This window comes from Perognathus longimembris, chromosome 1 (assembly GCF_023159225.1).
Source record: "Perognathus longimembris pacificus isolate PPM17 chromosome 1, ASM2315922v1, whole genome shotgun sequence".
Lineage (NCBI taxonomy): Eukaryota > Metazoa > Chordata > Mammalia > Rodentia > Heteromyidae > Perognathus > Perognathus longimembris.
In genome coordinates this window covers 114182542-114254630 of record NC_063161.1, presented here as the reverse complement: position 1 = coordinate 114254630, position 72089 = coordinate 114182542, and the positions used below count along the sequence as shown (strand labels likewise).

General features: G+C 37.4%; 1 protein-coding gene across 1 annotated transcript; it reads right to left on the bottom strand.

The window, feature by feature from the left end:
- Nucleotides 1-39100: 39100 nt before the first annotated feature.
- Nucleotides 39101-54931, bottom strand: Tyrp1 (tyrosinase related protein 1). The gene is made up of 7 exons (XM_048352097.1): nt 54550-54931; nt 52849-53171; nt 49894-50098; nt 46795-46962; nt 44335-44514; nt 40263-40409; nt 39101-39306 (listed from the first exon to the last, which is right to left on the bottom strand). Exons 1-7 carry the CDS (start codon nt 54929-54931, stop codon nt 39101-39103), a joined length of 1611 nt encoding a protein of 536 aa, XP_048208054.1.
- Between the last annotated feature and the right edge of the window lie 17158 nt (nt 54932-72089).

Genomic DNA, 72089 nt, shown 5'->3' with positions numbered 1-72089 from the left:
CTTAGTAGTAGCTCATCATAGGCTGAAGACTACATATATTCTTTAAGTAGTTGTAGCCATTTAATTCTTGATCAATGTCATCACTTTCAACATTCTCACGCATTGTTCGCTTAACCACCCCTTCCTTTCCCTCTTCTTTATTTTGTAGGGTATACACTGGATTCTTAACTGCATCCATTCTCCCCCTCATCTCATTTTCATTCATCTAACCTTTTTTCCCTTGACCCTACTCCACCCCTTTCAAGTACAGAGTACACATTTCCTGGTGTTGCTGCTGAACTTTGATTTTTCCTTTCCAAGGAACTGTACTATTTGAGTTCTCCTTTGAAACTACATATTTCAGTTAATATATTTGTATACACTTAAATACCACACAATGTATTTACTTATAAGTTTATAAGCTAAATCTAGCTTCCACATATGAAAAAAACAACCATATGGATCCTTTGTCCCTCTGGGCTGACTTACACTTCACTTAGCATCATTTTTTTCAGGTCTTTCCATGTTTTTACAAATGGTGCAATATAATTCTTTCTAATGAATGAGTAAAATTACTTTGTGCATAAAAACCACATTTTCTTGATCCATTTGTCTGTTGAGAGGCATCTGGGCTGATCCCCTACTTTGACTATGGTGAACAGTGCTGCCATAAACATGGCTGTGCTAGAGGCTTTACTGTGCTCTGGTTTGTAATCTTTTGGGTAAATGGTAGAATTGCTGGGTCATAAGTAGTTGTAAGTTTAATTTTTTGAGGAACTTCCACACTATGTCCAGAGTAGTTGAAAGTTTGCATTCCCACAACATTATCTTAGAGTTCCCTTTTGGCAGCATCCTCATCAGCATCTGTGATCATTTGTTTTCTTGATAATGTCTATTCTAATTAGGGTGAGTTAGAAGGTAGAATCTCAAATTGGGTGTGTGTGCATGTGTGCATATGTGTGTCCATGCACACGAGCAAGAGAGAGAGAGAGAAAGAGAGAGAGAGATCCAGATTTAGGACTCATGTTTTAAGGCATGAAGTGACTTGTTTGGGCAAGGTAATGCTTGAAGAGCTCTTTTTTTTTTTCTTAAATTTATTTTATTTTATTTTTTGCCAGTCCTGGGGCTTGAACTCAGGGATTGAGCACTGTCCCTGGCTTCTTTTTTGCTCAATGGCCAGCACTCTGCCACTTGAGCCACAGCGCCACTTCTTGCCTTTCCTATATATGTGGTGCTGAGCAATCAAACCCAGGGCTTCATGCATATGAGGCAAGAGCTCTTGCCATTAGGCCATATTCTCAGCCCAAGTGCTTATATTTTATTTCATTTTCTTTCTTTTATTTTAGTTTTGGTTGATCATGGTTCTTGAACTCAGTACCTGGGTGCTGTCCCTGAGCTCTTTTACTCAAAGCTAGCACTCTACAACTTTGAGCCATAGCTCCACTTCTGGTGAGGTGCCAGACTTTGAAGTCAGGCCCCACCACGTGAACCCCATTTTAGAATCGAACCCCGAGCCAATCGGATTTGTACCTGTGTTCTAATCTTGCTTGCACAGCTGATTGTTGTAACCTTGTTCTTTGCCTTTATAAGCCCTGTGTAATCACAGCTCGGGGCTCCCTCCTAACCTCCGCTGTGTCGGTGGGTAGGACGAGGCCCGAGTTGGCAGCTCGTTAAATAAAGCCTTGCCTTGCTTTTGCATTTCGGAGTGTCTGAATCTCGGTGGTCTTCTTGGGGGTGGTCTTGCGACTTGGCACAACATTTGGGGGCTCGTCCGGGATAGCCCCAGAGACCCCGAGATCCCAGACTCCGAAGGTAAGAAAACAGCGCTGTTCATTTGTCTTGTCCTGTAATTTGTCTGTTTTGCTTTTGCTTATACTTGTAGGGCGCGAGTCAGTTTGGTTTTTGGCCGGAACTGACCAGGAGGGCCTCCTAAACAAGACTCAACCCGCCCACCTTGTACTTGGGTCTGCTCCTTCTGCTTATCTGGCAGGAGGTTGTGGGCCAACTTGGGTCCACTCCTTCTGCACCCTTGCAGGAGGTTGTGGGCCAACTCGGGTCCACTCCTTCTGCACCCTTGCAGGAGGTTGTGGGCCAACTCGGGTCCACTCCTTCTTGCAGGAGGTTGTGGGCCAACTCGGGTCCATTCCTTCTGCACCCTTGTAGGAGGTTGTGGGCCAGCTTGGGAGATCTCCAACTCGTAGCTTTTCTTAGGCCTGTGTGTTTTCCTCCTTTTGTATTAATTGCTTTGTTTTTGTAGCCTTTTGGAAGAAATTTGGAAGTAAAATTGTCCTAAATAATTATTGCAAAGTGAGAAAAGGAGGATTATGGCTACCAAAATGTTTAATTGCCATTCCAGCTTCTTTGTAGGTTTTTTTGTAACAGTTTCCAGCAGGCCCACAGAGAAGCACAGGTGATTCCTACAAGTTTGTCAAGATCTAATACTGACCCTTAATAAGTTCCAGGTAAGAGAGCATGCTTAAAAACTACTTCTGTGTGGACCACCTTGTTGCTTATAATTGGAGTAAAGTGGCCCCTTATAAGACTCATTGATCTGAATCTGCGGTTCGAAGCCAGCCCAGGCAAAGAAAGGTCCCTGTGAGAGACTTGTCTCTAATCAGCCAGCAGAGTGCTGGGAACAGAGTGGTGTGGAGCTCAAAAGTGGTACGGTGCTAGTCTTGAGCTGGAGAGCTGAGGGACAGCACTCAGGCCCTGAGTCCAAGTCGAAAGTCACTCCTCCTGGGACAAAAGTGATGGAGCATCCAGAGGCAGTAAGCCACTGCTTGGATGGCAGAGATGGTGTCAGATCCTAGAGTCACTACTGTTGGCCTTTCTAAAGTTAAAGCCGGGAAGTCCTAGAAGAATAGTTCATAAGCATGCCTTTCCAATGCCCATGTCTGTCTACTGGGCAGGAACTTGCCAGTCATCTGTGATAGTGGTTGGTAAGGGTAAGTTTGTTAAAAGAGGATAGATTAAAATCTCACCCCCCGCATTTACTCAAAGCCCTGACTGGCAGTAAGAATTTTAAGTTGATACATCTGTTTAGGAAAGAAAGCTTGTAGACCTGAGATTGTGTTGTGTCCTTATTGAGATCTGTTAAAGGCCTGTCAGCTTGCCAATGCCCCCAATCAACAGATTAACCACGGTGGAGGGGACCCTGGACGGCATCGCCACTTGGGTTCATTGCTTCCATGCCAGGCCAGCTGACCCCTTTGCCCTGGATGACAACTACCGTGATGGAACATGGGAGGTCTCCAAGCACCCAGCTGGGCCGCTTCGCCTTCGCCTCAAGAAAAGAAAGTTAGACTGAATATTGTTATAATTTTCTTTTTGCCTTCTTTCCTTACTACCCTGGATAAGTGTTGATGTCATTTTGGCAGCTCACTCCAAAGTGAGGTGACCCCCTTATTTTAGGTAGTTTTGGGCTTGCTCAGGAGTACGGCTATAGCCACCCGACCCTTAGAGCACAGTTGAGAAGTTTATGTATTATTTTGTTGCTTACATTTGGATACTAAACACTATAGAGCTAATGGTAAGTCTGTATAGCTGAAAGTTAATTTTCAGTTTGCAGTAATCCTGCAGTCCCTTGGAAAAGTAGACTAAGGTTATAGGTTCCTGGCTAGGTAAGGTCAACGCCCCTGAGTCAGCCTGAAGAAATTACAGAAGATGGATGATCTTCACCCATCAGCCCCCCTTTAAAATCAAGGGACCAGAGTTGTTTTTGGGAAGATGAGGCAGGATAAACTAGAGACATGCAGAACAGAGGTACAGAGAATATTCTTGTAAGAAATGGTGACAGGCCCTTTGGTTACTACATTGGGTCCATGCCTTACCTCTATATCATCCCCTAGACATGCAAGCCATTGAAATGGACAGAATGGAGCCATGATTGGCTCCCAAGGTACCAAAAAGAAAAAGGGGGAAATGAGGTGCCAGACTTTGAAGTCAGGCCCCACCACGTGAACCCCATTTTAGAATCGAACCCTGAGCCAATCGGATTTGTACCTGTGTTCTAATCTTGCTTGCACAGCTGATTGTTGTAACCTTGTTCTTTGCCTTTATAAGCCCTGTGTAATCACAGCTCGGGGCTTCCTCCTAACTTCCGCTGTTTCGGTGGGTAGGACGAGGCCCGAGTTGGCAGCTCGTTAAATAAAGCCTTGCCTTGCTTTTGCATTTCGGAGTGTCTGAATCTCAGTGGTCTTCTTGGGGGTGGTCTTGCGACTTGGCACAACATTGGTATTTGAGTGATTAGATTCTTGTGGACTTTTCTGCCTGGGCTTGCAACCACAGTCCTCAGATCTCAGCCTCCCTCTGAGTAGCTAGGATTACAGGTGTGAGCCACCAGTGCCCAGTTCCTGAGCTCTTTTGCAAAAGGCTAGCACTCTCCCACTTTGGGCTATAGCACTATTTCCAGGTGTTTTTTTTTTTTGTTTTTTTTTGTTTTTTTTTTTGGTGGTTAATTGGAGATAAGAGTCTCACAGACTTTCTTATCTGGATGGACTTTGAACTCCCACCCTCAGGTCACAGCTGTTTGAGTAGCTAGGATTGCCACCAGCACCAGGCTGAAGAGTTTAAAATTAAAGTGTCAAAGTCACTCACACACAAAATCTGTTAGAAAAATCTCATGGCATCAGCACAACTGAAGCTGAAGTGAAGAATAAGGGTGATAAACTTCAATGTTTTTCTTGCTAAGATTAAGGGGAATAAATGAGTAAGAAGTTGAGAATATGGGAAAAGATTGAAAAGCCAGTTTTAGATATTCCACTATGGAAATACTGGAAACAAGTACAATTCCAGAATTGCAGGATTTGAGATTGAGAGGTTCCAGAAGAGAAAAATGAATACCTACCAAGTTGTGGGAAGCCACAGTGAACAGCTGGATTCAGTATTCCTTGTCTGTACTCATCCTTCCCCATTGCTTCTGACTCTTAGTATTCTTTGAGTCTCTGGTGACAGGAAGTAGATGAGTCTAGGGGCCACTCATCAACAAACAAAACTGTAATGACACACATACACATACATTTTTTATATATTATAGAGAAAAAAACATGTCTAAAATATTGGTGCTGGGAATATGGCCTAGTGGCAAGAGTGCTTGCCTTGTATAAATGTAGCCCTGGGTTCGATTCCCCATCACCACATATATAAAAAACGGCCAGAAGTGGCGCTGTGGCTCAAGTGGCAGAGTGCTAGCCTTGAGCAAAAAGAGGCCAGGGACAGTGCTCAGGCCGAGTCCAAGCCCAGGACTGGCAAAAAAAAAAAAAACCAAACGTCTAAAATATCAACAAAGTCATCACCTCTGACGTTCATTCATTGATCTTACTAGTTATTTGAGAAACAAAGTTCAGAACAAAATGCCAATATAAGTATAATTTATCCTCTTCATCTGTAAATGTCAAAGTGCTTAGCTCTTCTACTAGACACAAAAGGGAGACCATTGCAGTTAATTACCTAACAAAAATTATTTTATAAAATGTTTCTAGAGCCAGGGACTGGTGGATCTTCCCTGTAAGCCTATAATACTATCTATTCAAGAGGCTGAGATTTGAAGATTGCCATTGTAAGACAGGCAGGGCAGGAAAGTATGAGATTCATATCTCCAATTAGCTGTTCTCCCCATCCCAAAAGCCAAAGTGGAGCTGTGGCTCAAATGGTGCAGCACTAACCTTAAGCCTCAAAATTCAATGACAGTGCCTTGGCCCTTAGTTCAAGTCCCAGAGCTAGCACAAAGTAAATAAATAAACACATAAACAAATAACTGGGTCTCTAAAACATATAAAGAAAACATATAGTCTTGCTATGAGCTCAATCTCAACTTTATTGTATTCATATATATTTTTAATGTAAAGCAAGATGGAAATAAGTAGAATTAGGAATCATATTTGTTAAACAAATTTTGAGTTGTATTTCATCACATTAAGAGAAAAAATGTATTTTTGTTGGATGTATATAGCTTAAATAGACTATTTACTATCTATAGTATTTGGAACTTCAGCTAGAAGGTACTAGTATAACTGTCAAGGGCTGAGGACTTGGGTTTTTTGTTCACAGTTGTATGGAATCAACTGGGACATCTAATTTTAATGATTATAAAATTGTGCTGCCTCTTACAAATTTTTTATTTGGACATAACATTAATTCTAACAGTATGAAGTTTCTGAGAAGAAGTTTCTGGAGTCGGAATTTGGTTCTCCATGCCTCTTTTCCCTTTACCTGGCAACATTCCCTTTAACTGGGAACATTCCAAATCAAGCTCCTTCTTCAGCTGATTGCCACAGTCTCAGCAATGTACTATTGAATGATTAGTCTGATCGTACAAATGGAAGGACCACTGGGATTCTCAGAGTTTCCATTACTGAAAAATAACCCAGATTTTTCACCACACAGCTGAATTAGGACTTCAGCTACTTGATGGTATGCTTTCTTTCAGAACCCAAAATAGTACAATAGGAAAAGTTCAATTTGGCTAATAGCAAGCTACATGTAATGCACTTCTTTAGGAATATGTTCTTCAAATCATGATTCCAGTCTCTATATCTCAGGAAATTTCACAGTATGCACATGCATGAGGTAAAGTTATATAAGACTGCTATTCCTTCAAGGGAGTTGATTGTCACTTAATGTCATTGAAAGGTGACTAAATTTCCAAACCAAGTTTCCAGGCTGTGGACTTTTATAAGTATAAACATAAATGTAAGTATATGTATAAATATACTTCTAGACTTCATGGAAGAGATTTGAAATTTAAATGATCTCATCCAGTAAACCTAGTGTCCAGATGATTCTTCTAATGTACTGAAGTGCAAAGAACTATAAATAGATTTCTGTCTATCAGAGACTCAGATTAAGTAAGCCAGAGATTGGGGGAAAGCAAAACAGGACAAATAAGAAGAGGAAATGGCTGGGCTCATGCCTGTCATCTGAGCTACTCAGGAGGCTAAGATCTGAGGATTGAAGTTCAAAGCCAACCTAGGCAGAAAATTCTGTTAACCACCAAAATATCAGAAGTAGAAATGATTCAAGTGGTAGAGTACTAGCCTTGAACAAAAAATGCCAAGGCACAATGCCAAGGCCTTGAATTAAAGCAGGAGGAGGAGGAGGGGGGGAGGGGGAGGGAGAGGGGGAGGGGAGGGGGAGGGGGAGGGGGAGGGGGGAGGGGGAGGGGGAGGGGGAGGGGAGGGAAAGGGAAGGGGGTGGAGGAGGGGGAGAAGGAGGGGGAGGAGGAGGGGGAGGAGGAGGAGGAGGAGGAGGAGGGGGAGGAGGAGGAGGAGGAGGAAAGATAGGTCTATAATCAAAGTGTTATGGGAATGAGACAAGAATATGTAATACTGATGGGAGACAAAGAAAGGCTTGCTTTGATGTGAATAGAATTCATTTGAAATCATGATATCATGGCTCCAGGAAGAGATAATAACTAATACTTGCAAATGCTGGAAGTGAGAAGGCTTGGATTTTTCTGGAAATAAGCACCTGAGGATTGTCCAGGGCAGACAGCCTGTCAGAGTGGCAGGAAATGAGCCACTATCTGTAGATAAGGAGCCCTGGAGAAAGTTCCATATGAATCAAAGCTAACTCATCATTTTTCTGCATCTCTGACTCATTGGTGTGTAGAGATGTTGTATAATAAGCAGCCTTTGTCTATGAGAAAGAAATGACAACACAGGCCATGTTAAACTGGTCTGTTATGACTGGCTTTTGTGGTAGGATAAAGTGGCTTTTACCAGTTCTGTGACACAGAGTGAAAAATAGCTTTACATTTCTGTTAAAAATAAAGAAGCAAGTGACTATGCAAAAATTAGGAGATAACTTAATGTAGTTCAATTCAAATGAAGCAATGGGTAGATGAAAAATAATTGCTTACTTGGGAAAGGAAACATTTTTTCAACAAGTGGTACTGAATTTTCTGATATCCATATTTTGAAAAGAAGAGAAACAAAAAGGAATTTGGCATTGACTTGCACTATATGTGAAAATTGTATTCATATACCTGTGATCCTACTGATAAAACTGGATTGAAACTTTAGGGAAAAATATGGAGAAATTTGTTGATATATTTGTAAGCAAGTGTGCATTGTATCATGGAAAACAATAACTATAGGCTAGGAAACAAGAAAAGGCGGTATTAAATGAATTAACTGATACAAAGTTTTACAATTGAAAAAAATCACAAGAGTGGATTTTTATTGGGAGATGGAAGTAGAGCTTTAATGCAGAGTAGTATGATTCATATTTCTTGGAGGATTCTAGTATTTTGAATTTTGGCATGTGTTTGAGTCACACAAATGTACAGAGTTTTCAAAGTCCTACAGATGTATACTGCAGAATTTCACATTGTATACAATTTTATTCAGAAAAACAGTTAACTGTTAACTCTGTTTAATGTAAAGCATGTTCATGTATGTAGCAAGAAACATATTGCCATCAACAATGTACTTAGAAGAGCATTAAAAAGTAGCAAAAAGGGACTGTGGCCTAGTGGTAGAGTGCTTGCCTAGCATGCAGGAAGCCCTGGGTTTGATTCTTCAGCACCACATACATAGAAAAAGCAGGAAACAGTGCTGTGGCTCAAGTGGTACAGTGGTAGCCTTGAACAAGAAGAAGCCAGGGACAGTGCTCAGGCCCTGAGATCAAGCCCCAGGACTGACACACAAAAAAAAGTAGCAAAAAATAAATGTTTTAGGAGTAGATAAATGGACAGATTCAGACTTGTTTTCAAGTACCTTTGTCATAATATTATTTCTCTCTGGTGTGTATACAAAATATTCACTGCTATTTTTCCTTCAATTTTGCTATATGACATTTTTCACCAGATGAACATAGCAAAGGGTACTTCTTGCATGTCCTTAGTATATGCTAGATTGAAATAATAGTTTAGTTTTATGTTTCTTTGCAGACAACCATGAAGCAATAGCCACCCACTAACTGTCTCTACCCTTAAAGAAGAAATGAAGTCACTGGGTGGGGAGATGTTGTCATAGTTAATTAGAGGCTGCTTGCCACACCCCATTCCAGCTCACTGCCTTAGGGTCCTGGACTAACAGTAACCAAAACAAAGGTCTTTACTGAGATATGAGCTCTGAGTAGAAGGACAAGAATCAGGACCTTGTGGACAGCTAATGCTTGCAAATCGTGGGAACAGGTTTTCACTAGATGACTGAGCTAATAAGAATTTCCATACTAATAGGAATCTAAAGACATCAAACATCTTGCTGGCCTTTTAGAATGCTTTGCACATGATCAAGAGATATTGCAGTATGTTGCCTTTTTCTTTAGCCATTATTCATTTTCTTATTTCTCAACTAATAATTTGAACAGGTGACTTATTTAGAAAATGATAACGTGTGATTACTATATCTTTCTTATTTCATTTATTTCCTTATCCATTTTGTTTTGTGCTGCTGAAAAACAATCATTTCTACAGCAATACAAGCCAAACTAGGAGTCTTTCCTGGCAGTTTCTACCCTCTATCTATTTATGCCTCTGCTATCTTCTCCAGTAGTCAAACCAATCTTACTTGGTGAATTGTTGCATGAGAATCTTTACTGGTCTTTTCTGTTTTCTGTTTCAAAAAATTCTTTATTCTGCCTGGTGCCAGTGGCTCAAGGCTATATACTCTAGTGACTCAGGAGGCTGAGGTCTCGGGGTTATGGTTTTACACCAGCCCAGGCGGGAAAGTCTAGGAAAGCCCATGAGACTTTTATCTCTAATAAACTACTCACAAAAAGCAGGAAGTGGTACTGTGGCTCAACTAGTATAGTGCTAGCCTTAAGTATTAAGCTCAGGGACAGCCTCCAGACCTTGAGTTCAACCTCAGGACTGGTATGTGTGGGTGAGTCTTTATTGTACTCATTTTATTTTTACTAGAATAATTTGTGCAGAAGAGTTTAACTGGGCTATCTACATACATGTATATGAAGTACTTCAATCAAATTTACCTTTTTGCTATTACTCTTTCTTAAACTACACCCTGCTCACTCCTCCCCCCCTTTTTTGTAAAGGAGTTTTGAGGAAGAAGAGAGGTTTCACTGATCCCTTTGCAGAGATAATATTTTCTTAAAATGTAGTTGTGCTGTATAGTTAGCTTAAAATCTTCCATTGTTTTCTCTGTTAGCTTTGCCAACCTGCTCTGTATGGTAGATTTGAAGATGCCTTGTAGCCCTGTCCCCACTCTGCAAAGCATCCTGCTTCTACTCTGCTTGGGCAACTTACTCTTCTTTGAAAGATTTCTATAAGCAACACTATAGCTGTAATGTTCCTCTAGCTTTCTGTGCCCTATTCTTTCTTGTTCTTAAACTTTAGCACCGGACATTACTGCTTCAGAAAGACTTTTTCCAACCACTATATTTACATTGTTCCTTATTTTTTTGAACTATTCTTAAATGATTAAGCTCTAACTTCTATTTAATGAATACTTCACTTTTTCTCTTCAAACTCTGTTTTGATTAGGAATTTCCTGAATATTTATTTATGTTACTTTTGGAGTTATTGCAAAACAGTCCAGAAATTTTATCTAAGCTAAAATTTGATTTCATACTGAATCGGTTTTATCTTATGCCCAGAGAGGCATTTGATACAGAGCACATAGATGTTATTATGATTAATGAGCATTTAAGGACTTTCTGAATACCTGCTAGATTTTGATAATGCTTTTTTATTAATCAATAATAAAAGTAAAGGCACTACTGTATGGAATTCATAATGTATTTTTAAATAAGGGATTTTCTCATCCATAAAATATCTGAACCACTGTTACAAAATTATAGCAAATAAGTTAAAATAAAATTACTTTTAGGAATTTACTTTTCAGTTAAGTTGGATAAAATTTTCTATCTTTAGAACTAGAACATTAAAAATTGAAATAGCTCAATTAAATGCATTTTTGTGTGGGAAAGGAAATAAGAAATTATAAACATAATAATCATCTAATAATAGGAACACTGAATTACACACTGTGTGGTATCTTGTAGCTCAATGTTCTTTCTTCTTCCTCTATTTTCCTTTGCACATTTCACTCTCAAAATGGGAACAGATATATTTCTTCTAGGTGATGAGTTTACAAATATTTCAATGTGTGTCTTAGTCTTTTCTAATGCACTCCTGCCCTTTCTGTATTTATTAAGTTAGAATCCCATTTGTACCAGCTATTTTTTCTTTACTAGTTGTTAAAGAAATATTTAACCAGCTGAGTATTAGCATGAAAATGACCACACAGTAGAAAATCGTTGATAAGCAAAGGTACCGTAACTCTCCACATGTCATCAAGAAGTGGTACTAAGAGCTATAAAGCCCACACAAAAGCATCCCTTCTACTCACAATTTCTTGTAGACTTGTAAAGCAGATAAAACTGGTTTCCGGCTGCCAATGGCAACAGAGTCAAAACCTCCAGATGGCCCTACTGGCTATTGTGTTTCACAATAGATCAAATGATATATGTATGTAAATAGTGGGGGCTGGGTGAAACATTTTCATAGATTTCTGATGGGAAGTCTAACTATGTAATTTTAACTAGGAACATATAAATCTACTGTAGAGACATGGGTTTTATAAAATTCAGAGTGTTGCTAAATCAACGCCAACAACAGCAAATAGAAAGACAGACAGACAGACAGAAAGAAAGAAAAAACAAAGAAAGAAAGAAACCTCCAAACAACAACAAAAAAGCCTTCTCCATTTTAATTATTTTCAGATCAAGTTGTTGTTCTAAGACAAGTTGTCAATGTCTGGCAGATATGCCATTTTAAAAATTAATTATTGTTTTTTAGCAGGTAGAGAAATACGTGTGAGATTGGGAGCTGAAAGTAAGAGGTTTAGGAGTGTCTCCATTTCTTACTTTCAACCTTGAAAGTGTCTAGGTTCCTAGAAAGGAGCTTGTGGAAGCTAGATGCCCCAAGTTACCTCCTTTCTGAAGAGGGCAGGAGGCCAGCTGGCAACAGTCAATTCTGAATCTGGGAATTGAAGGACTCTGATTCTGTCCTTGTGCTGCATATACATTGATTTGGGTGTAGTATTCAGTCTCAGAATCAGACCAGCAGCCTAGAGGTTAACACAAACCATGCATTAGATTAAAAAAAGAAAGCAATTTGCATTATCTTATACTGTAGTTTACTAGAGTAACTGAAGAAGGGAAAAGTTCACCTTTACATTTGAAAGCCATCTGTGTATATTTTAATCAAAATGACCTGGTTATTTCTCATCATGCATTCTTAAATTGATGGATGAAAAAAATCTAATTTGCCATAGAACTCATGGAGTTATTTTTGAAACATGATTTCTGTATGAAATTACAGAAGGAAATGTAATTAAATATAAAAAATAAAACTGGCAATTAAATGGGTAAGTTTGAGCATGTGACCAAAATGTTGAGACAAGTAAACCTTAAATAAACTTAAAATTTCCATTCTTGTTTCATTGTCTTTGTTTCATTGCTTACAGGTAGGTATCCAGTAATGGGCAGGAGTAGATGGAATCGGGAAGGTGGAACAATGGTCTTTGTCACACAGCCCTTGTTTTCCACAATTTAATGTGCGGGTGCTTTTGTGTATGTCATTTTATCTGGTGGCTCCATTCTTCTTCTGCCAAAACTGCTGCTTTTCCAATTAAAATTGATTATCAATACCCACCTTCAGGAAATAGCCTAAAAGGTATTTTCATAACTTCCTGTATCCTTACTGTAATTTTTCTTATGATACATCAGGAAGGGAAAAATCATTAGCAACTCTTATCTTGTCCTAATACAGATTAGCTTGCTGATTATTCAGTTTAACAAAATGACCTCAGCAAAGCAAAACAATATAAAGCCACAATTAAATGTGGCTATCATTAAGTATTCATTTGCAACATTTTCACAGTTACTGAGTTTTCCATGCATGCACATGTTAATTTTATTTATAAATGGACCTAACATGATTAGTACTTTTTTTTTCAGCCTCTCCTGGGGCTTGATTTCTGGGCCTGGGAGCTGTCCTTGGACTCTTTGCTCAAGGCCAGCACTCTACCACTTGAGCCACAGTGTCACTTTTGGGTTTTTCAGTGATTAACTGGAGGTAGGAATCTCATTCACTTTCCTGATGAGGCTGACTTTGAATGGTGACCCTCAGATCTCAGCCCCCTGAGTAGCTTTACAGGGTGAGCCACCAGCACCCAGGGACAAATATCTTTTTATGGATACTGAAAATCGCTCAAAATAGTTATCACAGAAATTATTACAGAAGTACTTTTCTATCCTGCCAAAATACTAAGTGGTGTTCTCCTTTTATCTACTCCCTACTTTAGTAAACCTTATAGTTACCATGATAGTGTAAGGCTATGGAGTTTTCCTTTGGCTTTAGTAGTGGTGAGGGTATTGTAAAATTATGGTGCTGATTACTGGCTGGATTAGTCTTTCCTCAGCAAGCCTATAACTTCCGGAATGTAAGAAACATGATTGGTGCCCAAATATTCTCACATTCTGTTTTTTCCAATCTCTGTAGCCTGGGCCATCAGAGTCCTTTTCTTGGTTTGTTCCTTGAGTTTCTTTACTAGAGATGTTCTGGAGAAGAGCCTTGACTTTTTCTACTGCTTCTTTTGGTGGATGTCTGTCATGGAGGGTCTTATTAATAGCCATACTTAAGGAGAATTAAGTACTTATAGAATCTGATAAGTGGACAGCCATGGTGGTCTCATGAGACCCTATCTGTGATTGTTGGGACTCCACTTATAGATCCTATGTAAGAGAAAAAAAAAAAAGAGATAAGCTGTGGTATAGTAACAATACCTATGGTATGATGAGCCAATTATCTTTTTATTTATTTATTTTTATTTTTTAGTTTTTTATATTAAAAAGTGGGCAAATGAAGTAATTTTTTTGTTGTTGTTGCCAGTCCTGGGGCTTGAACTCAGGGCCTGAGCACTGCCCCTGGCTTCTTTTTGCTCAAGGCTAGCTAGGACTCTGCCTCTTGAGCCACAGCACCACTTCTGGCTTTTTCTATATATGTGGTACTTGGGGGAATCGAACCCAGGGCTTCATGTATAGGAGGCAAGGAGTTTACCACTAGGCCATATTCCCAGCCCCCAATTATCTTTTTAGGATTCTGAATTGGAAAAGGATAAAATGAGTTTGTAGGTGGAAACTGTACTGAACACAGAAGTGATCAAAAGAACAATTCTATGATGTGATACCAATTACATAAGAAAAATTGGTAAGCTAAAATTCTGAGGTAAATTATGAAGAAGTGGAAACTATGATATAGGGAACTGTAAAAGTAGATGAGAAAAAGATTAGAAAACGCAGATGTTTGTATGAAAAAAACGCCTAAGTGTTTTGTGGAAGAAAAATGCAGGGAAACCAGTAATTTCTGTAGTTGCATAAGTCATTAATGGCTTCCAGCCTTGGGTCCATTCCTACATGGACTAGTTACTTGTAACCAATAAAGGCAAATATGGTGTTTAAACAAAAGAAATGTTCCAGGTGCCAGTGGATCACACCTGCGACACTAGCTACTCAGGAAGCTGAGATCTGAAGATAGGGTTTGAAGCCACCCCCAGCAGGAAAGTCCGTGCAGCTCTTATCTCCAATGAATGATGACAAAACAAGAAGTGGATCTATGGCTCAAGTGGTAGAGTGCTAGGCTTGAGCAGGAAAACTTAGGGACAACACTTAAGCCCTGAGTTCAAGTCCTAGGACTGGCACAGGAAAACAGAAATCCAAACCAGATAACCTTATTTTCTTAGAGTAAAGCAAGACAGTAAGAATCAAGGAGGTGCTCCACTACAGGTAGGTGCTCCCTGTGGAGGCTCTAGGGAGGATATTTGAGGCCTTTTGAAGCTTCTTTCACTTTGGCAGCCTTAGGAATCCCTTGATTTGAGCACCTCAATCCGTCTCTGCCTCCATCTTTGCACATAGTCTTTTCCTCAGGGTGTCTGATCTCTCTCTTTTATAAACACTTGTCATACGGAATCCAGATTTTCTTTTACCATCCCTCCCTCTCTCTCTCCTTCCCTTTCTTCCTTTCTTCTTTCTTCCTTCCTTCCTCCCCTCCATCCCTCCTTTCCCTCTCTTCCTTCTGTCTTGTTTATTGCCGTAAACTTCCCTTTTAGTTAGGCTTTTGCTTTATCCCATAAGTTTTGGCATATTTTGTTTGTTTCAAGAAATTTTTATTTCTTCTCATTTTTTCCAATTAACCCATTAATTCTTTTAACAGTATAGTGTTTCATTTTCATATATTTGTACAATTTCTAAAGGTTCTTCTGTTGATTTTAGTTTTGTTTATTGTGGTCAGAAAAAAGATCCTTGATATGATTTCAAATTATTTTACTGCATTTAGACTCATTTTATGACCTATTATATGATATCAATAATATGGTTTAATGCTACTATTTCCTCATAAGTTTATGAAAAATCTGGATCATTTGTCTATTGATAGAAATAGGGTTTTGAAGTCACTGTATGCTATTTATTGTAATCAGTTTGTTCCTTTACATAAAATATTTGCTTTATGTAAATGGATGTTACAGTTTTAGATGTAAGAATTTGAAAAATGGTTCCCTCTTCTGGTTTTTGGCATTATAGTGAACTTCTGTGCTTCTTTCCACTGTTTTTGTTTTTGTTTTTGTTTTTTAAACTTGAAGTACATTTTATCTGATGTTAGGATAGCTTCTCTTGCTGGCATTTGGTTTCTGTTTTTATGGTGTATCTTTTTCACTAGCCTTCATATTCAGACTATGTGTTTCTTTACCAGTGTGTGAGTTTCTTGTAAGTATCATTGGATTTTTGTTTCTTTTTATTTTGGTGGTATAGCATTTTGAACTCAGGACCTGAGTTTGATAGGCTGGTGTTCTACAGCTAAGCTACAACCTTATCCATTTTTCACTGGTTATTTTTGAGATAGGGTCTTGCTTCCTGCACAGGCAGGTACCTGAGTTGTGATCTAAGTAGTTTCAATTGTTGCTGGGATCACAGGCATGTAGCTTCCTTCTGTAGAAAGGAAGTCTCTCAGATTTTTCCATGTGGTCTTGTTTGGAACCTTAAACCTTGCAATCTCAACCTACCATATAGCTTGGGGTGCCGGATGCTTACCATTGTGCCTAGCTATGAGTTGAGAAGGTGGTCTCACAAACTTTTCTGCCAAGTCTGTCTAAACCTGTAATCCTCTGGATCTCAGCCTACCAATTATCTAGACTTACAGGTGTCAGCTCATAGTTATTTATTTGTTTATAAATTTACTTATTTATTTATTTATAAATTTATGTGGGTCCTGGGGCTTGAACTCAGGGCCTGGATGTATCCCTGAGAACTTCTTTTTTTGCTAAAGGCTAGTGCTCTACCTCTTGAGCCCCAGAACAATTTCTAGCTTTTTCTGAATAGTTTATAGGAGATAAGAATCTCACAGGTAGGGCTGGGGATATGACCTAGTGGCAAGAGTGCCTGCCTCATATACATGAGGCCCTGGGTTCGATTCCCCAGCACCACATATAGAGAAAATGGCCAGAAGTGGCGCTGTGGCTCAAGTGGCAGAGTGCTAGCCTTGAGCAAAAAGAAGCCAGGGACAGTGCTCAGGCCCAGAGTCCAAGCCCCAGGACTGGCCAAAAAAAATAAGAAAAGAATCTCACAGGTATTTCTGCTTGGCCTGGCTTTGAACTGTGATCCTCAGATCTCAGCCACCTGAGTAGCTAGGATTACAGGCATGAGCAACCAGCACCAGGCTTACGTTGCTATATTTAGTTCATTCAACTAATTGAAATCTTTTGATTGATGAAAGTTAATATGTTTAATATGTTTATATTCAAGCTATTATTAATAAGTAATTAGGATTTACCATTTTGCTAAAGTTGGTTTTGTTTCCTTTGTAAACCCTTTGTTCCTTTTTCTCTTCTCTTGGTCACTTTTGAGATTTGGTGGATTTATTTATTTATTTATTTTGTGTGTATTTTTAAGGTTTTATTCCTTTGCTCTATTTCACAGGCCTTGTTCATATTAGGCAAGTGTTCTACCACAGAGCTGTATCCTCAGCCTGGTTTCATTCATTTCTGTTTCTCTTTCTGTATCTGCTCTCCTAGTACCATCATTAATATTATGGTACTGGCCATTCTTTTACTTGTAGCATAAGTATCCTTAAGCATTTAGTGTAAATCTAATTTAGTGATAATGAATTTCTTTAGCTTTTGCTAATCTTTGTGCGGTTTTAATTCAGTATTTCACTTTTATTTCTAGAAGATAGACTTGCTGGGCACAGTATTCTTTGTTGGTAGGGTTTTGCTTTTATAACTTTGAGTATATCAACTCATTCCTTCCTGACCTGTCAATCTTTGTGCAGGTTTCTATTGTTAGTGTAATGGTGATTATATGTTCTGTGACATTTTCTCTGCACTTTCTGCCTTGAACTTAATGGTTGACAATAGTATACTTAGGATGCAGCTAACCATTAGCATTGGGGAGAGTTTAAAAAATGAAAATTAAATTAAAAATTGTTCAAGGGCCCCTGAACATTCAGAGGAAAAATTTAAATAGCAGACAGACATAAGTGATGACAACAGGAAGAACTTACAAGATCCGTAAGAGAAAACTGTACTGTACTTTAAACTTCCTGACTCACAGTTGACCTCAGTCCTGTGAGCTGGACCTAAATTCAGAAAATTTTCACAGGCAATAAGTACTCAAAGCCCTAGGGCTAATGGTGTGGTCCTTTGCCTAGAGACAACCTATTTTTGGTCTTTTGAAAGTGTATTTGTAGCAAGTACTTAGACTGGTTTTGCTAAACAGCACTGACTCAGGCCCCTAGAACCAAAAGCAGGAAAAAAATGCTTGGCACCTCTGCTTCTATGTTAAATTTGTCTTGGCTCTAAGCCGCTCTCACCATTGTTTTCCTTTTGCCATCATCTTGGTCTAGGACAATTATCCATAATGCTGGGACCTCACCTTGGAGCAGGAGGAACCACCTGTTAGAAAGCAGATTCTTCTCCTTGAGTGCTAATAGTGGTAATAACTTCTCCAGAACCCAGACAGTGGTCAGCCAGGCTGTACCTGTAATAGAAGTCTTTAACTATACATTTCCTTTGTCTCCCTGACCTGGATTCTTCTATTTCAACCTAATACTCAAGACTTTTCTTCAAAGATGATTGAAAATCAGCCCAAGTGTTGTTTTTCCATGGCATGTTTATGATATATAATAAATATTTTCTATGCCTTTCACAATCTCCTTCTATTTGACATAAAGGGGTAGGTAGCCTGATATATTCTTTTTCTAATAAATTTTCCCATCATTTGCCTACATTCTCTCAGCAGACACAGGACCAAGATAGCTAGCTGCCCTGACTCTCTGGTAACAGAGATCCTTTGATTTTTGATGAATCTGTTAAAGGTCTTGAACTGGACTGGTTATCTTACTTGAGTTGAAAACTGTTTTAATTATTATTCTGCTGAATAGGTTTCCTGCCTTTTCCATTCTCTTCTCAGTAAAAATGAGAATGTTTGTTACTTAGTGGTATCCAATAAATCTTAGAAGCTTTACTCTGTTCTTTATTTTTTTCTTTCTGACTGGATGATTTAAAAAAAAGACTCTAACTTTAAACTCAGAAATTATTTCTTCTCAAATCAAAGGTGGGAAACCTTTATTCTGCCAGTACAACTTAGATTTTATTTATTTATTTATATTTGTTTTTTGTTTGTTTTTGCCAGTCCTGGGATTTGAACTCAGGGCCTGAGCACTGTCCCTGGCTTCTTTTTTGCTCAAGGCCAGCACTCCACCTCTTGAGCCACAGCACCACTTCTGGCTTTTTCTGTATTTGTGGTGTTGAGGAATTGAACCCAGGGCTTCATGTACACAAGGCAAGCACTCTATCAATAGGCCATATTCTCAGCCCCTAGACTTTTATTTTTAAAAGTTGTTTTTTTCTTTTGGTGCCAGTCCTGGGCCTTGAACTCAGGGTCTGAGGGTCTGAATCCTTGAGATTCTTTTTCTCAAAACTAGCATTCTACACCCGAGTCCCAGCATCACTTTTGGCTTTGTCTGAATAGTCTATTGGAGATAAGAAGCTCACAGTCTTTCTAGCCTGGGCTGACTTTGAATCACAGTCCTCAGATCTCAGCCTCCCAAGTAACTAGGATTATGCCTGTGAGCCACCAGCATCCAGTTGAAATTTTTAACACAGTCAGATAAGCAGGCTGTGGACAGCTGACAAGAAACATACGTGTTTGCCTTGTCATGTGCCAAATGATCTTTTTTCAGGCCTTATAAGGCCTAATAGAGGTAGGGAATAATAGGATTTCTTCTCTCCTTGATGCAGTCTCCTTGAAGGTTTTCATATGTATTTAATTTTTTTCATTCATTGAGTCTTTAGTCTCATAATTTCTGTTTTGTTCTTTTTAATGATCTTTCTCTCTGCTAGCTTGCTTATTCAGATTATAATTTTTTTCTAATATTACACTTTAAAAAATACTCTTTAGGTAGTAGAGCATAGCTGCTGTAGCAGTCTGTGCAGATGAAATATGACTTCTTGGTCATAGGACAGATGCCCATCGCATTGCAAGGTTTGTCAGGGACCAGCCTACTTTTTGGGCTTAGTCAGGCACCACATTGAATGCTTAGTAGTGGGTGGAACATAAGTCTTAGGCCCTCACTGAGGTTGTCTATGTCATTGGGTCAAGTATGGCATCTATCAGGGTGCCTGTGGTTTGTGTGTGTGTGTGTGTGTGTGTGTGTGTGTGTGTGTGTGTGTGTGTTGTTGTTGTTGTTGTTTATTAAGGTTTTAGACATACAACCTGTTCAGACAAGGCTGCCCAGCTATTTTCTGGGGCTGCAAATGGGTGATGGAGTTTCTCTCTCTCTCTCTCTCTCTCTCTCCTTCTTCCTTCTTCTTCCTCCTCCTCTTTTTCCTCCTCCTCCTCCTCCTCCTTTTCCTCCTCTTCCTCCCTCTCCTCCCCCTCATTCTTCTTCTTCTTCCCACCAGAGGGCTTTGTCAGGCTGAGCCACTCAGTTTATAGTGTTGAGATTCTTCCTAGGGTGCCAAATGGGGAGATGAGGTCACCTTCATGCTTCCTAGGGAGCAGAAAAGTGAGTGGGGCACCAGGCTGTGACATAGGACCCCAGATCTACAAGCTTCACAGGAATCCTGGCTGATTTTCAGGATTATAGAGGATGATTTTGGCTACTTCCTTGGCTGAGAATAGATGGATAGGAATACATAGCTTTTCTAGAACTCTGCAGCTCAACTACTAAGCTGCTTTCCAAGGCTTTGGGAGTGTGAACAGGGCCACCCAGCTAGTTCACAGGGTTAGCTGCTGGAAGCAGCTGTCCAGATCCTATAGGACTCTGGATGGGTGGTATCTCAAGATGTCCTTGTGGAACACTAAAAGAAGCGGTCCTCTTCTTTTGTTTTATTATGGTTCTGTTTGGATACGAGGCCCAGAACTTCATGTTATCATTTTTTCTACCAGTGGAGAAGTAAGTGAGACCTTCCAGAAGAACAAGGCCGAAAGGATCTTAAAGAAATGGAGCCTGACTTAGGGTTGAACCACAGGCGATTCATTTCTCAGGTCTGTACTTTAATCAATCTTTGAGCCTGAGCTAGTCATTTCATGCTATTTAGAAAGTTGGATTGCATCTTCGTTTAGTTGAAAAAAATCAACGTTGATACTTTATCATAGAGGGAAAGATGGAAAAATTTGTAAATATCCACCAATAATTAACTGGCTAAAATATAAGAACTAAAATTGAATATAATCAGGAATTGTTCTGTCAAAGAATATATAAGAATATAGAACATCTGATCACCAGTAGCTGATGCCTTTAATCTTAGCTTCTCAGAAGTCTGAGATCTGAAGACTGAGGTTTGAAGTCAGCTTGGGCAGGAAAGCCTGAGAAATTCGTATCTCCATCCAATTAACTACAAAATAAAGACTGAAAGTGGAGCTGTGGCTCAAGTAGTAAACTAGGAACTTTGAGTATAAAAGATCAGAAACAGTGCCCAAAGCCCCAAGTGTAGCGCACACAGACAAAAAGAATATAAACAATACGAATAGTATTCTAGGTATAGGTGAATTAAAAAGAATATATGCATATTTTATGTATAGATTAGTAATATATTACATAAATAGATAATCTGTTTTTGCTAAAAGTCTATAGTCACATTAAAATTATATTTGATGCTTGAAATGTAATACATGTACAGCAAATATTAGCTATTTTTATTTTTATTTAACAAAATATTATATGTTACTTCTTGATGCCCTCCACTCATTTACATATACCAGCCCTCAATGACATTTGACTTGTACCATAATTTGCTGGAACTCTTAGCCAGTGAGGTTGTTTGCATACTTACTTATAGTACAGTTTTTGTGAGTTTTCAATAAATTTTAGGAGCTAAAACTCATATTTTACACATACTTGTAAACTCAAACACAGTAAATCTATAACATATTCTGGCTGCAGGAACTCAAACAGCAACAAAAATATTGAAACCCTTACCATCTTCTATAAACTCCTTGCACATACCCACACCCACCCACCCATCCAGCCAGCCAGCCCCACACCCACAATTTAATAGTTGCTTTGATTCATCAACTGAAGAAAACACTTTGACAAAACCACATTTGGAGACACTTAAGCCAATTGGACCACAGATCATGATTACTAAAGAGGGCTCATATCACTGCTAAATTTTAACAAAGTTTTTGGGTTTTAAGAATGATATATGAAATCTAGCCTTGCCTTGATTACACTAACAAACATGATGTGTTTACCAAGAATCTGATGTATTTGCTTTTTGTCCTTTTACTGGTAGAAATGTGTTTTGCCATCTGTCAAACAAGAGTGACAGAAATGCTGAAAATCTCAGGATAGAGCCATCAATTCTGCAGAGTGCTATTAATCATGTCAAGCTGTGATGGGGAAAATCTGGCAAGAATATGCACAGAGGTCAGTTTCAGCATCTATATTTAATTTAAAAAAGGATGGTAGTCAATATCACTTTAGGTTTGTCTTTGACATCTCTTAAAATTTTAGCTTCTTTGAAGGGGGACAGCGAGAAAACATCTGGGACAGCAAGTGAAATTCCTGGTTGTGAAAAAAGCTCATGAAGTTCAGACTAGCTTATGGTGTTTTCCATGTAGGCATAGCTGCTGACAGAGGATGGAATGCACTTCACATTTCTTACATATATTGAAGTTATTAACATGTGTGGAATGACAAGGGAGAAAGATCTAGATGTGTGGGTAAACGTTGTAATGCAGATAGGATTCCCACTTGAATCAGGATTTCCTACTTATAGATTTCTTTTTCTCTAACTGTGCATACCTAGGCAGTCTGTAGCAATGTGGAGGCAAGCCACCTGAGGTAGTGACATTAATGAATTCTTGCTACTGTGACATCTATAAATCCAACATTACTTGGGTTTCATAACCTGCACTTTTGTTCTGTATAATTTGGAGACACTGATTTTCATCTCTATTATGTGGTGCTACTTAACCTCTCAGAGTTTCATTCTCTAGGTAAAATAACAACAGATGTATTAAAATGTAACCTTCGGCAAGGTTGGAGGGAACATATAAAATGCTGAAATTAGTGCACTGTGAAGAATTTCCACCCCCCTTCCAGGTTTTAGAGGGTTTTCTTCCATATTTCCTCTTCACAACTTGCTTAAAGGGGAGGAGAATCTGATAAGATCACTCATATTTAGATGCAAATAAATGATAAGGATTCAAGAGTCACCAGCCTTCGCTTGTGTTTGCTTAGGGTCAAAGGTTTTTAAGCCAAGAGGATGAATCTTTAACTGTGGAATCTTAGGAATTAGCGACTTTTTGAGGGAGATATTCATTGCTTCAGGTGTTCACTTCCCGGTGGTTTTGTGATCCAAAGGTGAAAGTGGGAGGTAGCCTGTTAATTAGACTAGATCTTTGGTTTGTTTGTTTTTGTTTTTTTATTATATTTTATTTTTTATTGTTGGCCCTAGGGCTTGAACTCTTGGGGCCTGATGATTGTCCTGGAGCTTTTTGTGCTCAGAGCTAGTGCTTTACCATTTGAGCCACATCTCCAATTTGAGCTTCTTGATGGTTAATCGGAGACAAAAGTCTCAAGAATTTTCTTGCTTAGGCTGGCTTCAAACAGCAATCCTTAGATCTCAGCCTCCAGAGTTGCCAATTACAGTCATGAGCTACCAACACCCAACTATAGACTTGTTTTTATTTAACACAATGATGTCATAAGTACTGGGATCCTTTTATTTTGTCCACACTAACCTTCTATTTAGAAAAGAAGTCCCTACTTGGAAAGGACAGAACTTCCAAATAAATAGAATATTCTTATAAAAAATATTTTCACTCCACAAGAAAAAGCACAGTGTAGGAATTAGCTTCTTAGACAATTGCATTTGCTATGTAAATACACAAATCAAGTGTAAGTGTTGTAATGTAAATTATCAGAGAAGCCACATTTTGAAATATCAAATCTTGGAATTTTTATTAGAATGCTAGCAGTCTGCAGTCAGCCAGTTGTTACAAAGGCATGCAACCCACAAATACACTTAACACTGTCAGGAAACAGGCCAGAGATGAAAGAAATAACAACAACAAAAAAATACCAACAAACCAATTCACCTCCAATGGAGAGCTGAAGTGGGATACCATGGTGACTGAAGAATAGCCAGGAGACAGGAGATAGGATATGAACATAGATAGGTGGCATGAAGTAATGGTGCCCAAATGGGTCCTGGCTTAAATAGGATCAGGTCAGAAGGTAGGAAGCTTGAGAGCCTTCAACCCAAGAATGGCAGGTCTAGTAACCTAGTGTTCAAGCCCCTGTCCCTGCCTCTAGGAATTCTGGCATGCCCATCACCTGGGAAGGGTGACTTCCCTGCCTCAACCATGAAGACAAGATGGCTCCAGCTAAACCCAATACTCTGTCATCCACCATGTGGCCAAGATGGCACCTATTAGATACAGCATCCCTACTTCACTACTTGCAGAAAGAGACATGTCTCAAAATGTCTATGTTCCATTCTTCTACTCCATTTGGAAAAATCTAAACATCATTTCCTGAACCCACCATCATTAGTGTATTACTATTCTGAATGGAATTGCTAGATTTTCATCTATGATCTGAACTGCTGCCATAATAATTTGCAATAGTTGAGATTTCTATTACTGGTACTCTACTATTACATTTTACCAAACAGCTAGTAAGTTAGGGATTACCACATGGTCTGCTTAGTAGCTGGGAAATTTAGGTACAGATGCCTTGATAAATATCTACTTGATTTCAAAGAGTTCATGAAACAGATTTCAGGTAGTCCATTGGCACGAACAAAACAAAGCCAACCAACCAACCAAACACACACAACAGTTTAATTTTTTTTTCTTTTTAGATTTTAAGGCCAGATGAAGTTCCTAAGTTTTGTGGCCCACCCTCCTGTCTTCAGTAGTAATCATTAGTGCTGTCATTTTTTTTTCTTTGTTGGGTGAGCAATATTATTCACTTTTCATGGTTGAGACAGCAAATGCCAGATGGTAAAAAAAATGCATGGAGCACTGATCTGAAACCTCATCATGCTCCTGCTTCTCCAAATACTGGGGATTTTGCACTATCTCTACCTAGAACATCTTTGGGTGGTAAGAATGAAGGAAAAACACAGTAGGTCCCCGTGTGTTTAAGTAGATTGATTTTAAGAACTACCAAGTGTTTAATATTTTTTTACTTTGCACCTATAAAGATAATAAAGAAAAGAAAAACGTGATGATCCTCTGTATTTTGCACCAGAATAAGTGGATCAATGTGGGCAGAGTTCCTGTCTCTGCAACAGCATATATACAGACAGGGACACACAGGTATACAGGTACAGCCAGCAACATCCTTGCTCCACTTCCTATTTTCTGATTTGGTCTCTATTGAGAATATCATAGCACCACCTGGTGGAAGTGGGATGCTATGCATGTAGCTCGTTTCAAATATACTCTTGATAAGTATCTACTTGCTTTTCCCTGTGATAGGTAATTTGCCTGGTATCTCATCACAAAACTAGGTAAAGAGGATACAGTATTCTACCCTCAAAGAATCCAGTATTGCTAGGTTGGAACTGTGGAAAGAGTCAAGTGTATACTTTGGGCAAATAGCAGTGTAGAGAATTGCAGCCTAGAGGAGGGCTATAACTTAGAGCAGGACCACACCTTTGCTGAGCATTCATTTGGAGTGGGTGACTCTCGCCTGGTGGAATCCCTAAGAAGTAGTCAACTGTAGAGATGGTAGACTAGAGGGAACCACAAATATGACAGCTCAGGAGTAAGAAAAACATAGACTTTAGAAAACCAAGGAGCCTGGAGTTCTAAAACAGAATTTGGGAAGAGCAAGAGAAAAATGATCAGCTTGTAAGGTTATCACTGACTAGAGATAGAATATAAATAGAACAATGTGTTAAGGAGATAATATTTTATGTAGTGCAGAAAGATGGTTCAGATTTAGTAAATCTGTCTAGTGGCAGAGAGGAAGGTAAATGGAGCAAGGAGCCTGTGTTACATTAGGCTTTAAGTCTAACAAGGAGGGAGAGGCAGGGCAGGGGGAAATTGCAGAGATATCTGCAGTCATAGACAACATTCAAAAGTCTCAAATACAAACTTTTAATACCACTTCCAAGTAGAATGATATATGCAGTATCAAAGTACCTCTGACAGATTTTAAAGAATCTATTTTCACATATAAAACTATAATATAAAACTATTTTTAAGTCCGGCACTGTGACTTAGGCTTATAATCTTAGCTACCCAGGGGGATGAGATATGAGGATAAATTATGGTACAAAGCCAGCTCAGGCAGGAAAGCCCATGAGATTCTTACTTACAATTTACCACCAAAAAGCAAAGAGGACTTGTGGTTCAAGTGGTTAAGCACTAGTGTAGAGCAAAGATGCTCAGGGATAATACCAGGTTCAAGCCCCAGGACTCTCTCTCTCTCTCTCTCTCTCTCTCTCTCTCTTTCTCTCTCTCTCTCTCTCTCTCTCTCTCACACACACACACCTTAAAACTATATTTAATATTAGACATATTTTCTGTAATATAGCCCTAGTATAATTACCTTGTGGATAGCACAATTTTCCCTGTACTGACAGAATTAATTTATCTAACTTAAGTATTCAATATGTAATTTTAATAACTGCTTTAGAATAATATTTTTTCTCTTGTTAATATCCTAAAAGCCTCACAACATGAGAAGGCCTTTCATAAGCTCTAGAATGGTCTTGTAAAGGATTAAAGAAAGGCAAGATGTCAGGAATGTTTTAGAGCTAAGTGAGCATTCTGTAAAAAGATGGCTGTTTAACTGGCAGATGAAGAGAAAGATAAAATCCAAAATGGCTTCCAGGTTTCACTGAGACTTATGGATGAGTTTTACTGTTAACTTCAGCCCAAGGCTAGGGAGGATGAGGTATGTGGTGTGTGTATATTTGTGTGTGTGTAGGAAGTTGTAATAGATGATTCTCCATCTCAGTTATATGGCACAGAATTTGAAGCTCTTGAGTATCAGAAGGACTTATCTGTCTTGTAGTTCCAGGTGTGCAATGGCAGAGGCAGAAGTTAAATACTGGACAGTAGTGCCCCCTTACCTGTAATCAACCTCTACCCAAAAATATTAGCAAAGGTCCTGTAATGAAGAATTTATGAAAAAAAAAGGGTGAGCAAATGCAGCCACTGTACACAATGTACATTTTGTAACAACAAAAAAGAATTTATGTTTGGATTGTGTGCTATTCTGAGTAGATTACAATCTTACTCACTATCATCAGCTCCATCCTGTCAAGAACATGAATTATGTCTTTATCCAGTGTATTCACACTGTCTATGCTACCTGCTCCTAATCACTGAGGAGCTGTTGTAGTTCTCAGCTTCGTAGTTCTCAGCTTCACCATCTGGAGGAGCCTCTTGTCACCTTCCATCCCTTTGACATGGATGTGGGGGAGGGTGGGGGGAGGAAAAGCTTCATAGGCAAGGCCCGGGGCAGAGACTGCGTTTGCTTCTCCTACTTATCCTAGCATTGCTAAAGACATGCTTTATAATTAGTATATTTGTATTTTTAACATATTTTCTGGTAGATAAGGGCATTGTAGAGAAGAAAGTGCATGACTATGTGACTGACACAAAAATAACTACTTCCTCACCGGTGGGGGAAATGGCAGCTGCTAAAGACCAGGATTGCTGCAAGGGGAAAAACCTGCAAGAGAAGCTGTATTAGCAACTTAGAAAGAAATCTATTAGTGATGAAGAGAAAGACCCAGAGTCCAATAAGCCTCCCATGCCCCTAGCTTTAAGAGCTAGAAAATCCATTTTAAATCCAAAAATTTGGGCTTGGTATTTGGGGCCCTACAACCCTGTCCACAAAAGAGAAACTGTTAATTCCCACCATAGGGGGACCTTTCTATGAGGCACATATGATAGGAAGTAGGATTTGGAAGACCCTCACAGGAGCAGCAGTTAATGGGAAAAGGTTGTTGACCACACTTAGCCTGGAAAGATTTTGAACAAGATATTATGACCAGGAGGGAAAAAGGGAAGTCAGGATTCATGGCAAAACAGTGAGATGCACAAATCTTTCTATTTGGGAGAGAATAAGGTGGTTTGGAAAGCCATGGTGCACAAATGACTTAACATAAAAAGGAATAATGGGTAAACAGTTACAATAGTATTTAAAGAAGGAAATGTGTGCAGGAGAGTATCTACAGAAAAGGTGTATTTATACCTATCTTGAATCTGACAGTAAAGTGAAAGGATAATGGATTTTAAAGCACAATTACAAAAAGAGAGAAGTCCTTTGAGATTTTACAATTACTAACCATGTTAAATATTTGGTTAATTTACTTGGCATTTGGTAGGATAAATAAAGAATAATGCAGAAACTGCAAGCTTTAAGATAAAGACATGTTTCACACCTCTGACCAAAGCTTTATTGTGGTTAGAAATCCAATGTCTAGTTGGACAGGATATGTTAAAATAACTGTAGACAGCTGAGAAATATGCAATTGATAGGTTAGAATTTACTGGAAAAGAAAAAAAACCTTGGAGTCTTATGTGAAAGATACTTGCTTTAAAAAAATAGATGCTTTTATGTAACCATTTTGCTGCTTAAAAATAGTATAAATAAAGACCTCTGAGCTATTTGGGCTAGAGACTAACTCATCACTTTTGACTCCATGTCTTTCACTCCTGTGCCGACTCCACACTCCTTCTTGGTGCCCTGTCGACTGCAGTGGCTGGTCTGTGGCAACCATCATGGAATTTACAGGGATTCTCTTCTAAATAACCCCTTGTGTTACTTCCTGTGAGCTTGAAGCCCAGGAGTAACAATCCTGGCAATTATTAGAGTATATTTTTTAATAATTGTTTTAGTTTGTCCTATTGTTTATTGTTAGTCCTATGTGCCTAATTTATAAATTGACATGATAGCATTGTTTATATAAGGTTCAGTTCTGCCAGGGTTTATTGGAATGTTTCCCCTGGGGACCAAGGTCTACTGAGTAGAGACCTGGGAATTACAAGTGTGAGGATGATAATTAAAACTATAAAGATGGGAGAGATCACTGGAGGAGAGTTGTACCTGGCAAAGAGCAATAGACAAATAGCTCCCTCCAGGTGCTTATTAAATTTGAGACAGATTTTTACAAGGGCTGGTAAGGTGTGATGCTCAACATGTGCATTAATCAAATCCAGCTTCCTTTATCCGTCCTTCCCCCTTCCCCAACCTTTCCTATTCTTAGTAGTCACTGTTCCACATTCAGGTGGAATAGTGCTTCCTCATTTGAAAGAGAGTATGTGGTACTTGTTTCTATGTGACTGGCTTTAAGTCATTCAGAACAATGACCTCTTATGATATACATTTTTCTGCAAAAGACAAAAGGATTTCCTTTTTGTTTATGGCTCAATAACACTCTGCTGTATATATGTAGTACATTTTCCTTCCATATATCCACAGATGGGTGCATAGATTGATACCTTAGTTATTGTGCATAGTGCTGCAAAAGAAATGTGTATAAACATAACTTTTTGGCATGCCAACTTCATTTCCTTTTGATATATAGCAAGAAGCAGAATGTCTAGGTCACATGGTAGATCTATTTTTAGTTTTCAGAGAAACTTCTCTACTATTGTTTGTAATGGTTTTAGTACTTTACATTCACACCGATAATGTGTGAGCTCCCTTTCTCTGATTTACTATTTTATTTGGAGAAATGTCTTTTAAGGTTTTGTTTTTATCTCTGTTGGGTATGAGTCTTCTTGTCCCATGGATAGCTGGTGAGTATTTTCTCCCTACAGGTTGTTTCTATATGGGTAGTTGTTTGCCTCACTGTGTGGAAACCTGTTTGCTGTTATTTCATCTATTTATTTATTTGATTTCCTGTGCTTTGGGCATTTTCTATATTGATGTCATGAGATATTTCCCTCCTGTTTTTTTCCTCCCTCCCTGGTATCTTCATGTTATTTCACTTGGTGATGGAATCTTGAAGACTTTTCTTCCCAGGCTGGCTTCAAACCTCCATTCTTCATGTCTTGACCTCATGAATAGCCAAGATGGCAGGTTTGAGTCTCTAGTGGCAAGCTAGCCAGGCTATTTTTATTTTTACACTTCCATGGGGTGATTTAAAACCAGGTCTTCTCTGTACATCAGTTTGATAATAAAAATTTGAAAAAATAAAAAAAAAATAAAACCAGGTCTTCTGATATTTCCACTTTTGTTCTTTCTGCTCAGGTCTGCTCAAAGTCTCTGTTCAAAGTTCACTAGGGTTCTTTCCATTAGTTTCATAGGTGTTTTCAGATTTCTTTTCTCTCCTTTGTGGTGCCTGCCAATGGTATTCTGATGGGGATTACACATTTGTAAGCCTATCTGAATAGTGAAGACATTTTAGTTATGTGACCACTTAAAGAAAAATAAAACAAGTTAGGTTTCAGAGAAAAAGAAATTAAATTTCCCTTGCTAAATGGTGACAATATAATATCGTAAAAGTAGTTTGTGTAGGAACTTACCAGAAACAAAATATTCCACATAGCTTGGAGGGAGGATAGTTAGAGAACAGGAAATTTCATTGAAGATTTATGAGGATAAAGCAAAATTTCTTAGTCAGTTTTATAATCTTGATTTATTATCCTCTATCATTGCCAGATGAAAGATTAATAAAGAAAAAAAAAGAACTTAAAACTGGCTTAATTCTTTTCTCTTGTTAAGAACAGAGCCAAGTTCTCAAAAGGAGCATATGAAGAAAGTTTTTTTTTTTTTTTTTTTTTTTTTGTGGTAGACAGAAAAGTAATGTGAAAGCTATGCAGATACTAATCCCTGAGCTGGAAAGTGCAATCTTACAGAACAAAATGGCCTCCCAGATGATATTACAGTGCTGGGAAAGGGAGAGTTTCCGGGGTCATCTGGGTGGGTCTTAAAGCAATCTCAAAATTCCTTTCATAGAGGCAGCGGAGGACAGGTGACAAAAAGAAGCAAATGTTAGACATAGGAGATGCAGGCCCAATGGTTTTATAGCATGAAGGTGCCATGAGCCAAGGAATGTAGAAGCCAGGAAAGGCACAGGAAAACTTTTTCCACCCTTCCACTGGAGTTTTACTTAAGTTGTTTTCTTCTTAGTAAAACTGATTTGTGGAATTGTGGCCTTCAAAACTGAAAGAAAACAAATTTGTATTGGTTTAGGCCACTAAGTTTGTGAAAATTTGTTATAGTGGCAAAATGGAAAGCTAATACCTATATTTTAAACTTTGAAAACAACCTGCCTCACTTTAGATACGGCCTCCTTACCATTTTTGCTCTAGCCTTAACCTATGGCCCTCCTATCCCTACTTCCCAAGTAACTGGGATTGAAAGGGTAAACCAGAGTGGCTGGCCATACATACTGTTTTATGTGTTGTATAAGAATTTGAGTTTGGACTTTACAGAAAATGAGCATTACCCAAGGCTTAAACAATAAACATCAATCTTTCTTTTCTTGCCTCAAAAATATGTTTTGTTAAATTTATTATTACTAAAATTATTTAGAGGAATGAAATGTCACCAGATGTTAACAACTGATAAAACAAATGAAGCAAGTTCTAATCCATTTTCAAAACAGAATTTGGAGGACAATTAAAAGGTGTAGTGTCTTGAATTTCATAGTAAATCTATAGATGTAGAAATGTCACTCTTGGTTTCCTGGTCAGATCACCAAGAGGTACCAAGCAAACAAACTGCCTTCCACCAGGTGCTGGCAGCACAAGCCTGCAATCCTAACTACTCAGGAAGCTGATATCCGAGGATTATAGTTCAAAGCCTTATGGGAAGTCTGTTTGCAATTAAGCACCAGAAAACTGGAAGTGGAGTTGTTGCTCAAGGTGGTAGAGTGCTAGCCTTGAGTGGATAAAGCTCAGGGATAGTGTTCAGGCCCTGAGTTCAAGCTCCATGATGGACAAATAAAGAAACAAATTAATAAAACATCTCCCACCACCCCTTATCCCCCAGGAAACAGCCTTGTGAATATAATTTGGAAGGAAAAGATAAATTATCTGTGACCAGAAGAATGGGGCTTCTGTGATACATATCAACTCTAGCACACTACAGAATCCTTGCATGTTGCAATACTTTTCATATTCTATGTTATTTTAATTAAATACAGCAGCACTGTTGGTGATACAGATATAAGGCAAAGCTTCATGTCAATGACATGCTAAATTGAAACCAGTCATTGTAAGATGGATCAGTAGTAATTTAAGGTGAAGATTATTAGTAAATGTATGAAACAGGATAAATCAGAATATCCTACAGCACATGGTAGAGTTGTACAATGCAAAAAAAATGCAGAAAATAATGTGTTTGTAAGATATATTATAGTCATGTTTTGTTCTTTCTAAGACAACATCTATCCTGTCATCTGCAGATGAACATTCATAGTTGAAAATTTCGTTTGGTTTTCAAAAGAAAAATTGTTCAAATGTATAAATAGTAGAGACTGGCAATAAACATTTTACTGCACTTTAATTTTTTTCATTACCACTGAGATTTTTAAGTTTGGGACTATACTGCCATCTAGTGGAAATAACTTTCAACATCACTGTTTCTGGTGTTTGTGAAGCCTTATATAAGTAAATTTCTCATGTTCGGTTTGTAATTACAAGGTCTTCTTGTTTTCTAAGCTGAATTTGGATTTCTTTTTTAATAGAGGAATCTCAGCTTCAACAGCATACTGTAATGTAGAGAAAAAAGAAAAGAGATTTTACAATCTGAAATAAAAATTAATTTAGGAATTCAAAGGATGGTTTGTAATTCAATGATGATTGCCCCTTTGTGGAGTTTAGTGCTCCTTACTGAAGTCAGCCACCGAAGGCAAAGTTGAAAACTTGGGGCTGGGGACTTAGTCTGTAATCCTAGCTACCCAGGAGGCTGACATCTGAGGACACAGGTTCCAAGCGAGATGAGACAGGAAATTCTATGAGAAGTGGAGCTGTGTCTACAGCGGTAGAATGCTAGCCTTGAGCAAAAGAAGCCCAGGGACAGTGCCCAGGCTCTGAATTCAAACCCCAGGATTACACACAGACACACAGACACAGACACACAGACACAGATACACACACATACACTAAAATTAACAACAACAAAAAAAACCCAAAAAGATAGACAAAGTTGAAGGAGAAAATGGATATGAATCCATTGTATTATGTTAAGTATGATTATGTAGGATATTTGGAGGAATAAAGTTTATAATGGGACAAAATTATGACATTACATTTATAAGCCTAAAACTTTGTACTCTGTCTGTACATACGGTAAGACTTTATGTGCTTTAAATTGAAATTAGGCAATCAGTAAGGAAATGCTTTCCCCTTAATTTGAAAAGCTATGCGATTGTGTCTTCAATATATGTTCTTTTGGAGTTGGGATTGAAACGTCACGGCCGCAGAGACACTGAAGGTTTGCCGTCTCCCCGTGCACAGACGTAACAGCAACGTGAATGTGGAAGAGATCTATCTGAAGGTTGCCCCCCAAAGCCGTGATAGCACGAAAGAGGCAGAGGTGGCGTCAACCAACCGCCGGCGCTTCCCATAGGAATGTGGCCAAACCCAGGAGCACCCGCAGGTCTTGGAAGAAGGGCGAGGGAAGCTCCTCTGCGGCCTGTTCCCTCCCCCTAGCCGCAGGGAAGGAGATGAGGGAGAGCACCGGTTCCATCGCCAGGGCACGTGGGAGCCAACCTTTATCGCCGCGCGTTCCTCACTCAGTAACCAGGAGGGGGCTGCGCGTGGGCCCTCGGGCGTCATTCTGTGAGATCCAAGCACCGCCGAGACCCTACAAATGAATCAGCCGCCCCCCCCCCCCCCCCCCGCAGCCGCGATCCCTGCAGCAGCAGGCCGCGCAAGGCGCAGCGACGCGTGAGGATAGATAATTAGCAGTGACAAGCCCTACGACGTCTCGTGACAGGGGCATTGGACTGGAAACTAGTGTGTGACATGCTATCACCAAACAAGGGGTTTAACTCTGGAACATCATGAAAAAAAAAACAAAACACCAACAACACAAAACACTAAGCACCCCCCCCCCCACCAGTTTTTCTTTCATAAAGATTGCTGGAACTCTAAGAATGATTAAACTGTTGAAAACAATGGACTATGCTGGGCGCCCGTGGCTCACACCTGTAATCTGAGCTACTTAGGAATCTGAGATGGGGGATCGCAGTTCGCAGCCAGCCGTGACAGGGAAGTCCATGCGACTGGTTTCCAATAAACGACTCAGAAAAAGCCAAAAGTGGCTCAAGTGGTAGAGGGAACCTTGAGCACAAAGAGGTTCAGGGACAGAGCTCAAGCCGTGAGCTCAAGCCCCATGATGGACAAAACAAACCAAACACAAACAAAAAGAAAACAAAACAAAACAGAAACAGCCAATAAAAAAGGGGGGAGGGGATATGTGTGCGCACACACACGCTCGCACAACCACCTGTACTGGGGCTCCAACTCAGGCTCTGAGCACTGTCCCTTCTTCTGTATTCTGTTGTCATAATATCATTATTACTTTCTTTTGTAAATTATTTTAAAGGTTCCTGTTAGTCCAGTTTTGCCTTGAAATCTTTAAGTGTATATCTGCAAAGTTAATAATCACTTTCAGCATTTATGTTCTTAGCAGTGGAGTGGAGCTGACTGGTGTGGCTGCTAGCCCTTCTCTGTGGTCACTAGTCTGCGTCTTTGGCTGGCACAATCATCATTGTATGTGAATCCTTTTGGGTGGTAAGCCATTCACTCTTCACTTTGAGCCTGGGAGGCTCCTTAGTGCTCAGGCTGAAGGTGCATAATGTATACAAGAAAGTCTCATTCAATAAGGAAGACATGTTTTTTGTTTTTTGTTTTTTTTGGTTGTTGTCATTTAGTAGGGAATTCCAGTCATATGGAGATTAATAATTGCAAAAACTTTTCCACCAAGATGAAAATTGTTTCTTCTGTTTTCAAGGATCATATGGGACATTTTCTGAAACCAGAAAAGGAAGCGCAGATGTCTCCACTGTTCATTTCAGTCGCAGACATTTGAGGCACATAATCAACATTTTGAAATATGTTCGGAGGTGCCATCTTGTGGTAGAGTTCTATCCCATTCTTAGCAGATTTATTGACAAAATGGCTACATCTGATGATTAGAAAGAAACAACAATGCAAAAGCACAAATTTATATCATGTAAGAAGCCAGTAGTTTGAAGTATTAAAAAACAAAACCCAAACCCTGGTGTTTCATGCTTATAATCACAGCCACTCAGGAGCTGAGATCTATGGATCATGGTTTGAACCTAGCCTGGGCAGGAAAATCTGTGACAATTTTATCTCCAATTAACCAGCAAAAAGCCAGAAGTGGAGTTGTGGCTCACGTGCTGGAGTGCTAGTTTTGAGCAACAGTTCAAGGACAGAAAACAGGCCCTGAGTTCAAGCTCCAGGTTTCCCTCCCCCTCAAAAAAGACTAGGGTATAATTGCATATGTAATTTCTTATTTAACTGAATTATTTTTTTAAAAAAAATACTATTTTGCTAAATATCTCTTTGAAAGCCATAACAATTACTTTGTTTTTTAAAAATCTGTATCATAAAGAAAAAGTTAAAAATAAGTTTCTGCATTGCAATATAAATATTTAAGTAAGTTATTCTTTACTGGAGTTTCTAGAAGAATCTCCATCTTTTTTTTTAAAGATTTCTTTTTAAAAATACAAGGTTAATAATCTACAAGGATTCTCTAGCAGACTTCCTTACAAATCTTACCTCTCAATACATCTATGTCAGTTCTTTGGGTTGTTTTCTCTGATGTGTCTGTTTATCTCTAAAGAGTATAATTACATTTACATCTCTGGTCTTTTAGGAAACATTTTAGTACATTTTATATAAATGCCTGTAACTGCAAAATTCAGAGTAGAAGTCATAGATACCATTTCTTTTCTTTCTTTTTTGGTGATTTTTTAAAATGTAAAATCTAAAGTATAGGCAACAAAAGGATAAAAGACATCACTAAATGGCCAAACAAACAATTGCAAAGAAATGGAATACACATTTTTGTAAGACAAATAGTCAACAGTAGAGGACAAATATACTACTAAGCATCAGGGATATGTGAATCAAAACCACACAGAGATACCTGGTAGAGTAATTCACAAACAACAGCAGCAACAGAAAAGATAACATGCACCAGAGAGAATGTGAATTAAAAATGAATTCTTACACTATATTAGTGTTGGAATGCAAACTGGTGTAATTCCTATGAAAAACATTATGTCAGTTCTCAAATAATTACAAGTAAAACTACGTTATGATCCACTATTCTTATTTCTGATTATAAATAAAAATTATTTTAAGTTAGGATCTCCAAAGATATTTGTCTATTCAAGTTTGTTGTAACATTATTTACAGTAGGCAAGACAAGGGAACTACATAAGTGTCCAACAGATTAGTAGATTTTAAAAATTGAATGAATACAATAGAATATTATTTAGCCTGAAAAAGGAAAGAAATCCTGTCATTGGGCATATGGATGAATCTTGAGGATACTGTGTTAAGTGAAATAATCCAGAAATAAAAAGAAAAATTCCACATGATTTAATTTGTGTCTCTGAATTCTGCTTCTGGGAATGAAGACAGGATATAACCAAAAGCCACAAATACAAGAGTGTTCTGTTGGTGGAGGCCTAGGGAGGTTCAGTCAGATATAGCAACACACTTCCCAGAGAAGGCCAAGAAGGTTGTTCTCAATGCGTGGATTGGCCTACAGTGATCCATTGCAACAAACAAGGATGATGAATTAACATGGTATGGATTTGCCTTCCAGTAAGTGAGTAACGCATTTACTGTGTTTATAGGAGAACAAGAGGAGGGAGAAGAGTACACAGTCTCCAAGATAGCAGATTAGAGTATTATTAGCTTATAATATAACACATTATAGGAAGAGTGATGGCCAAAATAAAGCTGAGCAATATAGAGCTGAAGAATAAATAAAAATGGTTTTATTTTAATGGAAGGAAAATGGTCACATTTATATAGATTTTTTGTGAGTGTAGTTTTCTCTTAGAGTTAAAATTATTTACAATTAAAATTTGTATTTTGTTTCAGGGTCTCCTCTTCATTCTCATAAAATCTGTTCGATCTTAGTCTCTTGGTTCCTCTTGCAACCATTTACAAATATCAGTGCTGCTTTTAAAACACAGCTTGTGTGTGACTTTCCCTTCTCCCCTTTTTTATAGAATGAATTCCAAAAGTCTTAGGATTGTATATAGAACATTCTGGTTTCCTTCTCAATTTATCTTTCTATACCCTTCCACAAAAATTACTCTAACCACACTGACCTACTTTATATTTTTAACTGTTCTGTGCTCTTTCATACTTAGGCGCCTTTGCTCATGCTGTCACTTCTGAATGGAATGCCCTTCTCCTTTTTTATATTTGGTAAATCCATTGGCATTCCTTGAAACATGACCTTCTCAGTTTTACAGTCCCAACTTGCTCCTCCCAAAGTCTGCAGTTCCTTAAAGTAGCACTGATATTTGACATGTGTTTGATAGGTGATTTCAAAGAAAGAAATTAATAGATGTTCAAAATTTTGAAGTAGGGTGTCGGAACCTGAAGGATCCCTTTTCCCCTATCTCCCAGGGAAATGCCTGAACCCCAGAAACTATGAAAGAGCATTCAGCCTTATCTTCTGCCAGCAGAAGGCAAAGGCGTACCCTCATGGGTTACGCTAAGTTGAGGAAAGGTTGCCGATGCCTCCCCTCCCCCCGGTCCCCTCATGTTTCAGGAGCAGTGGTGGAAGAAGACATCAGGGAGATGCCTGGATGTTTGAATGGGTCTCACAGGATTTAATTGGGAGGGGGTTTATATAGTGGTAATGGCGGGAAAGAAGGGGGACTGGCCAAAGGGCCAGTCATAGGCTAAAGACCATGTCCATCAGGTGATGTCATGAAACTTCCTTTGTGGGCTGGACAACCCCTATCATGGTGGCATGTACATGTTTGTCTCCCCCAGGGGCGGGGTTTTCTCTTCTGGTTGAGGCCAGAAGGTGGAAGTGGCTAGCTTTAACACTGTGCCAGGGCTGGGAGAAGGGCAGCGTCTTGGGAGCTCTTGTCACCCTTCCCCCATTAAGGCCAAAACTGAGTCCCCAACAGTAGAGTATTTAATTTCACTGATCTACACACATAGGAATCTTACATCTCACCATCACTTCTCTGTAAAGTTGAGATATGTAATGTTTTACTAAATCAAAATGCGTTTCAAGTAAATCAAGTGAGTAATGAGTGCTACTCTGGAAATCATTTGTCTGTTTAATTTGTGTACATAGCTTTAAGGTTGCTTACTGCAAAGAACTCCAGTAACCAGTCAGGGTACATAACTATGGTTTTGTTTCTGGATAACAAGTTAGACTAGCTAATTAGCTATTTTCTATAGGGTATGGTTAATACTGTTATTTTCCTTTCATCAGTTTTCGTAAGGATGCTTGTTCAATTATCAACAGTTTGTGTAGTTCATTTGAGAATATTTTTCATAACACAAGGTCAGAAAGGGAGAACACTCATACTAGAATACAGAGAACAAATAGCATTCTTGCAGAACTGAATAAGAACAGCCACCCACAAACCAATATTTTAGATATTTTTAAAGTTTGGTAAGAATCTGTTGTTTAAATGAAACTGCATGTGTAGAATACCATCTGTAGAACACTATGAGGCATATTTCTCATTTCCTCTAGGATTCTAGAAAAAGATATACTGACACCCAAATGAGAATACCAGCTTGAAGAAATCAACTAAGATCCAATGCATTTGTCATTCTACATAATTTAGTTTAACCGATAGATGTGGCTGACTGTGCATCTGTCAATCAATGTCAATGATTAAATACATTTACACTTTTACATTGTAGAAATGCCCACTCTTGTATTATAAAGAAAGGTTTGCTATCTAACTTGATTTTCTTTGCATGTGAACAAAGCATAGCAGTTTGTTTATATCACATAGTCAATCTTTAAAGATCCTCACACTACTCCCTTAAATATTATGGAGTTGGTCCAGCAATCAACAATTATTTCTTTAATTTAATCCAATTTAATTTTTGTTTTAGATTGAGATATAATTTATGTGTAATAAAATACATAGCTCTTTAGTGTTCATTAGGAACTTTTGTCATTTGTGTTTACACATGTAGCCATCAGAAAACAAGATGCAGAAAAGGCTAAGGATGTAGCTCAGTAATACAGCACTTGACTTGTATGCATAATGCTCTGAATTTGAATCAGTACCACAAAGAAGAAAAAGAAAAGAAAGGATAAATCATTAAATAAGGTATAGAACCTTTCTATCACTGCCAGAAGTGCCCTGCTCCAGGCAGTCTCTCCAAGAGTAACCATTTTCATACATCTGTCACCACCATTTCCTGTTCTTCCACTTCACAGTGTGTGCATATGTGGAAAAAACTCTTCTGCTCAACAGAATGTATGTGGTGCTCACCCACGAGCAACCTACAATTTTAAATAGAGCTGATCATTCAACCCCCTCCCCCAAATAGACTGTCATTCCAACCATGTCCTGAATACGAAGGAAACAAAATGAGAGAAAAAAAATAGTGAGTAACATATTGTGTAATTTTTCCATCAGGGTGTGTCCTGATGATAGTGCATCAAGGGGGAGGCAGTGTGCTATTAGACCATAGATTGATTAGGGTTGTGAAGTTTTTCATATTCTCCCGAGTATTGTTGGTACTGGTCAGTGAAGAGAGGCTGACGAGCTTCATCTTTGTTGCTTCTGGCGCGAATAAGACAAGAAGCACCCACGAAAAGGACGGCCACTAGTAACAGAGCAGCTACTACTGCTATGGTGATGATCTCTGGCACACTAAATTCTGGGCCTATTTGGAAAATAGATGAGTACAAAGAGAAATATTAAGATAGTTTGCACCAAATATTAATATCTCAAATTTAGGCACCGTTCTAGGCACTTTAACAGAAATCTTCACACTTCATTTTTCCTAGATTTCCTAAACCTAACTAGATTTCCTAAACCTAACACTTGTTATTCTGAAGGCATGTTTGGATTTCTTTTATGGAGTATACTATACTGGATATATAGTTATTTTCACTGAGAAGGCGAGGAAATGATGACTTAAGTCCTTTGCTTAAAACCAATTGGTTTAAATGACAGCTGATTGGAGCTTAGGGTTTTCAAATTCTGTCTTCCTTCACTATGTTCTTCTTTTGGTGATATTTGGGAAATTAACCCAGGGCCATAATTTGCTTATTTCAAGCTCGAATCATTTTGGCTGGTGTTCTTGTTCTAGAGGCAGTCTTTCTAACTTTGTCCAGTTGGCTATTCATTATCTTCCAGTCTATGTCTCCCAAGTAACTGAGATTACAGGTATGTCCCCACATGCCCAGAGAGAAAGGGATTTAAATTAGAACAAGAAAGTTTTTCATTTCAAAATCTTAGAAAAAGCTAAGAATATTTCAGTCTCTCTTTACTTATAAATACATGAAAGCAACATGGTCTAGCAGAAAAAAAATGGGGGCTTGTGCCTAGAAATAAGCTCAAAATTCATTCTGTCTCCTTGCTGGGAAAATATATGAGATATAGTTTCTCTATGCCTCAGGTTCCTTATGTGCAAACTAAACATTGTAAGGCTCACCTTAGAGTTACGGGGATTAAATGAAGTAGAGTGCCCAATTCCAGGTGATTGTGAGCTTTTCCCTGTCTTTAATCCTGAACAAGAATCCTAGTGAAAATGAAGCCTCAGAACATTGTGACTATTTAAAATAACTGACTTCTGTTTGGAAAATATAACAGATTAAATATATTTCTAAGACTTACTTGGCCATTGAACATCATAGGTATATCCCAAGTTGTCTGGAGCTGTGACAAACATTTCTGTGTTGGTAACTGGAGGCCAGAATGGCACCATGTTGTATTGTCTATTATGTCCAATAGGAGCATTCTCCAATGGGAATGTGGATATATCTAAAATATGCCAAAAAAGACAACTTGTTAGTAGATGCAAAGTTAACATCAATGTCATTGTTATGTTCTGAAAGGGGTCCAATACTAAAATAGAATATGGTAAAACCTTCTTGATATTTTATACTGAATGAGGGCAAATGCTTTCTCAATACAAGGAATTACATAAAACAGGTTCAAGTGCTTAGAATAGAGTACCAACACAGCCCTTAATAGAAGAAGAATGCTTAAAAACAGAAATTCTAGTACTGGATTGTCGGGGTCTCTTAGCCCCCCCACGCTCCCCCAACCCGCAGGAGAGATGGGGAAGTCACGCCCCTACCAGAGGAGCCAAGAAAGGAGAAGGGTTGGCAGACCACCCACACCCAGCCCTCCCTCACCGGAGGACAATCAGACGGCCTGGGAGTGAAGTCGGCGCAAGATCTCGTTTATTGAGGAAGTATGTGCCACTAATATAAGGCACAGGAGCCAATCAGGTCTAAGATCAGCAGGAAGGGGAGGCATGACCTGTCCATCAAGGGCAGAAGAGCTGGGGCATCACAGCTCACAGAACCGCCTCCGGGTTATAACCAAAGACACTTGTAGCAGCTGCGCGTTGTTAGGCGCTGCCATCTTTGACTTCCAGGTGTGCCCCACATTGGATCATTTATGATAATCATCAATTTATGATAATCATCAAATCATCATGATTTATGATAATCATTTGAGAAATGGTGTATCTTCTAGAGGTTGTCTTTGCCTCTGAACATTTCTGCTTAATATTTTTCTGTTTGTATTTTACAGAAGCCAATATTAACTTATTCAAGATTTTTACATGAAATCTCATTTACTTTTTCTATCTCCTGTCTTTCTGTGTAAATTTAAGTCATTTAAGTATAAAACATTTACAAAAGAGTTTCTGTCAAGGACAAAAAGAAATAGTAGGTTGTCTGAAGCAAAAATATTTTTTCTTGTTGTTTGTTCTATAATTATATAAATACCAAATGGATTGTAAACCAAACAGAGTTTGAAGTGATGAGAACATGTTTACAAGATGTTGTGAGGCCGGCCAGGTATGGGAATTTCTTTCTGCACATGTTATATGTAACAGTCACTGTGATTCAGAGAAGGAATCTTTAGCAGCTAATTTGAAGAACAAGTGATCATAAAAAGTCAAGTGCTTATAGTTTTTGTGACTTTCCACATACCATGTATTAAAGCTAACTAAGTATATTTAATAACATTTATTGAGCACTGGTTAGTTTCTGCCACTGTCTAGACATTGGGACTATAGCATGGAACAAGCTATCAAAACCCCCTGCCCTCAGGGAACTCACATTCTAGTCTACTTTTAGTAGCTATTTGCTAAAGCTACACATGCATTAATGTGATCCAGGTCAGATACAGCTGTTGATACACTTAAGTACACTAATCAAGTGGAGGAATAATAGTAAGGTTAACACTGTCAATTGGATTGTCATATAACTTCCCTGTAAAAGCTCCCATCTCTCTTAGAATTAGGCCCAACAAATGTGAGTATGTCCTTATTTTCTTTCCAATGTTACTTATCCCTCACTTCTCTCTCCCAACTCCCTGCTCTGCTTCACCCACATTGGATTCCTCTCTGCATTTTTTTCTGTAGATTCTACTCATCTACACAGTTCTTACCTTACCTTCTGATTTTGTAAGTCTACAAAGACTTAATATCTTCTGATGTACTAACTACTTTTTTATTTATTATTATTCATTATAATTTCTACTACATGTGGCAATGTTTTTCTGGGCTTTGTATAATACTCTGGAACCTATAATAATGCCCAGGAAAATAGTTGGAGCTTAGATATACTTGTGAAAGAGTGTGTGTGTGTGTGTGTGTGTGTTACTACTTGTTTTTTTCATGGCTCATTATGAGACATGTTGAAACTGCTTCTTCTAAAAAAAATGCACTGAATGAACTTTTAGACTACCATGCTTAAATCTTAGCTCAAATTCTCAGTTAAAAAAGCAGAACAATTGAATTACATGCTACACTTATTCACAATGTCAGTGAATAGAAATTAAACTGTTGCCATAGTGTTTTGATGCTTTGTATTGTACTGTTACGTCTAATAAGAGGATTCCACAATGGAAATTACAATTTGGATCACTGTAATTACCTTTAGCTATAAAATACAATTCTTGTTCCACTGTGACTCTAATAATTTTATAATTCTATGATTTTTGAAAAGCCATCAGTATCTATAAAAACCTTTGGTACATTTAAAAAAACATTCTGATTTCTATTCCTAGAGTTATCTTAAAAAACTTTCACTTTATAAATTTTTAGATATTCTTGCAGTGTTTTTACTTTTGTTTCCAAGATAGTTGCTTTATGACATTGCTTTCCAAAAGACATTCATAGAATATAGAATGTTTGGGTTTTAGCTCCCATACAAACCCAAGTAGTTATACTTGCTTATCCTGTAATGTTATAGCCACATTTTATCAGAAATATTCTGTAGGCTAAATTGGCTATGTTTAATTCATGGCACTTCTCTGTCTACTACTTAGTAGGTAACTAAGAAACCTTATGCTACCCATAGCCCAAACAAAAGAAGCATGTGGAAAAGAAGAAGTAAAGATACTTTTCTGGCTCATCAAAAGTCTTTAGATTAAAATCCAGATAATGTTTAATAAATTGCAGTAAGTGCAAAATCACTGATTTCCAACAAATCTGACAGACAAAGAAATGCGTATTTTTCACAATTGAAAGAAAACTGCATTGTAAAGAATTGTCAGGATACTTATGAAACTCCATTTCTTGAAAACCACAATTGACTTTCACGGCATTGTGAATGGCTCTACATGTATGACTTGCACATTCATGGCTAGGTCCCAGAAGTCATGTTTAACAAAAATTGCTTTTGTTATTTCCACAACTTATTAATCCCAGTTTTCTTGTTCTGTAATAAAAGTCATTTACTTAAACATATATAAAAATAATGGTGATTGCAAAAAAGAAAAGAGAAATGTTTTTTATAATAAAAACCCTGGGAAGATTTGCTAAAAGTGAATGTCTGAAATGTAGCCTATAGATTAGAGAATAGGCAATATATAGCATTGTAAAAAGTTTAAAGATCACAAAAATCTAGATTAGTAAACTCAGACTGCATTGTACACGTTAGTTTCTTGATTCACATGAAAGAAAACTGACATTAAATTATGAATAATTCATTGTAGGTATAGTTATGTATGTAATTGAATAAGACCTATGAGGAGTTTCAATTAATGAAATCTTAACTGATAATTTTATATTTATGTATAAATTGTTTCTGAAATGATTTTCTGATAGGATAAAGTATTTTGAGCAATCCATCAATTAAGGACACTGATTGGACACACACACACACACTCAATGCAAATTGAAATATAAATATCATGTTAATGTGCATAATAAGTAAAATCACAGATAACAAATCTTATCCTAGTTTCAAAATATGAAAATTCATGATATTTTAACAGTGACCATGCAATTCTTTCAGGTGAATAAGACTACACTAAAATGAACTTAAAAAATGATTGCTTGCATTGATTTTCAAGTTGATCAACATTTCTATTTAAGTTGTAAATTTTTACTCGTTTGAGACACTGAATTGCTCTGTAATGTTTTCCTCATTCATATTAAAAAACAATGAGAATATTGTTGGAAGATATAAACAAGAAAATCTTGGGAACTATGGTAATCATTTTTTTACGATAAACAAAGGATAACCTTAAGGTAAATAATGAGAGATTTGGGCAGTTTTCAACTGGTTTTGAATATCTGAAAATGGCTACATAGTATAACTATTTTTATATTTATTTTGCAGTGGATTTTATGTGTATCAAGTGCTACCCTAAATTGATGAACTATACCATTAGAACAACTCCTTTAATGAAGCCTGCAAAATCCCCTATGGAAGCATCTCACCAGCATTATGTCTCCTCAGCCATTCATCAAAGACTGCGTCAGTGAAAGTATGCAGGAGGACAAAAATAGGATCATTGGGAGATAAATGTGTTTGTCCTCCTGTGCCATTCAAGAATAGATGTGCCAGGTTGTGAAGACTTCGAACTGCAGGGTCATACTTCCCGGTGGGATCACTGTAACCTAGATTTCAAAGGAAGGATGAGAATAGAAGAAAACATTGCAAGTATTTCATTCTTCAAGTAAACAGCAGCCATTATGTTTAGAAACATTTCTTTCTCCCTGAATTTCGTCAGTCTAAATTTTTCCTTAGGATAATAGCATTGCCTCTCTGTACCAATGGTTGATAACATTTACTTGCTGTATTCAGAACTAGGTTGGTTTTAAGCATCTCATTCTAAATGTAGCCTCTAGGTTAAAAATAATGACTAGCAAAGGAGGCCAAAGTATATGGAATGCTGCATATTGACACATACAGCCATTACTCTGCATGGAAATGTAGAGTGAAAATCTTCAGTTTGGAGTAAAAAGTGCTGACTGAATTGGGAGAGTACCTTTCTGACCATCCTGAAACTTAAATTGCCAGATGTTCCCTGAGTCTCATACCTGATTTCCTGTGAATGATGGTCAGTATGTTTATTTTTGGAAAGTTATTTTTGTAGGAAAGTTAACATTTCTCAGCATTTTCCTACCATTTCTGTCCTACTTTTAAACATTTGGAAAGCCTACTGTCAAAAGACATTTAACTTCTGATAAATCTCTCTCTATATTAGGAAGACCATAGGGATACATGCATAAAAGGTCAGAAATAAAAATGTAGGGCCTACAATGTATATTGGCATTTTAAGTGTATCTGATTGGCTTGGAAGACTGTTGTGTGTTGGGAGCAATTCATTCATCCACTGGTTAATATTTTCACACACGTATTCCATCAGGGGTTGATTCACAAAGCATGAAAACACTGCTTATTATATAAATATATGTTGCACAGAATGCCTTTTCATACAGTGTTAGGGAATTAATATAATTTCATTTCTTATTGACATTAAAACATAATCTGTACTTGTTTAACCAATTGACAGTAACTAAATGTTATATAATGATTAAAGCTACATAATAGTACCTTTACTTAGTTATCAAAACTAAACATAAAGGTAGGTGGGAATGCACACAATATTGATAATAAATGAGAATAGAATTTAAACTAATGATTAGAGCTGGACATGGTGGGACAGGTAGAGACAGGCAGGGACATGTGTTTGAAGGGAGCTTGGACAATGTTAGTGAGATCCTAACCCAAACACAAAATGAAAATAAAACAATTATATGTGCGGTCAAGTGACAGGGTGGTTGCATAAGATTGTGTGTGCTCAAACTCAGAAAAAAGTTATCATGTTATATACCAAGTATCTCAGATCTTCAGTCAAAGAAACCCATTCTTTCTTTTTCACGGGGAGTAGGGGGGCAACATTTTAACTAAAATATACAATGCCACTTTTAAGGTCAATTGATAGTAACAAATTTATAATAAACTTGAAAATTATATGTCTTAAAATATATATCAGGTATGATATAGAGAAATCAGAAGTTATGATTTAAAAACACTAGATTTGGAAAAATTGGAATTTGAATCTGAGCTTTTTTTATTAACTCTTGAATATTTTGAGACAGTCATCTCATATATTTCAGTTTCATTTCTCCAGTTTTAAGACTTTAAACATGTTGTGAAATAAAGAAAATCAAATAAAAATCAGTAGATGCTAATTTAAACTTTTATAAGCCTTTAAAAAAGTTACAAACTTATAGAACCTGAATGAAACGTGCTCAAACCAGACTTCCCCAAAGTCAACTAATAGTTTGGAATTTAAATAAAAATAATTGTTACTCATTTTTTCCCCCCAAAGAAAGACTTCAGTATATTTTGTTAATGCTAGGATATAATACATAATTACATATAGTGGCCTGATAATTGCCAGAAATTTCACTTAAAAGAGATTTTAGATTTTTCAGAGGAAAGGACAAATAACTTTCAATGGCTTCTCCTATAAATAAATAGATTGTGTGGTCTGACGATTCCTCTGAAAGGAATTTCATTTTTTTGTTTTGTTTTATATTTTTTTTGCCAGTCCTGGGGCTTGGACTCAGGGCCTGAGCACTGTCCCTGGCTTCTTTTTGCTCAAGGCTAGCACTCTACCCCTTGAACCACAGCGCCACTCTGGCTTTTTCTATATATGTGGTGCTGGGGAATCAAACCCAGGGCTTCATGTATATGAGGCGAGCACTTTACCACTAGGCCATATTCCCAGCCCAGGAATTTCATTTTTGAACAGATAATTGCGATCACCCCAATCCCTGTGACATTCACAGGATCAATTGAGTGTCTGAAGACTTCAATTAAATGTGAAGCACTTCAGCCTCTACTCTTCAGTAAATCATTTTAGACAAACACCGTGGCTTACTTGCCTTCCACAGTGTTTCGGAAACTGTTTGTAGAGTTGGAATAAAAAGGAGGTGTGTCAAATATACTGACTTCCAAGCACTGAGCCACATCCTGTGGGGCGGGAAGACGCTGCACCATGGGTCTAGCAACGTTCCCAGCTGGATTTCTCCGGATTGGCCCACCCTCCGTGCCTGGGGACAAAATGGGGCAGGCAAACATAGAAGGTTTAGAAGACTAACCATAGATCTCTACGAAGATATACAATCACATATATATATATATATACACACACACATATATATACACACACGTGTGTGTCTATGTACATATATGTGTATGCATGTATTATATGTGTATGTACATATGTATATGCATGTGTATATACACATATGTACACACATGCATATATGTATGTGTATACACACAGTTTTATGTGCTATATATATATGTCACATGAAATTGTTCAACTGTTTTCTCTAGTCTTTACTACTGTGTGTGAACTGTACAAAGGAGTTCTGTTGTGATTTTTCTCCCCCTTTTTCAATGTAAAGATCAATTGGTGCAATAAAACAAGATTTTAACACTGAAAAATAAGTACTGTTCAGTAGGAAACAAGATTTAAAATGCATGCTTAGTGATATGAAAAAGGAAAAGCAATCTAGTGTCCTACCTCTGTAAGAAAAAAATGATAAAAAAAATCTGAATTAAAAAAAATGATTAGACACTCAGATACAGGTCCTGGTCTTCGTTCGTTAAACTGGCAGAAAATGTGCCCCACCCATCCCCCCACAAGAATGAATCAAAATCAGAATTCTATGAATTTGGTAAAATAAACTCACAAATCTGAATTTCAAACCAAAATACATATGTATAAAAATTTGCATCTAAATGCCATCCATTTCAAGCCTTTACAGAAATAGGAAACAAAATATAATAAAAAAAACAACCCTTTAAATCTCTTTGGCAACCATATAGATTTTTCAATTATTTTCTCTGTTTTTTTTTTTTTATTGTCAATGAGTTGCACAGTGGAGTTTCCTTGTGATCGTTTTTCCTTATGCTTCAACTTTTTGATCAATTAAAGTGCTAAAATAGTTTTTTTTGAAGGTAAGTAAGAAACAAGTAAACATATTGCTATAATATCATGGTTAGAGAATGTGATATGGTACCTTAAGTGAAGGAAGGAAGAGAAGGAAAGAGAAAGAGATCTCTTTGTCATATTGTTCCAGAAATGCTTCACAAAGAATATCTTTACAAAGAACCTTGAAAGACTCAGGACAATTTCATAGATAAACTAGAAATAACAAAGATAACTAGACTGAGGAAGTAACATGGGATGCTATGCTTCTGTTTATTTACAATAAAAAGAAATCCCATTACAGTAAGAACTCCTTTTGTTCATGTTCACCACTGACTACCTACACTGGCTCAGTGCCAGCATTTTCTAGGTGCTGAGTTGTTTGCTTGAGGCTGTTGAGAAGGCATTCAGACTAGCTGTGAAAAGGGATCTGGCTTGGAGCAGAGGGTGGTATAGGAGCATAGTTGGCTGCAAGGAACCATTAGGAACCAGACCACAGCAATATTAGGAAGAACTCAAGGGAAGATGAATAGACTATACCGAATGCATTAGGAACCAGGGGGAAATTGAACCCTCAGATTCATGGAAGGAGAAGAGGCTTGTTAGGAGCAGTTTGTGTCGGTCTGTCCCAGTGGTCTTCAGAGAAAAATATATTTGCCCTACAGGGACAAGGAAAATACTCCAATTATCAGCAGGATTAGAAAATATATGGAAAACTTCCAGGCCCTCAAACAATAAACACCCTGCTCAGAAAGAAATATGTGGTTAGTGTTTGAAGATACTTGGTCCTTAATTTCATTTCTCTGCCAGTTGTGACCTTTCACGGATAATGCCAAGCAGATATAAATTAATTCTAATTTTTAACTTTCTTAGACAATTTCCATATACTGTCTCCCTTTTTATATTGATACATAGCTAAATATTCTTCTCAAAGTGAAAGACATACACTTAATTTCTTCTAGTTAAAGTACTTCTCTTTATCACTTAAAAAGTAACACTTAAAGGGGCTGGGAATGCGGCTTAGTAGTAGAGCGCTTGCCCAGTATGCATGAAGCCCTGGATTCGATTCCTCAGCCCCATCAGAAGTGGGCGTGTGGCTCAAGAGGTAGAGGGCTAGCTTTGAGCAAAAAAAGAAGCCAGGGACAGTGCTCAGGCCCTGAGTCCAAGCCCTAGGACTTGCAAAAAAAGAAAAAAAAAGTAACACTTGAAGCATAAAACATGCATGGGATAATAAAAAATGTAATTATAATTATATGTTAACAGCTTGAGTATAGATAATAATGTTGAAAGGGAATAAGAAACTCATGAATAGACTCACATGGAACATAAACTTAACTTGTAACAGTCATCTGATTACCACAGAAAGGATGCTAGCAAAACTAGCTAAGGCATTCATTCTCTGATGTTTTCTGTGGGAAAGCTAAAGGCAATTAGCTTGCAAATGTCACCTGTTTCAAAACTTTCCTTTTCTAAAAAGATCCCTTAGAACATTTCTTGTTTTATAATTCTTTGACTGAAGAAATATAATTTCCCTTCCTTCCCCTTTTCTTCTTCTTCCTCTCACTCCTCTCTCCCTTTTTCATCTTTCTTCCCCTCTTCCTTCATTCCATAGCAATTCTCTCTCTCTCTTTCATTCTCTCTCTCTCTTGCTTTTTTTCCGACATGTCAAATTCTCATGGGATTTTTTTCTTTGAAATCCCTAAGGCACATGACTAATAAGTAGGGTTTAATTATAGTAAGCAGATTAATTTGTAAACTAGACATTTCACCAGAAAGGAAGTTAGCGATGCACTGACCAAATGACTCAAGAAAAGTAAAAAAAAAAAAAAAAAAAAAAAAAAAAAGGCACTTTCTATATCCCCCATGAGCCTTTCTATAGATGGCCTTAATTATCTGAGATATTCGGTGCCTAAGTGGTCTTTGTGCACATGGAGCCTATTTAACAATAGTAGACCTCACTTGGATATCTTTAGTAGAATGAAGTCAAACAATTTAATCTCTTTATCTAGCATGGGAATCTGGCTACTTGTGACTTGGAACTTACTGTTACAAAGTGTTCCCAGGGTATCATACTCTTCCAAGGATTCGCAGACCACTCTCCATTGAGAAAAGACGGAGTTGGGGCTTATGAGAGTGGAATCAAAGTTGCTTCTGGATCCCATTAAGTCATCTGTGCACACATCACAGGTGTTTCTCCCAGTTGCAAAGTTCCAGTAAGGCAGGGAGAAAGAAGGTTCTTGCAGCATGTCCTAGATCAAGAAACTGTTAGTAGATTATGGCTTCTTTACCCCCTTCCTCTGTGCTTGCTTTGGTCTGATTGTCCATTTCTTTCATCTGTCTTTAGCCCCTAAGGATTCTGTTAATGCAGAGGGGTTAAACTTATTTAACAAAGCTTGTTACTTTGAGGAGTCATGTGGGCACTAGAGAAAATGAAGTACAACTCATGATGAAATTTAATTATTTAAGGAATACTTCTTTCCTTTTGTTGGCAGGTTAACTAGATTTCTCTTAGTGATACAACAATTATAAACTTAATTTCTGTTTAGAGCTGATTTCATATTTAAAAGATGTGCTCCAGATTATGTGCTCATTTCATTGGGCTTCTTTCATTTTATACTCTTTTGGCCTTTGGGGAGTTACATTCAGAAGGTGAGAGATAAATGTATGATGCTATTGTTTTCTCTTGGCTTTAAAATACTTAGTATATCTATATTGCTTAACTTTAAATATTTTTCAAAGCTAGCCTTTGCCGAAAATTCTCTGAGAATCTTTTCAATTTCCTTCATTGGTCCTGGGGCTTGAACTCAGGGCCTAGCCACTGTCCCTAAGCTCCTTTTGCTCAAGGTTAGCATTCTACAACGTTGAGCCACAGATTTTCAAATATTTTTCTACAGATGATTTCTTTATCCTTCGGTAACTTAGAGGTCCTAAAGGCTTTCTAAGACATCCACAGTTAATGATCTCCAAAGGTTTGTAGTTGTTTAAAAGCTATCTTTGTGGTGAACAATAATTAGTGACAGTTTCCAAGGGATCATTAAGATCAGATTGTGGTTCAGCAACTGACATTTGGGAGCCAGAGCATATTCATGTGGCATTTCAGCTGTGTCTTGCATTTAGATTATGTCAGCTGACTTGTGCTCTTGAGGGTGATATTTACCCTGGTAAAACTGAAGATGAAAGGGAAGGTACTTTCCACCTGCCCTTTCATTTTGGTGTGTCCATGAAAGTGTGACTTGAGGAAATGAAGATCTAGAGTCAGTTATCAGTGACAGATTTATCTACTTTGGATCTACTAAATGCCTGACTTGTAATCATAGATATAAAATCTGATGTTCAGAAGTCCTGACAAATGTATTCAGCCACTCTCAAATTACATAAGGGTAGACTGCATGCATTCAAATATTTTATTCTGCATTTTATCAAAATAATCCTTTGACCTAATCTCTTTCTTTCCTTGAAATAACACTGGCATAAGTATTATGCAAATCAATTAATATGCCTAAACACTTTGTGTGTCTTCAGATATTTTCCAGTTAGCTTTTCAAATTTTACTTGGTGTTAGAAATTCACTACTATTGGGGCTGGGGATATAGCCTAGTGGCAAGAGTGCCTGCCTCGGATACACGAGGCCCTAGGTTCGATTCCCCAGCACCACATATACAGAAAACGGCCAGAAGTGGCGCTGTGGCTCAAGTGGCAGAGTGCTAGCCTTGAGCGGGAAGTAAGCCAGGGACAGTGCTCAGGCCCTGAGTCCAAGGCCCAGGACTGGCCAAAAAAAAAAAAAAAAAAAAAAAAAAAAGAAATTCACTACTATTATTTGGCATAGGAAACAACTGTGTGTGTGTGTGTGTGTGTGTGTGTGTGTGTGGTGTGTGTGTGTGTGTGTGTGTGCCATTCCTGGGCTTGAGAAGGGCCTGCATGTTATTCCTGAGCTTTTGTGTTCAAGTCTAGCCCTCTACTACTTGAGCCACAACTCCAAGTTAATTGTATATAAGAGTTTCACAGACTTTCCTACGCAGCCTAGCCTTCAGAGTGGCTGGACATAAGCCACTAGTGCCTGGCCATTTATGAAATTTTAAAAGGAGGTCCAATCATTTAAAATTTTAACTTAAAAGTGGCATATTTTTTCTGAAGAAATGGAGTAGTTGGTAAGAGGAATCATAAGGCATTTACATTATCAGATACGTTCTGTGTTTTAAGAGTGTGAGCTTAAAAATACAAGCATAAAACAGCTATTTAAAATTTAAAAATGCTGTTTGGTGTGTTTTTATTTGGTCTTTTTAGAAATAGCCTACATTGAAGGTATGCAACATGATGTTTTGATATATATATATATATATATATATATATGTACACCCAAGTATAATAGTGAAACAATTACTATAGCCAAGAAAATGAGCCCACCCTTTCTTTCATATATTATTTGTAGTATTTTCTGACAGACGTTGTAAGCTATCTTATATTAAAGGGACATGGGAATATTTAGCTCAATGAAAACATAACTATCCAAATGGGAAAGAACTTTGTCTTTAATTTAAACTGTGTCCTATTGAAAAGAAGCAACAACTTCATACAGTACAGAGAAAACAAAACTACTCTAAATACTCAATTTTGCTCAAACTAGAAGGAGACCTCAGCTTATATTATATGCAAAAGGAAGATACATTAAATGGGTTTCTTTTGTTTTAAATTGTATGAGTCAAAAAAATAAATTGTATGAGTCATTTTTTTCAATTATCAAGATATAGAATAGTTCCAAACTTTTAATTAACACCTAAACATGTCTCAGTTTGTGTATTCAGTATTGAGATCATTTTTTTGTTCTTCACAAGAAAGTAACCTGTATTGGAGAAAAACCTTCCCTAAAAGTCAAAGGCAGGTTAATAATGTGACAAGCCTTTTTAATCATGTGCTCTGATCATTTAACAACAGGGAGTGCAGGTGAATTACACACTGGCCTCTGGTCTGTATAGACAAGACGGAGATGCTTCACACATACCTGCATATCTCTTTCCAACTGCAGCAGGTGGTACCTGTGCCATGTGAGGAAAGCTGGTCCTTCATGAGAGAAGTCCACTCCATCAAAACTTTCTTGCCCTGCCCCAAGGAAGGTCTTTTTGACAGAATAATAGTGAGTCCAAACAAAATAGTTATATATGGAAATGTTTTCAAATTGGGGCGTGTTTCCATCTGCTCCCAGAATTTCTTCTGATCTCCTGGTGGCAATGACAAATTGAGGGTGGATTGTGTGCTTTGCCATATCCAGTGCCTGCACAAGGTGATTCTTTTCTTCTGTGCTTAAGTCCAGAAGATTTCTCCTGACTTGAAGGGTAAAAAATTCAGACAGAAAAACATCTATCTTATATAAGAATTGGTAGGGAACAAACACAACCATGCAATAACATACATTGCCTCATTTATCCATTGATCATTACATGTGACCTTTATTCAAATATTATATATGTATATATATATATATATAATTTTCTTAGTTGAACATCTCATATCCAAAGTGCTTGGGACCAGATGCATTTCAGAGTTTAGATTGTTTTAAGATTTTGAAATACATGTTTATAAATCTTGGTGATGATGTCTACATCTAAACACAAAATTTATTTGTGTCATATACATCTTATACACATACACTGAAGGTGTTTCTAAAGGATAGTTTAAGTAATTGTATGCATAAAAAGTAAATCATGATATGGAAGTTTCCATTTTGTTGTTTCATGTTGGGGTTCAAAGGTTGCTAGCCTGATTTCTCTCTTCTTTTCCCCTCCTTTCTATTTCTCTTTCCAATTTACTCTAGGATTTCTGTCTTCCTGAGGATTTTTTAACTTTTGTTATTCTGCCATATGTATTTCTGCTCATTGTTGGCATATTTCTTTGTTTTGTAATTATTGACATGATTTCTGTTTTCTAATTTTTCACATCATAAATCTTGCAAAACCAGAGTAGGTGGTGTAACAGCATTTAAGACCAGAGGCTTTTTTCTGCCTTTAGAACTATTATTCCAAGTTTGGATTTTCATTTGTGAAATGTGTATAGAAATAATACCTCCTTTATAGAGTTGTAAAGATCAAAGAGAGCAGACATAAAAGCAATTAGACCAGAGCCTGCTATAATAAAGGCTCAGTAGATGGTCTGTTAAACCCTTGTGCCAGCATGTGGCATACAGAAAACAACCAAGTACGGCTGACTGTTAACTATTTAATGCTTTGCTCTAAGTGCATATTTACGCTTCTCATTGGAAATGCCTGAGTTTGACCATTACAGTTTGGAATTTCTTTGAGGTGAGCAGGCATAGTTGAAGAAGGTGAGATAGGGGAGCCAAAGATACCTCAGTATGGATTCTGTGTTAATCAAATACCAGAATGGAAGGGTTGAATTTTCTAAATCTTTCTAAATGACAGCTAACATCCATTGGGCCATAAAAATCTAGCACACTTTCCTAGCATATAATGGGTCTTCAACAAATGCCTTGGAATGAAATATTATTAATCAGAAAGTCTGAGTTTCAATCACAACTTTTAAAATTGACCAAGTCTCATAAATTTTCTAGGCTTTCAGTCTGCTCAACTTGGAAAAGAGAAATTGACCTCTATGATGGACAGATATTCCTCCAACTCAACTGATGTAGAAGTCTATGAAGAGCCAGAGTCTCACTCAGAAATGTGCTCCTGTTTATATCCCCACTTACCTGTGAGAACTTTCTGGTTGCAAGCAGGTCCTCTCCACCCAGGGCGGCAACTCCCACAGTTGTGTCCTGAGAAATTGCCATTGCAGTGGCATGTCCTGTTGAAGAACCGCAGGGGCCACTCCTCCCGGTCATCTGTGCCATCGTGGGGGTAGTGGGGACTATGGGGCCTGGAGTCTGCAGACACTGCCTCGCACGTGCCCCTTCCCAAAGATGATCCACAGCGGTTTGTCCCAGGGCCAGATGAGGGGGACAGGTCTGGGCAACACATGCCACTTTTCAAGGCCTCCACGGTCGCACACTCTCTTGGGAACTGACCCCGGGCCTGCTGAAAAAACATCAGGAGGAAGACAAATTCCTGGAAGAAGAGCCTATGAGATTTCATGCTGGTAAAAGCAGGCGTGCAGAACACAGAGCTGGTATGCAACCCTTTGCATAGAGAGTATGGAGGTACTCAAGTAAAAATCCAGCTGAAAAAGAAAGAAACATGGAATTATGCAAGCTCTTTTTGTACTCTTCAAAAAGTTTATGAGCCCTTTCCAACCCACTTTCCAAATGCAAAATCACCTTTCTAACAAATAATAAAAATAGCAATTCACCTTGGAACATTTGTGATAGGTAATATATAATTAAATCCACCATCCCAGTAACTGAGTTTTCCTCATTTAAAAGCTCTAGTCATGTAAAAATACTTATCCTGGATATCATTTATCAAAACCATTCATCAGCAGGTCATCACTATTAACAACATTTAATCATGGACTGAAAGTAAGATTGGAAGCAGATTTCCAATAAGTGAATTGCCTTAAATCCCCCACCCTAGGAGTATTTTGGAAAGAGTCCATCCATTCCTTGTGGAGCTTCTCTTCTGTACCTTAAATTCAGAGATTTCTCTGCTGAACATCCTTTAGACCTGACCATGAATATTTTATATTTGCTGGTCACCTGATGTCAGAGCTGCTAATTGCATGTGGGATTCTGCCAGTTAACTAATCTTCAACATGATTGCCCAAAGTGGGAGGGGCTCATCCTCTGTTCCTCACTAATCTCTTTTCACATCAGCGAATATTTCTGCCCTTTACTTGATCAGCACATGACTCCCTTCCCACTGATTGCCTGCTTTGTGATGGTTAATGTGTTAAGAAAAGGTCAGAAGCACTAATTTGAAGGATAAGTCAAAGAAACTGGAGAGCTTTTGTTTTCATTGTAGGGATATTCTGGTTTCCTATCATGCAGGGGTGTAGAGCCATCAGGCCCGGGGGTCTTTACATGAGTGCTGCAAAATCACCTGCTACAGAATGTGACAGACATTTCAGCTGCCCACAGTTATCTGCCCGTATTAATAATTTTGTATGGTCCTGAAGAACGTTATAAATATCCAAATGGCCTCTGGCAGAAAAAAAATGTTTCTTGGCCCCACTAGAGAATGAAACAAGGTTATTTGTCCTTAGTAACACAAAGATTAGAATTTGCTTCTGTTGGTAGCTTTAGGTTATGATCGCTCTTGAAAACAGAGGTTATCATTCTTGTAGTTTATAGAGAGAATAATTGCAGTAGAAGAAGCTTCAGAAGCAGCTCTACTGAATCATGTGACATTGGTCGTTAAACTTCCTGCTGGCTTTAGATTTAGGTACTTCAGCTTCACTTCCTGGTGAAGTTAGTGGCTACTGCTCTACTTTATTGCAAAACACCACAGTCATTATTTGGAAGATGCTCATGAAATGGCTTCTTATGTCCTGCTTTTACTACAAGCCAGTGGCACTACGGGTAATAGATGTATTTCACGATGCAATTTTCTGGAAATCTATGCATATGAAATCATTATTCACATGTAAACTTGAGTTGGGAATATATATTAAGTACTCTGCAAAGCTTATTAGGATTCATGATCAATGTTGCATTCCTTTTGACTCTAAGCCATAAAACACTCCAGAAAACTATATAAAACAATTGAGTGTATGGTTAACAACAAGAAAGACAGCTAAGGATATGTCTATAAATTAAGGTAAGAAAGAATAAGAGGAATCTTCTCTTTTATGGTTCCTTGTCACAGCTATCCATATGATTTATTACAAGCATGGCTATGTCAAACCATGATTATTAAGATACCTGTCTGTGAATCTGAAGTGTCATTCTTTCTTTTGTTAGTTTTTTTGTTTGCTATATATAAAACAACTTGCTAAGGTACCTACAATGTATGATCTCTCCTTCCTTCCTTCCTTCCTTCCTTCCTTCCTTCCTTCCTTCCTTCCTTCCTTCCTTCCTTCTTTCCTTCTTTCCTTCCTTCCTTCCTCCCTCCCTCCCTCCTTCTCTCTCTCTTTCTTCCTCTCTTTCTTTCCTTCTTTCTCTCTCTCTTTCTTTCTTTCTCTATTATGTTTAAGTAGTTGTATCAAAGAGTTCCAATTCAGTATGTAATTTATGAGCACAATGAATATCAATTGATCAATGTCATCCCTTTCATGCTTCTGCCCCAACCTTACCCATCCCTTTAATTTATCTGGTTCCATTTTCACATACATTGAATATTATGACTGCATTTGTCTGTTCTTCTTTTCATTCATTTCTTCCCACTCGCTTGACTTCATGCAATTTGACAACACATGTTTCAGTTTCCTAGTATTTATTTTGTTCATTTTTAAGTTAGTTGTTCAAAGGAGTAACGCTATTGAAATTCCCTGTGTATACCATCTTTGAATATGTTTGTATATATGTGTTTCTTAAAGTTATTGAAAAAGAATAATTCTGATGATGACTTCATATCTAGGGGATAAGTTTATTTTCCCTTGTATTTCTAAGTTATTAAAAACACGAAATAGCATCATTACTAGGTAAGTAGACTTCAGTGACTAGACTCTTCACTAATACCATGCATCTAAAGAGTATTCGAGATATTATAAGGAAAAATACCATACACTATATTGTAGATTTTTTAAATGGAAGTTAGATATATACAATAATATACTCATTCTCTGGGTAGTGAAGATTTTTCATTTCTTTTGTCTTATAAATGATGTTGCTGTAAATAGTCTTTAGGTATTTCCTGTTTAACATACGTATGAATTTCTTCATAAACAATATCTAGAAGGGCACTGCTAGTCATGAGCTTTGTATACAAAATAATTCTAAATTGTTTTCCAAATGTTTATATCACTTCATATTGTAACTAGCAGTGTTTGTGTTATGTATTGATTCATAAACTTTCTAACACTTACTGTTGAATAGATGTAATTGCCCAATTTATGTACAATATTCTACCTTAGCCTTGGTCTCACTTTTTCTAGATACATGTGGTCAACTGTGGCCTGAAAATATTAAGTGGAAAAGCCTCAGAAATAAACAATTCATAGGTTTTTAAGTTGTGTTCCCTTCTGGGTAGATTGATGAAGTCTCATGCTGAAATTGTCCCTTCACTTGAATATCCAAAATGTATAAGGAACCAGACTGTTGGTAACTGGGGTGTTTTAAGTGTCAGGAATTATCAAGTCACCTGTAGAGATTCTGCAGTACTTGTGTTCAAGTAATACTTGTTTTAATTAATGATGGCCCCAAAGGACAGAAGAAGCCATGCTGATTGGACAGTGCTTCCTTAAATGAAAAGTAAGTTTTTGCATAACAACATCAACAACAACAACAACAACAACACACACACACACACACACACAAAACCCCCACGTGTTGAGGTTGATAGGGTAGGACAGAATGGGTAGCACAAAGCATGGTAAATAAAGGTTCAACACCATCCACAATTTCAGGCATCCCCTGGGAGCCTTGGATTGTAGCCTGTCAGATACGAGGAGACTAGTGTACTTCTGGGATTTTTCCTACTGGATAATATACTATAACACATTAATATTAATATGGTTACATTTTCATGATTACTTAAAATAACTTTTACTTTGCTGTTGGTTATTCATTATCATCAGTAACTCCTTCCTTCCTTCCTTCCTTCCTTCCTTCCTTCCTTCCTTCCTTCCTTCCTTCCTTCCTTCCTTCCTTCCTTCCTTCCTTCCTTCCTTCCTTCCTTTCTGCTTGCTTTCCTTCTTTCTTTTTCTGGTCCTGAGCTGTGAACTCTGGGTCTGGGTGCTGTGCTTAAGCTCCTTTTGATCAAGGCTAGCACTCTATCACTTGACCTATAGCACTACTTCCAGACTTTTCTATGATTTATTGGAGATAAATGTCACATGGACTTTCCTGCCCAGGTTGGCTTTGAACCCTGATCCTCAGATCTCAGTCTCCTGAGTAAATAGGATTATAGGCATAACACCTGGCTAGTAACTTTTTAAATGAGGCTTTAACCATAATTTGATTCCATGTGTATGTGTGTGTGTGTGTGTGTGTGTGTGTGTGTGTGTATGTGTTTATGTGCATGTATGTGTATGTGTGTGTGTGTGTGCTGGTCCTGAGGTTTGAATTCAGGGTCTGTGTGCTGTTCCTGAGCTTTTTTGCTCAAGGTCTAGGGGTCTACCACTTGTGCCACAGTGACACTTCTGACATTTTAGTGGTTAAATTGAGATGAATTTAATGGACTGCCTTGCCTGCTCTGGCTTGGAACCAGGATCCTCAGATCTCAGCCTCCTGAATAGCTAGGATTGCAGTCATGAGCCACAGGTACCTGTCTTTTACTTACTTTATTGACTTTTTAATAAGTATAATAGAATGCTTAAAGTCTAGGATGTAAAAAAAAATATAAAAAGCAGTTGTTTTTTCTTTTTTTGAATCTACAATGGGAATCTGACCATGCGTAATTATTGAGATTATCAACTTCATTTCCAAAAAAATAGCATCTTATTTTCAAAATAACACATTCCATTTGGGTATGGTAAACTGGCAGGTACTTACAGTTTTAGTTTTATTAGTGAGGTTTCAAAATGTGACTACTTTTTAAAATGCCATTTCTCCTTTTCGTATTTGTGAATTTGTTTATTTATGACAAGGTTTTCATATTTTAACTAGATGCCTAGTACTTATAGACAAATTACATCATTATATTTCACCTATATCTCAAGGCTTCTTATGTTCTAACTTAAAGCAAAAATAACTGCAAAAAAGAGTGGGTATAAAATGATATTTGACAGCTTTTTTGTAGTTTTTGTTTTTCTTTTACAGGTTTCTTACCATATCTAAATAGATGATTATTTTAACATCAGGAATAAATTATTGGAATTGTACTAACTTTGATTTCTTTGTTTTGACAGATGTACAAAAGTAATGTCCATTAACATTAAGGGAAAGTTGGATGAAGGAATGCCGAAAGTAGAAATGTCTTTAAGCATTTTCTGTAATTCTAAAATTATTCCAAGAGAAAACATTCATCTGAAAAAGCTATTTAAAATATATATTCTGAAGGGGAAGCACAGAGCTGGTGGAACAAAGGATGAACTAAGTTACCAGTGATATTTACTAGGGGAGGGGAGTCAGGTGGGAAAAAAATGGGAGAAAATAAGGGGAGGGGTGACACTGTTCAAAAAGAAAAGTACTCCATATTTGACATATATAACTGTCTCCCGTCTTACATCACCTTTGTAATAAAACTTAAAAATTAAAAAAAGTATGAAAATGCACACAAACAAAATAAAATATATATTCTCTGGGTGCATGCTCATTTTTACTGTTGGAAAGACTGATGCTGTTAAAAAAACACAAAGTATATTTGCATTCTTCCTCTTTGACAAAACACTGAGAAGTGGCTAATATATTATCATTATGCAGAGCATAAATCAGAAACCAATGCTAAAAATCCATGGGCAATAATCCTTGCCTCAAAGAAAAATTTATTTGAAAGATTGCTTCAATACAAAATATCTTATGGTGATTTTTCCTAATGATAAGACAATGGACTACGTCTCAAGCATTTGCCAGTGTCATATTTATAGCAAGAATCATATAACATGTTCATGAAAGGAGTATTATCAGTTAATAAAAGGAAATTCCTAGCATCTCTTAGAGAAATAATACAACTGAGTTGTATAAATTATACCTTAATATTAATTGAATAGCTAAAAGTAATAAGAAATACATACAGCAAGAGCAACTTGATAGGGAATTAATAATACCACTGTCTTGAAGTGTACATGATAATAGCACTAAAAGTTAATTTATATCATTGGCGTGTGAGTCTGACATTCAGAGTTGATTCTCAGATCATATATCAGAGAAAGGATCAATCACCTCTTTCTATCCTTTGAAGTCTTATTATTGTCATTTATGAAATAAATATATAACAGAGAGCAGAAATTTAGGTTAATTTGAAGAGAAAGAGCATTTAGAAGTATCTGTAATTTTTTCACAGAACATTATTAATGAATCTTTTGTGATCGTTTGTAGCAAATGATACTGAATGCATTAATTGTCCAATTGGATTGCATTCTACTGAATTATCTCCTTAGTTGAACTAAGCTTCCATTATTGGCTAGAATTCCACAAGCATTAAAAGTCATCTGTTAGGCTAGTCATGTGTTTTTCCTCATGAATAAGCTTAAATTCAGTGAAATTAAAGGAAAACATGTGTTTTTATGTCATGGAGCAGAAGCTCTGTCAAACACAAAATATCTATTTTAGGTAAAAATATTTTGTAACATCCATAGATAACATGATTTCTAATAAACTGTGATATTAGTTTAATTGAACTCTCCAAAACTCAATACCAAATTGCACATATTGATAGGACCAGTTAACAATAATTTTATTTCTGTTCAGTACAATTCTCTTGCTAAATTAAGATAAAAGCACTTAGAACATTTCTTAATTTAAAATTTGTATTCTGCTTGTCTGAGCAAATGACCTTGAAAGATTTCCCTACAGAGAAACTTCTGACCATAAGTGTGGGGTTAACAAAGTCAAAACAAGAAAAACAAATGTGCTTGGAGTGTAAGAGAAGTGTGCATTTGTTGTACAGTTACAATCATTGTGCTCATCTTCACTGTAAGCATTAGGTAGTTTGGTAATACAGGTTCAATTATTTCAAAAGTTATCAACATATCAGTATGATCACCATCGTCTTATCCACTGTGCATTTTGTGCAATAGAGGCAACCAGCCATTGATATTTGGAAAAAATGGCTCATATAGCCTTGATACAGAAATGCTTCTGAAAACAGTTGAATATTCAAATGCACAATGCATAATGTATGCGTGATACATAGATTTAATTATGTATTCTAAGAAAGTTGGCCTTGCTGTTTCACTTTTCAAACCCCATTTTGAAATTATGCTAAGAAAAGCAAAATATTAAGCCTTTATGCCTGTATCAATCATGTTGACACAATTCTTATGTGTGGGATATTTCTTTTTTTTAAATTCATCTATTTTTATTGTAATGGAGGTATATATAGTAGTTACAGTTACATTAGTTAGATATTGAGTACATTTCTTTTTTTTTCTCAAATTTTTATTATCAAACTGCTGTACAGAGAGGTTACAGTTTCATACGTTGGGCATTGGATACATTTCTTGTACTGTTTGTTACCTTGTCCCTCATGCCCCCCTCCCTCCCACGATTGCACCAACAGGGGAGAAGGTCAGAACAGAACCACCCCTTGCCAACTGAAATCAAGTCAAACCAGCCAATCAGGAGGGAAAGGGGGATATTTCTTATATATGGGGTAGTGTTATATTTTTCTAGCAAAGGAAATAGTTACATGCTACCGTAAAGCAGTAAATATTTCCCTCATGGATACTAAGTGATATTTACTATTAACTACTTCAAAACATAATGTGTGAGATATGATACATGTATTTATGCATATAGCATTATTTATAATAAAATATGTAACCTAATATAGTAGAATTATATGCATATATTATATTAATATAATATATTTTACAACTCATATACACATAATATACAATATGGGGCAATGCATGATGTTATATTTATTTAGAATGGGTTATGAGGGAGGTATAGTACTGATAATAGTGGTGATGTGATATGGAGTAATACAGTTTATAACATAGAATAGTTATAAAACATATATTGTTAACACATTGTCATACAGTCATTTAATTCTAATACATTAAAGTATGTGTGTATTTATAAAATGTTATATATTATATATAGAGAGAATATATAAAATATACATTTGTATTGTTTTTCAAAATGACTGCTTTATTGTCTATAATTTTTTCTTGGTATCTAATTGTTTTTCTTTTTTTGCTGATACTATAGTTTAAACTCAGTGCCTTGTACTTTCTAGACCAGTGTTCTATCATTGAATTACTCCTCCAACTTTTATTTTTTCATCGCTTATTTTAAAATATGGTCATTTTTTATTTTCCCAGACCAATGTCTGGACTCTGATCTGCCTATTTTATGCTTCCCACAGTAGCAGGATGAGAGGCTTTTATTACCATGTCTTGTTGAGATGGAGTCTCATGAAGTATTTTGACTGGGCTAGTCTAGAATGACAATGTTCCTCTCAACTTCCCATAGAGCCAGGATGATCGGAGCAATCCACCACACTCAGCTTTCAGTTGAAATGGGAACTTGTGAAAGTTTTGCCATGGCTAGACTTAAACAGCCTCCCAAGTCACTAAAATTATAGGCACAAGCTGCCTGCTTTTGATACACTTTTTTTTTGGTAAATAAATAAACAAACCCAATAGGTAAAGTTCTATGTATAATAGTCAGTGTCTCAGCTATAAGAGAATTGCATCTGGACCTTTCCTCAATGAGCTTATATCTGGCTGAGCAAGCAAAATTTTGATCAAATACATTCACTGAAATTACTGAGAATTTAATGGAGAATAAGATCTTTTTGAGGCGATGTCTGATGCTACTGTCATTTAGGCTGGGTTATTAGGAGGGTATAGTACTGCCAAAGATATTAGTGGTGCTGTGAGGCTGGATTCTATATTGTATGTGTGTTGCACATTATTACTCTATGGATAATTGGAAAGGACAGCATGTGTTTGTAACATCATTAAGGAGAAGGTAGTCCAGGATGTTAGTTAGCAATATCATGATAACTGCCTCCATTGAAAAAGAACAAAGGAGAGAAGGGAAGGCCTTAAGATCCTTGAGACGAATAGAAGCTGTCTCCAGATACAAAGGTAAAATGCTAGCCTTGATTTAGTGAATAGAGTTTTGGTGATTTAGAGAGATGAGAGAAGCCAGGGATCTTTCTAAGTATGAGAAAATGACGATTATTTCTTAGTAAATCTCCACTATACAGGAAATCTGCTGACCCATGAGACTTTGCTAGGTTGGCAAAACCAGATTTTCTACTTAATAATGTTGTTGGCCTTTAGTTAGAAATAATGTTATGCTAAGCAGTAAAAGGTTTACAAAGGGCCATGGCTGAGCTATTAGGACCACCAGATTAGGACTGTCAGGCAGATCTTTCTGTTAATTTTAATTAATAACTTCATTGAATTGAAATAAAATGGGTGCTATCAGAAATTAACCATTGCTTATCAACGGTGATTATTCGAAATTTGGATTCAGTTCCTCCTTTTTGTTCCCCCCCTCCCCCTGCCACCCCAGTGAGCAATTGGAATTTTTTTCTTTCCTCTCAGTTGAATACTTGTAGAAGAAAAAGTATTGCTAAAAGACAGCAGATGATTCTGCTATCAATAAAAGCTATTAGCTTTGGGGCAATTTCAGAGTAATGCTAAGACAAAACTGAAACAATAACAACACACAATTAGGTTTGGGTAATGTCAGAGAAAGATTCAAACAGGGAGGGGGGACTTACAAAGTTGTAACCTGATTTGTGGAAGTGGGTGATTGGAGAAGTTTCCAGAGGCATGTTAGGAATGGGTGTTAGGAAAAAATGGAAAAAGGAAAAGGGCAGATGTGGTTCTCAACAGGCGAGGACCATTTATTGAGGCGCAACAGTAAGGGGCAACAACCTTCCTGTGGGATCGGAGGTTGTGCAAGGAGGTGGAGATGGATGGAGTTGGGTTTTTATGGGGTCTGAGCCAGGAGACCGGGGTTCCTTTGGTTCAGTACAGAGGAGGTGACTGCAAGTATGGGCAAAGAATGGAGAAAGCATAGTGATAACAGCCTCCCTGATCCAAGGTCTCAAGCTTTTTAATGTTCAAACAGCTCTATATCTGTCTTGCCTTGATGGTTTGGCCTTTTCAGGGTCCAGTTCACAGACTTCTGTCCAATCTCTTAACCCTTTTCTGGTCTCACAGCTAGGCCTCACAGTTCTCTACAGGTTTAGCCCACAGTGGACTATTTACAGCCAGGCTTAGATTGGATTGCACTGCAAAGTTAAGCATGTCCATGTGCATACGTGAGGTCAGGCAAGAAAATAGGGTGGGCATCAATCCTTTAATGAGCTTGTTGTTTACCACAAGCCCTCTAAAGCTGTTCCTAATTCATCATGAAGTCACAAAAGTAATCGCACATATAAAGAACAATAACATAGAACGACTGTACCCTACATTTTCTTTCTAATTATTAAAGCCATTTTTACTTCAATCACTGTATTTCCGCTGTAAAAATGTCATGTATAAGAATAATTACATCAAAACCTCTTGAAATGAAGTCTTCCAAATCCTACAGGGGGTTATTTTTTTTTTAATGTCTTATCTTAAAACTTCAAAACTTGAAATATGCAGATAGAGAAGTAAGGTCCTTAAGTTGATTTATCATAATCAGTGTCAAATTTACTAATAAAGTGGGATGAAACCCATATGCAGTAATGAATTGAGGAAGATCAAAGTCGTATGGCTACATTTCAAATACATTTGCTTTCTTAAGTGATTCAGCATGAGATGATTTTCAAATTTATAGTGTGGAATATGTAAGAAGCTAAAATTATTAAGGTTTCCAGAGAGATAAGTAAAAAATCATTAAAGTACTGGAGAAGTCTGTGACTGTTGCTATTGCTCCCTATATGTCGGCTAGATATATTATAAGCGTTACCAAACCTCACTGGTTCTCTTTTCTTTCTCTTGATATAGCCATCCCAGATGTTCTGTACTCTAACACCTCGGGGGCCTTTTATAAAGTGACTCAAAATCAGGCAGGGAGACAGAATGTTTTTCACACCCAGGACATCTGCTTAATTTTTAAATAAACTTTCAGAGATCAGACTTACTTGAAGACCTCTCTTCCCTTTCTACTTCCTCATGTAAAGCAAAAGTTACTGAAGCACAAGATATTAGAAGAAGCTCAACACAAAGGGAGGGAATGAATTGAGAAGTCCGGAAGTGCTGGGGAGGGACAGCCATCAGCTAAGAGGGGTTGGTGTATTGCTGTAAGGTATTAGGGTAGACCAAGCCAGAGCATGAGGGTCTGCATACAACTGTAGTTATTAGATACAGGCTGAAAGAGGATGAATTTGAATTACTGGTATCTCAAGGGCTCTGAATGTTTTGAAACTTTCACTTAAATTAAAGTTATAAACATGACTGAAATTCTTTCCTTAACATTGAGTTTTGTCAGTTAAGGCTTTTTGGCAAGTGCCCAGCAAGAGGAGGTGGAGTTAGGTGATCACACAGAGCTTTCACATTAGAGTCACAGCCAGAGGTACAGAAACTGCTGACATTATGAAAGAATTTCTGTGCTTAGATTGTTGTGGCATGTTCAGTATTAGGGGATGGATAGGGACTAGAATTTGTTATGCAGAAATGCATATCCACAGAGAAAAGTGCCAGGAAAAAAATGTGCTAGTTGGTCCCATTAAGAAGGCAAAGCAGTCACTATTAGCCAGGTACCCTTCACACTATAAATGTTGTCATGCTTCTTCACTCTATCCTACTATGTCTTCTGTCAGTGGCAACAATGATTCTTACCTTCATCATATATTTATAACAATGTTTAAGTATGATTGCAGGCACATTTAAATTATGTAAGAAAAGATTATTTGTTTTTATTAGGGCATGGTTATTAATACTTCTATACTTATGTCTTTCCAGATCTCATTTAAAAATTTTTATATGTGGCCTTTGTTTGTCTCAGAGCTCTGCTCGTCTAGAAGTTATTAGGAATGTGTGCCAGCCCTCATCACTCATTGAGAGTCCTTTATGCCTTTGTGGATGCCAAAGAGAAACACACTCTTAGTCAAGCAGTCCTGAGACTACTGGGAATAAATTGGTAACATACCTTAGATTTAATACACTTACCAACTCTAAGGTAGTTATCTTTATTCATGGGGGTTCAGAAGGAGGAGGTAGAAAATTGTACAAGAAATGTACCCACTGCCTTACATATGAAACTGTAACCCCTCTGTATACCCTTATGTATGAAACTGTAACCCCTCTGTATATCACTTTGACAATAAATAAGTAATTATTCATAAAAAAGAAAACAAAAATTATTTGCTAAAGTTTGTAGACAAATAAATAAGCAAGCTGCAATTTAGTGTGGTTTGGTAGTCTCACTTCAAACACCATTTTCACAACATGATCGCCGGTTGTGGGTTGGGTTATTATTTCATTTGAAGTAGACAGGTTAATTGAAGTAAAGGTATACAAATGGGTGTCAGAAAGAACATTATAAAAAGCTGTAAAATTGATGTCTAAGGAACTAAAAATGCAGTTGATAAAACACATATTTTGTTTGTGGGACGTGAACAATGGTAACATTGTGGGTACCAAGTCTACTTGTTTTCAGTGGTCTTTGCTAAATCCGTTTTTAGAATACATTATGAAATGAGCTCTGCTAGTAGGTTACTTTCTTATGCAGAATTGTAAGTGGGTCAGTAAAAGTAGAGCATTATATTCTCTCTGAAGCACTGGATGATTTTTCCCCAACATATATGAAAGGATTCAACAAACAGAGTCATCTGATGAGAGAGAATTATAAACCCAAATACTAATTGGTAGGAAAAATCAAGTGGCAAAGAAAGAAAACTTTTCTTTTGAACAGATGAAAAGTAATCACCTTGTTATAAAAGTTTTTGTTCTCTATTTATGGAAAGCATGTGTTAAACATTCACATCATTATTTTAACCCATCAATAAGAAGGAAAAATTAGTCTTTAAACCATTAGTCATTTTCAGCAGACCCTGAGCATTTTGCTCTACCACTTGAGCCACAGTTCCAGTTCCAGTTCTTTTATTTATTTATTTATTTATTTATTTATTTATTTTTGGCCAGTCCTGGGCCTTGGATTCAGGGCTTGAGCACTGTCCCTGGCTACTTTTTGCTCAAGGCTAGCACTCTGCCACCTGAGCCACAGTGCCACTTCTGGCCGTTTTCTATATATGTGGTGCTGGGGAATCGAACCCAGGGCTTCATGTATACAGGGCAAGCACTCTTGCCACTAGGCCATATTCCCAGCCCCAGTTCCAGTTCTTTTTGTCGGCCAGTTGGAGATAAGACACTCATAGATTTTTGTTTTTTTTGCAAGTTGGCTTCAAACCACATCCTTTGAATTTCAGCCTTCTAAGTAGCTAGAATTACAGGTAGAAGACACTATGTACAGGTAGTTTAATGTTTTGAAAAGAAGAAACCCTTTCAGTATCATTCCTATTACATGAATTAGAGGTAGTCCTTTCTTTATTCACACTTTGTCTCTCAGTGGTATCAGTTACAGTCAGCTATGGTTCAAAAAATGAAACATTTTAGAAGCAAAAATTAATTAAAAAACACTTGTTGAACTGTATTGTGAAAATTGTTCCCTTTATTGGTTACTTATTGTTAATCTTTTATTGTGCCTAATTTGTAAGTTTCCCATTGGTAGCTATCCACATGGGTTTTGTGCTATCCTGCGTTTCAGTGATCAGCTGAGGTCTTGGAGTGTATCATCTGCAGATAAGGTGCAAAGAGTAGTAAATATCAGACATAGGAAGCAGAAAGGTGGATGTTGGGGGCAGGGGGTGGGTATAGCATTTCCATATGCAGTGTAGAAAAGATTTAGAAGTACCTAGTGGTGATGATTATTTTAAAAAAAGACAAATGTGCAGAATGCCAGACAACTGCATGCATAAAAATGGCGAAAACAATAAAATGTACAGTTTGTGTTCAACACAATAAAGTATTGAGAAAACAGACCCCTATAAAATATAGATATGTCTATTCTCATTTTCCATAGACCTAAGGCTACTGAAATAACTATTAAAAGGTAATTGCTTGGGGCTGGAGATATGGCCTAGTGGCAAGAGTGCTTGCCTCATATACATGAGGCCCTGGGTTCGATTCCCCAGCACCACATATAGAGAAAATGGCCAGAAGTGGCGCTGTGGCTCAAGTGGCAGAGTGGTAGGCTTGAGCAAAAAGAAGCCAGGGACAGTGCTCAGGCCCTGAGTCCAAGCCCCAGGACTGGCCAAAAAAAAAAAAAAAAGGTAATTGCTTGTGCAACCGAAATTTGAAGTCAACCTAGGGCCACCAGATTAAACACAGAAGTCTCAGAAAAATACATATTCCAGATAAACAACTTTAGGTATGAGTATGTTTCAGTGTTCACAGTTTACTGATACATTTATCAAAGAGTCCTGCTTTTCTTATTTGCTAAATTTGGTAATCCTAACAATGTGTTTAAAGTACATATTGTCTATGAGTATATCATAAAAGCACATTAGGCATTATAAAGAATGATGCACATTTTCTAATCAAAAGTAAAAAGGACATTGTTTACTATGTCTCCAGATTATTCTCAAAGAATGTGGATAATTTGACAGAAACAGATTTGATACACTCATTGCTCCTCAACTGAAGCACAGAGCACCAGCTGCTACCATTTGGTTGAAGGCAGTGTGTGGCAGATCACAGGAGCTTTCAATATTTACCTCTGTGTATAGGACTTTCATCATTTCATTGCATGGCAATGGACTGTATGTACCTTGTGTCTACTTGTCATAAAAAAATTGTCACCATACTCTTATCTGTACCAGATCTAAGCCTTAGAGAAGGAGAAAGCTAAATTTCTTTTCTACTTACCTAAAGTGACAAAAAGATTTTAGCTCCTCAGACTAATGTACTAATCACTTATTCCTACTTTACAGATATTAGAAACACACTAGAATTAGATAACTTTTACTAGTCCTGTGATTCATAATGTGCATTTAGGGAAAAACAGCAATTCCTGTGACTTTCCTGTGACTTGCAGCTTGATTTTTCATATGACTTTTTGAGTAAAATCATGCTTCCAGGCAGAAATAATTTGCATTCCTTTCTCTTTGTTTTATTCTCACTCATGTGATTCTGGAATAAACTCTGGGTTTTTTTTTTGAGATTGAAATGCAGCCTTTGAGAAGTTAAGCATCTCAAAATCTGGGAAAATAATCCCATCTTTGTTTCAGAGGAATAGTAGTAGACATTTTTGAAATGTATCTTTGTCATGTCAGCTAACATTTCACAAGTACATCTGGGTGCCTGTACTGTCTACTAGGATGGTGCACATAGGCAAATGAAATGTGCCCTTCAATCCCATAAGATTCAAATAATTAAAAAAATGAAATACACTATTAATTGTTGAAAGAGAGGCGTGTGACCAAATCAGGGGATAGTGTATAGATATTAAATGATTAATTTTGGGTACTGTTATAGGTCCACTATTTTACTTAAAAAGTAGTTGATTATCAATGTGTTATTTCTTTTGAATACAAATGGTAGGCAAATATACAGAAGGCAAAAGTTACCCTAAGAAACTTATATTCTAATTGAAGAATCAGGATAAATATATGTGTGTGTGCATATGCATGCGTGTGAGTGCACGCTTCTACACATACACATTAGATAGGTGGTAAACGATAGGAGAACTAATGAAAGTGAATTTCAAATGCTGACAACTAAATAAAATTGTATAGAATTGCAATCTGTAAAGTTGGATACTTGTGTCCCACACCTGTAATCCTTAGCTACTCCAGAGACAGATCTGAAAATTGTGGTTCAAAGTCAGCCTAGGCAAGAAAGTCCATGAGACTCTGATTTCCAATTAACCACATGAAGAAGTGGAGCTGTGGTTCAAGTGGTAGGGCACTACTCTTGAGCGAAAAAGCACAGGGACAGAGCCAAGGCCCTCAGTTTAAGCCCCAGGGCCAGCACAAGAAAATGAAGGAAAATTAAAAAGGATTGCAAGCTGTAGTATGTGATTTGAAGGAAACAAACCCAGGAAGTTAGAAAGAGAGCAACAGGGGAAGGTCAGGACACTCAGTTAGCATTGAACCTAGAATATGATAAATTCTTCATAAGGCAGATTGTACATTTACATACAATTGAAGTTATATATTTATATATTACCTAGAATACTCATAATTTCTTTTATTTGTCCATTGTCACTACAAAGAGGAAATAATTGGTTTAATTTGAGCCAACTTTCCTACTTTGCAGCATATTATATAATAGGGGCTAAGAAGCCAGTGGTTATATGCCAGTAGAATTATCAATTGCTAAACCTTGAAATTTATTGATTGATTGATAGATTGATTGACAGGTAGCGTCTTTCCTGAGTTCATCTCATCAACTTCATTTTATGTGCACTCTCTTATCTGTTCAGACAACCGATAGCTGGGTTGCCTTCTATTCAAAGGTCAATACTCATTTGACAAGAGTTGGGTGGGGGGAGGAATCAAAGGGACTATTGAGCTGAAAGTTACATCTTGAATGAGGAAGACTGGATGCAAAGGGACTTTATAGAAAGGGAATAGGCGGAGCAGGTCTGGAAGGCTACATGTAGCGTGGAGTCTTAGTTACCCAAGACATTACTCTCCTGTCTCCATTGGGACATGGCAGTGGTAAGGGACATATTGGGGCTTGCTCCCATAGTTCATTTTAGATAGACATATAATGTTTCTGTGAGTCAGACTGTGCAGCAATTACCTTCCCTGTGTTAGTTCTAAAGATTGAGGAATATTACAAATATCATCAAGTGTTTTAGAATTTGTAAATGCACAGGTTATTTAGAATGGTAGGTAAAGCTTTCTCTTTAAAATTTAGTATGTAGAGCAACAGGAAGAGAATGTAAACCTTACAAAGAATTAGGGAGAGAATATTGCCATAGCCATCATTTACAAAGGTCGGCAGTGTCAAGGGCCATCAACTCTCTACCTGGTCAGTGCATTTATGTTAATTGCTGTTCCATATCTCAACATGGTCCTTGGTTTCAACTTATGGTTGTTAAAAAAATAATTAATCCATAATGGGATAATGTAAGCAAGACCCTTGTAGTTTCATGAAAAAATAAGGAAGAGTGGACAAGGGATGGGGAGGGCAGGGGTGGGTGAAAATGATGAAAGGGTGACTTTGATCAAGGTGTATTGTATTCATAAGCTGGTTTGTTAAATGGCAACTCCTTTGCACAACTTACTAATGATAAAAAGAAACAACACAAATGAAAAGTAAATAATTTAATCAGTTCTCAACTCCATCTGTCTTGCTACCATCCTTTTAGGACCAGCATTTGTACAAATTCTCTTTATTATTATTGCAAAATTTTGTTGTAAAGGTGATGTACAGAGGGGTTACAGTTACATGATTCAGGTAATGAGTACATTTCCTTTTGAACAGTGTCACTCCCCTCCTTTATTCCCTCAGTTTTTCCCTTCCCTTCCCACAATGTATCAATCTTTCTATTGGCATAAAATAAATTCATAGTTGATGTATCACATAACTTAAAAAATATCAGTACAACATTCTAACAGTAATATAAAG

What these genes read in the sequence shown, in the direction of transcription:
- Tyrp1 (XM_048352097.1), bottom strand. Translation starts at nt 54,931, where the DNA reads ATGAAATCTCATAGGCTCTTCTTCCAGGAATTTGTCTTCCTCCTGATG. An exon ending in CAACCAGAAAGTTCTCACAG is followed by an intron (nt 53,172 to 54,549) that starts GTAAGTGGGGAT and finishes TTACCCTTCAAG; the next exon opens with TCAGGAGAAATCTTCTGGAC. An exon ending in GCTGAGGAGACATAATGCTG is followed by an intron (nt 40,410 to 44,334) that starts GTGAGATGCTTC and finishes GGCATATTTTAG; the next exon opens with ATATATCCACATTCCCATTG.